The following is a 72089-nucleotide window of genomic DNA, read 5'->3' as shown; positions in this document are numbered from 1 at the left end:
TTGAACTTGAAGCTTCCTCCTCGCCTTTTCTCTTTCGCTTTATTGGGACTTGTGTATCTCCCCTCTCTTCTTCTTCTTCTTCTTCCTCTGTCTCCACTTCATTAACAACCTTTGTTTGGCCTTCTTTCTTGGTTTTTAGGCGTTTGGTTTTTGCCTTGTTCTATGGAGATTGATTATGCAGCAAAGACTAGTTGTTGTATAAATTCCGTCTTTTACTGCAATAGAGGGAACTTTTCTAACGTCGGACATGCCTTCAGACAAAGCTTTTCAGTCAGATGTGGAAAGGGTCTCGCACTACGAGGGTGCTTAACCCATGCAATGATATGCTCGCAGATTATCTCACCCACATTCAACAGTATCTCCTCCATGATGCAATATATGGGCATGATTTTATTATACATATTTAATAAAAACCATTAAATATATATATATATATAATAAGTGTATATATATATACATATATACACTTAATTTCCATTTTTCTTTTATTCATTTCACATAAAAATAAAATAAAATAAAATAAAATAGACCATGAAAATATCGGATTTACAGTTATTCTCCCCCAAATATGCATACTTCAGGTGGTTAGGCAGTGGCTTAAGCTTCAATTCTGTGGCTCTTCAGTCGATGGCTTTTTCTTCCTGTTGCCTTTGGTTTTTCAGGTTCAAGGGTTTAAACTTTCTTCCATCAGACATGACATTCATTTCTTCCAGGATGTCTTCATGGTCCTTATATTCAAAGAATTCATTAGGGCTGAATAATTTGGCAAACACTTCTTCTTCGCAATAATCCCGACCAAGGGATTCCATCATGTTGTAAATTTCAACATCAACGGGGAACTTTATCGTGTTAACAACGTTGAAAGTGACTTCTTGGTCATTATGTTGAATGGTCAATTTCCCTTCGTGGAGTCTATAAAAGCAAGGTTTGTCGATAGAAATGATCGCCCCAAAATGATAATAACCTCCCAATCAGCTTCGTAGTCTAGAATGATGAAGTTTGTAGGAAATAAGAATTTGTCCACCTTAACCAATACATCTTCAATTTTTCCCTTAGGTCGCACGATGGATCTATCAGCAAATTGGAGCGTCATTTATGTAGGTTGAACCTCCCATATCCGTGATATTTTGAAGTTGGAGAGAGGCATTAAGTTAATACTTGCCCCATGTCACATAGTACACAACTAAGGTCCACGTCATCTATTAAACATGGCACAATGGAGCTTCTGATAACTTGTAGAAATACAAGTTATTATAGTTTGTTAGATAGAATAATGAAGCCAAAACACGTAGTAAAAGTGTTAAAACACGTAATTTATGTTGTAAACACATAAGTATTTGGAAACGCATGCATTGTACATAAGCCTCCATACCTATTTTACTGCATTTTTAGTGTCTTAACGTAGGAAAAGGACCAAAAAAAAGAAACTAGTGAATCGCAAAGGACCTCGCGCAAAAGATACGCGAGAAGAGCCCGACAAGTACAATTTCTAGAAGGAAACAATAAATAAGAAATAATTTATACAGAAAATTACATAAATTTAGAAGGAAACAATAAAGGGCTGACAAGAAGAATGACAAAATTAGAGGTTTACTTTGGATAAATGAAAATTTTATTTTTAAATTAAAAAAATAACAAAACATAAATTTTTTAAATAAAAATGGAAGAACAATGCCTTAAATGTCCCTATCTAAATGACAAATGTGATTTCTAAATACACTTGTAACAGAAATCCACAAATACCCTATAATTAATACAAACTATGCACTCACACTTGAATATTCTAATTTCCCCCAAAAAAAGAAAATAAATCATCAAATCATCTGTAAGATATCACATCCCATTCAATTTGTGCATGCTACCATTTCACATCCCATTCATTATTTGGAGTTTTGAAGCAATTGAAATCCCTAGCATCTCTTTCTTCACTTTTGAAAACCCTAGCATTTCTTTGTCTGATCTCCTTTCCTTCACATCTTATTCATTCATGCTGCCATATCTTTGTTCGTCATTCACCATTCCTGACTTTTTGGTTCACCGTTCCTCACTTTTCATTTGTCGTTCCTTATTTCTCCGTTCGCGGTTGAATCTTTAACGTTGAAGAACGGTTCGGCTTCGTCACTTCACTTCAAGGTCACTTTCTTTTGCTTCCTTTCGCCTCCCTTCAAGTATGCATCCGTTTGTTTCCTTTCGTTTCCCTTCAGCATATTTCGCTTTAAATTCAACACTTAATTTTAAGGTTCGCTATATTATTTCAAGTCTTAGAATCTTCATCTGAATCTTCAATCTTCACCCTTTTCATCTTCAGGTTTGCTTCGCCGTTTAAAATACCTTCGTCTACTTCAAATTTTTGCTTCGGTTCGTTTTTAAATCGGTGAGTTCTTCTATTTTCTTCTTTGAATTTGTCCCCTATTCTCACATGTTCTGCAAGTAGATAAAAAAATACCTTGTTCTCAAATTTTCTTCTTAGGATTTGTCCCTTGTTCTCACATTCTCTGCATTTGTTTTCTATCTCATAGTTCTTCTTGACTAGTGTTCTTCTACTTTAAAAATAGAGTACTAACATTTTTTTCCACATAAATGTTAATTATAGATACAGTTGAATGGATATTTTATATTTTATTTTTTTATTTTATTCTCTTTTTATATTTTACAAATAAAATATTAACAAATATGCCCTTTATTTTAGAAATATTAAGTGGGATTTGTTGTGTACTTATAAATATTATATTGTTTTTATAAATTTTAGAGAACATAAAGATGGAAAAGGGGAAGGGAGAGGTCAGAACGATGATTGCCAACTGGAATTCAAACTCTGTCGAGTTCTTTTGACGAGGTACTAATGTATGTTTTTAAGAATTATACAGAAGTTATAGATGTTTAAAGCTTTTTCTATGCCTATTAGAGAACAAAAAATATAATGGTAGAGGGATCGGAGAGTAAGCGAGACAGTCCAGTAACTTCAAAAAAGAGGGGGAGGACTGAACTGCCAAAAGAAGACATCACTATTAAAAGAAACAAAGGATAAAAAGCTTGGTAAACTGCAAATTTATTTTCCAATGAGTTGTGGTCTGTTAGGTTTCAAAAAAGCTTATTGATGTTGTGGTCTGTATAGGTTTCAAAAAGTCGAGTTTACAAAAGGAAAGCTAAAGAAAAGAAACAAAAAGAGGTTGAAGAAAAGGCATGTGTTCCCCTTTGTTGTACTTCAGTTATATATTATATAAATTGATTATAACTTTGACAAACAGAAAGATACTGAAAGTAAAAGCGAAGAAGAGGAACAAGGAGAAGAAGATGAACAATGAGAAGAAGATAAACAAGTAGAAGAAGAACACGATGAAGAAGAGGAGCGTAAGATAGCGATAGAGGAAGATTCGAGTTCATCGACGTGTGAACAAGATGAAGGACTAATGGATACTAAGAAGAGAAAAAAGGTTGTGGAAAAGGGAAAGAAAGTAAGCACATAATTTGATAAAGTGTTGATTATTTTCTATATTGGCTATAAATTTTCGTTTTATAACATAGGTGAAGGTTATTAAAAAAGAACAGAAGGCAAGAGAAGATCAAAGGAGGAAGGGAAAAGCACCAATGAAATCGGAAAAATCTGAGGTATGTGTTGTATTGTACTGCCGTCTATGTAAAGTATGATAATTACATAGTATTTGTTACTTCTATTGTATGTGATTCATTCAGTTACTCTGTATTTGTGTATTGTGAATGTAACTCGTGTTCTGAATGTAACTCATGTTTTGAATGTGGAGTATGGTATTGGAATGTAACTAATGTTATTTTTTTTAACATATGTTTTGAATTCTAGAAGTCAACATATGTGGAGTTTGTATGTTGAGTGTATTTGAATTCCAGAAGTCAACATATGTTCTGAACCTATGTGGAGTTTTATGTAGTTTGTATGTTGAATGTAACTCATATTATGTTTTTTAAAGAATATTTTGAAGTACGATAATTACATTACACTATATGTTTTGAATTTTCATGTATGTGGCGCAATTAATTACACTGTATTTGTGTATTATGAATCACTACTACAAAAACTGACTCTCTTGACGGTTTTAAACTGTCAAGAATGAGTATTCTTGACGTTTTCAAAACCGTCGTTGAATCCAGTGTCAAGAAAGGCCATTTTCTTGACGGTTGTAAAAAGTGTCAAGAATTGATATCGTTGACACTTTTTAACCGTCAAGTATTCAATTTTTCATGACAGTTGAGAGCCGTCAAGAGAATACGTTTTTATGACTGTTTTAAACCGTCAAGAATGAGATGATGAAGTCCGAAAACCGTCAAGAATACGATTATTCATGACATTTCAAAACCGTCAAGAGTAAATTTTTCATGACATTTTAAAACCGTCAAGTATTCAATTTTCATGACATTTACAAACCGTCAAGAGTTCATTTTTCATGACATTTAATAACCGTCAAGAGTACTCTTTGCCATGACATTTGGAACCGTCAAGAGTGCTTTTTAATGACATTTTAGAACCGTCAAGAATTTTGTTATTTATGACATTTGCAAGCCATCAAGAAATATATTGTTAATGACATTTGAAAACCGTCAAGCAACTTTTCATTTTTTTAATTGTAATTTATTTTATATTATTCTTCCTGTATTATGCTCCCATTGGTCCAAAAATTCAACTACATATAAACAACAAATATACATCAAATGGCAACTAAACATCATCCATTCAATATCATTTCCAAAACTTTGCATCATATTCATATATCATTTACAAAACCAATATATATATATATAAACAATTTCAACAGATTTCCAAGAATTGAACTAAACATTATCTATTTAACTAACCTAGCCCAAAAGTATATCATCCCCAATCCATAAACTTTCATATGGCAACCCCCTACATAAGCACAGAAGTCTTTCGACTAACGCCAAAAAGGTCAGCAGGTAGTGAAAAAGTGATGCTGGAATCTTTCTCCATTACCTTCTCAGCATATCTGAGAATCGACTTCAACGCTAATGGCAAAGTTGATGTCGATTCACATACAACTTCTGTAGGCATTTTTATTAAGTCCCTCTCCTAATTCAAGAACATCCAAATTCAGTAAGACGTACAATATTAGACATTCGAGTTTAATAGTGGATTACATACCATTTACAAGAAACAAACAACAAACTTACAAGAAACAAACAACAAACTTACAACTTTTTATGCAACCATTTACAAGAAACAAACAACAAACTTACAACTTTTTATGCAACCATTTACAAGAAACAAACAACCCCCTGCCCCCCCCCCCCCCCCCAACTTTTTATGCAACTATTTACAAGAAACAAACAACACCCTCCCCTCCCCCCCCTCCTATGACAAATTCGTACAAGAATCCTAGTTACAACTTTTTATGCAACCATTTACAAGAAACAAACAACAAACTTACAACTTTTTATGCAACCATTTACAAGAAACAAACAACAAACTTACAACTTTTTATGCAATCATTTACAAGAAACAAACAACAAACTTACAACAAACAACAATCATTTAAAGTAAATTAAATTAGTTCAAAAAGTCTTGTGGAGATATATGAAAGAATACAAGAAATTCATAATATGAAAGAAATTCATATGAAAGAATACAAGAAATACAAGATTTTAGCAACTTCTACTAACAAAAAGAATACAAGTTACTTAAGAGACCTTTGTAATTTGAGTACACTTCTCTTAATTTTGCAGTCTCTTTGTAACAAAAAATTCAAATAAATCTTTCATTCCCTTTTCTTTGTTATTGCCACATATAGGTACAAACAAACATCTCTTCTCTATTGCCTACACTACCATACTAATATATAATAGAACATGGCCAGCCCAGCCCAGCCCAAACACTTCAACAACCTTAATCTTCACAAATCCTCCATCCCCTCGTCCATTTATAAATCTCCCCATCCTTCTCATCTTCATCAGGAAAAAGAAGGCAGAGTAAAACAAATAAAAAAAAAAAAAAACCATATTCATTCGTCATCATCTTTATTATTATCATCCCAATTATTTTCTTTTAACTACTTTCAACTATACTCAAATTTTAAATTATTGTTGTTTAACCACTTTTAACTAGTTCCAAACCCAACTTTCGAGTATGAGAGGTAGAACTTGCATTTACTTTTTTCTTTTTTCCTTTTTTCTTTTTATAAAACTTCAGCATTTTTGGACCATGGCCCATTCTTGTATCTATACTTTGTGCAAAGGTTTATTTGAGTTTAGAGAATTTGGACCAACTCAAAAATTTTCAATTGGTTGGATTGGTTATTATAAGATTCAAGAAATGTGGTCTCCAACATAATGCTTAGATTTTTGGCTTGTGTTAGATTATATAAAACTCCAAAAGAAGACACGGTTTATTTCTTTCACCTTTAATTCAAATTCTCCATTTTCATTTTTATGTTTTGGTTTTTCTATAAACAACCTTTTTCTTTCGACCAAAAAAAAGAGAAATCACAGCATTCATTCCCTTTTCTTTGTTATTCTGTTTATATTATCTCAATTCATCCATATCATTTTTCTTCTTCTCTCTTTCAAATCCTTCCAAAACTGTGATAAAATGAAAAAATGAGTATGATAAAATGAACTATGAACTCAAAATCAAAACTCAGAAATCAAAACTATGATAAAATGACTTCAATTTTGAACTCAGAAATCAAAACCATGGCAGCAAAGTCACTTCAATTTTGAACTCAAACTCAGAAATCAAAACTATGATAAAATGACTTCAATTTTGAACTCAGAAATCAGAACCATGGCAGCCAAGTAACTTCAATTTTGAACTCAAACTCAGAAATCAAAACTATGATAAAATGACTTACGGCTGGGTAGTCGTCGATGAATGAGGTGATGCGGCGGTTGTCGTCAGGCGGTTGTCGTCGGAAGAGACGCGGCGGTTGTAGTCGAAGCTGCTGTCGTTGAATCGGAAGAGACGCGGAGGTGATACGGCGGTGGTCGTCGTCGTCGTCGAAGGTTTCGTCGTCGAAGGTTTCGTCGTCGAAGGTTTCGTCGTCGAAGGTTTCGTCGTCGTCGAAGAGACGCGGAGGTGATACGGAGGTGAATGGCGCGAGGCGGTGGCCTTTCGCGATGAGGAAGAAGAAGAATGAAAGCCACGCGAAGCCTCTAGGGTTTTTTTAGATAAATAAATTTAATAATAATAATAAATTTTAAAAAATTTAAAAAATAATATAAAATAATAATAAAATAATAATATATTTTTTAAAAAATAGGTTTTTTTTTAAAAACATTCTTGACGTTTTTAAAACGTCAAGAAATATCAATAAATTTGAAAATGAAATTTTTTGACGTTTTAAAACGTCAAGAATTTAACGACATTTCTTGACAGTTTTAAAACGTCAAGGATAAATATATACATTTGACGTTTTAAAAAAACGTCAAGAATATCAAACTCATGATAATTCTTGACGTTTTAAAAATGTCAAAAATGTAAAATAAACAACTTGACGGTTCCAAAACGTCAAGGAAACATTGCATATTACTTGACGTTTCAAAACTGTCAAGAATTCTGTAAATTGCCTCCCCTCCGCCTTTTAATCAAAATTCTTGACGGTTTTTTCATTAAACCGCCCCTTTCTTGACGGTTTTTCAAGAAACCGTCAAGAAAAGAAAAAATCAACCGTCAAGAAAGGGTCTTTTTCTAGTAGTGAATGTAAATAATGTTCTGAATGTGGAGTATGGTATTTTATATTGACAGTGTATTCAATTTATGTTTGTATGTTGAATGTATTTGAATTCCAGAAGTCAACATATGTATTGTGAACATATGCGGAGTTTTACGTAGTTTGTATGTTGAATGTAACTCATGTTATGTTTTTTATCGTATGTTTTGAAGTATGGTAATTACATTACACTATATGTTTTGAATTCTCATGTATGTAGTACAGCTAACTACACTATATTTGTGTATTATGAATGTAAATCATGTTATGTTACATTGAATATATTTACAGTGTATTCAATTCTATAAATTGTCTGAGATTCAGTTGTGGTAATTACAATGACCTTGTTTAGTATATCTTTAGTGTTAATCAATTGAAAGTGATAAATATATGTGTGGTTAACGATAGTTTTTTTACATCAATGTTAGGAATTGGTCTACTTAATGTGCTCTGAAAGGAGAAACGAGCCTTTAAAGATCAATTTACACATAAAGAGCACAATAGTAGATAAAATTAAAGAAAATCTTGTAGATAGGTTGATTAATAGGTTTAGAGAGGGGATATTTGGGCACTTTCTAAACTTCTCCATAACAAACCAGTCCTCCCAATTGTTATTGCACCTTATTCAACAAATGTGAAAACCCAAATCGACTAGTCAGTTTCATTTTCTAATAGGAGGGAGAGTTCTGAAGTTTGGGTTGAGAGAGTTTGCCTTTATAACCTGCCATGAGATTCCTAATATTAACCAAGAGGATATAAAGGGGGTTGGCTGCTAAAAGGAGTATATTTTGAACACCTTAAAACTGTGACGAGGCAGTACTTGAACATTATGTTCAACATAAGCACTGGTGGCACCGATGAAGATATGTTAAAATGGCCAAATTGTACTTTCTAGAGAGTTTTTTTATCCCTAGGCAAGAAAGTCTAAGTATAGAGTGGGATCACATTATTGTAGTAGATGATGATGAACTTTTTTATGGGTACCCATGGGGTAGAGTTGCTTTTGAACTCTTAGTAGAGTTTATGAATAGAGTCGTTGTAGCAAGGGGCAAATGAGGATTTCGATGGGAGGGTTTATTTTTTCTATTCTTGCTTGGGCTTACAAGGTAATCCCAACATTGAGTACCCCGCCTAACTACTTTGCAACGAGGATTTCAAATGAAGTCCCTAGGATTATAAATTGGACAGTCGACACACAACCCAAATGGAAGGATCTAAAATAAAAGGTCTTCGATTCGCCAATGGTATGTAAATCTGGTAATTTGTAGGAGTTTTGATATTCATAACAATTTTAATATTTATAAAGTATTTTGTTTCTTTTTTAAACAGCTTGAAGTGTCCCTCATGCTCGCCATACCAAATGAAGTGGGAATGCCATACTTTACACCATTCCTCGAGGTAGAAAAAGATATACTCAAATAAGCAAAAGATGAGCTTCGAAAGACCCAAAATTCTGACCACGTAGCCCATGTTTCGCTGAATAGAGGCATGCCCTCTACAAGTCAGATTGATGGTCTGACGAGAATGGTAGAAAAGATTAAGAAGAACCAAGAGAAGATGGAGAAAAGTATGAAGGGTATTTTTTATTTTCTTAAATCTATAGAATTGAAAATGAATACTCGATTTGAAGAATTAGGACAGAATATGAATGGAATAATAGAAGCAATAAGGAGCCAACAACCTAGTTCTTCGAGTGCCTAAGACACCAATGAATTTATGGTAAACATGTACTGTAGACTTCAATAATTTGTGTGCATGTAACAGAATCTTAACAAATACATTGTATTTGGTATGTATTTGTTATGCAGAAAGCAAGGGCGTTTGAAGAGCACCTTGACAGGGTGGAATAGGACCAAGAAGAAGATGACGTTGAAGATTTGAACTTGGATTCAAGCAATCTAATGGTGCTTGGAAAAAGGGATGAAGATGAAGACAAAGACGGAAAAGAGCTCATGGATGGAAGTCGAACCTAAACTTTCAGAAGGCAAGCTGGTGGGCAACCTAGAATGGCAAAATCAGGAACACCACTAACAGTTGGAGATGGAAATCGTTCGCCGTATAAGGTAAAGAAAAAAATCAAATATAGTACAACCTGTTGAAACTGTGTATAATACATATTATAAACTAACATATGTACATAATTGTAATAGGTCATGGTCCTGAGGAGGAGATAAACACGCTGATACAGTCAATTGATGAAAGTGTTATATATGAAGAAATCAAGAAAAAAAGAAGACAAAAGAAAAACGGTATAGTTCTGGATGTGTGTATGTTTCTTGTATTGAATGAATATTAGTTTAAGGACATTTGTATATCCAATACATTGAATCTATACTTCTAACTATGTGGAGTAGGCTGACCATATTAGGAAGTGTGTGACAATCGATGATATTTATATTTCTTTGGGTTATTTACAATTTGGCATTGTTTGTCGTAATGAATGATGGTCATTATAGTGTATTTGAAACTATGACTACGAGAGATGTGTATTTGAAACTATGCTTGCGAGAGATGTGTTGTTGTGATTCATTTCTATATATCTGAATGGCTACGAGAGATGTGTATTTGAACTCTGTCTATTTTTTATTATTAATGGTTTTTTACTTCAGAGAAGTTGCTTGTTATTATTAATGGTTTGTAACTTCAGAGAAGTTGCTATTTGAATTCTAGAGACTGAATGATTACTATTAGTTTTAAGAAGTGTAGATGTCGATTATAGTGTATTTGTAACTCTGGCTAAGTGAAAATGAGTTGTTGTGATTCATTTATCATTATAAATATCATTGAATGAATGGATTAGTATAATACTAAATAAATGGATGTGTGAGATTTTAATGAATGTGTTGTTGTGATCAGAGTCTGTTATTCATGAATGGTTTGTAACTTCAGGGTGTTTGGTTTCTCACAACAAGAAATTTGGATAACAATTACATGGTATTGGAAAACTCTGGTTGCATGAGATGTGTTGTTGTGATTTATTTATCATTATTAATATTATTGAATGAATGGATTAGTATAATATTGAATGAATGGATACGTGAGATTTTAATGAATGGGTTATTGTAATTAGAGTTTGTTTATTATCATGAATGGTTTATAACGTTAGGGTGTTTGGATTCTCACAGCAAGAAGTTTGTATCACAATTACATGGTATTTGAAACTATGGCTGCATGAGATATGTTGTGATTCATTTATCATTATTAACATACTAAATGAATGGATTAGCATGATACTGAATGAATGGATGCGTGATATTTGATTAGTATAATACCGAATGAATGGATGACTATTAGATTTAAAAAGTTCGGATCACAATTACATGGTATTTGATTGAGATAGGTTGCTGTGATCATAAATTTTCATTTGTGATCATATGAAATGTAGCACTCGATTATAGAGTATTTGAAACTCTAACCAAGTGAAAAAGGGTTGTTGTGATCAGTGGTGACATGTATTTTTTTTGTTGTTATCGTGTGTGATTGTTATAATGGATGTCTATTAGTTTTATGTGTGGATCACAATTACAGGGTATTTGAAATTTCACTTGTTGGATTTGTGGTTTGACTACCTATTCCTTATAAGGATGTGAATGGTTGTATATAAATGATAAATTTTTTTATAATACTATTAACTAATACCTGAGAAATATTAAAGAATGCACAGAGTCAATGTTCATTGAATTCAACCCCAAGAATGTTGAAAAATGTGCAACCAACATTTGGCAGAATTAAAGATATACCACAATGGCCAAGGTTAACATACTTAATATGAATCTGAGTCCAAAATTTCGAAAATGGTAATAACATACTTAATATAAACTCTTGTTTGCCAACAACTTATAGATTAAAGGAAAAATGCCAAGTGAGGACAGACTTTCAAATATCAAAGAAAATAATCCAGCAACGAGGGTTATTCTAAAACACGTAAGCATATCTCATACTTTATATGTAAATTATAACTCATTATCCTATTAATGGACTTCTTTTTTTTTAGTTGAATACCACAAAGGAATGTTTGGTAAATATGGCAATAGACGGGGAACAAAGAATGAAAAGATGAAATGCTAAACAACATAGAGAGATTACGCTAGTTTCAACAGGAATATGGATAGATGCTTTAAGAGGAAAAGTAGTTCCATCAAACAAAGATAAAGAGAATTCGTCTCCAAAAAGGCCATCGTTTGATTTGCATCTAAGTCAGGCTTGATAGTTTTAACTTTTTTGTTAGGGGTCTACAATTTATGGGAATATTTATTGTTTTATTGGATTAATTACATTAGAGTTATAAATTTTTTGTTCAACTAAAATCTATTGTTTTTAGATATATGAAATTTATCAATTTATTTGTAAAGTGATTCCCAAATTCAAATTTATAAGTTGTAAATTAAGTAAATTAAAATACACTATATTTGGATAATGATGTTTATACGAAGGCAATATAAAACAATGACCTATAAAGTAAAATTAGGGTGAGATACATATCAAACATTATATGTGACATAATTGTAAGGATTCAAAATAAGAATCTAAAATTAATGGGTATAATTTGTATTTTAAAATATAGTTAAAAATTTGAATTAAAACTAATTTTACAATAAATAACAATATATATATATATGATAAGCCCCCAATATGCTTTAAGTTTACAAAGCTAGAGGTCCTTCTAGGATCCTTGTAAACGGACACAAATGAGTCTAACTTACCGAAGGGTTCCAACCAAGAGTTTAGTTAGAGGATGAATCACTCTTAGATAAAACTTAGAATCTATGATGGTCTCTCCTAGATCCTAAGACGACTCACTCCAGAATTAGATTGATCAAAACTAATCCAATGAATCGATTGAACATCAAACCTAAGACAAGATTTGATAGAAAAGACAACACCAAAGGGGTTGAATAAGCAAAAGCTTTTTAGTATTCATTGTATCATTTCATAAGCATTACAAGCATTTTTATAGGCCAAATGGTCATGGATAGACCAAGGAACTCAAAAGTCATTCAAATACACTTAATTGCAAATTGTAGAAAATAAGACCTAGGAACTTAAAACTTGATTACACATCAAACGAGCAACCATTTCTCAAAATTAAAAGATAGAATTGTTTTTAAATTGTCTTAAATATGTGCTATGTAATCCACCCCTCATAATGGTAATGTTTGACAACCTTGACATCATGGAATTCCAAGAGATGCAAGTTGGATAGCCACATCTTCACAAATTCTGCACACTTTTTTCGTTTCCCGTGCCATCTTCCAAATTACACAACTTTTCCCGTGCCATCTTGACTCCATGCTCTTCTTAACTTGCTGAACTAACATTATACAAGAATTTGAGTTCAAAATTCTTGGTTTCTCGTTGTGCATTTGCCAGTTTTTGAACATGCAATGTGAAAGCCTCTTGTATCTTCTTTGCCTTGCGCTTTGTGATTGGTCCTTCAGGTACATGCAATAAATTATTGAGTGAATCCACATCATCCCCCCTTTCTTTAGAAGGATTTGTCCTCAAATCAAGGTCTTCATTGCCTACATCAAAAAGAGTCAAGTCAGCCACATTAAAAGTAGAACTTACATTGTACTTACCTCGTAGATCTAACTTGTATGCATTGTTATTGATCCGTTCAAGCACTTGAAAAGGGTCATCGCCTCGTTGTTGAAGTTTTGACTTCCTTTGATCCGGAAACCTTTCCTTTCTTAGATGAACCCAAACCCAATCTCCCGGTTTAAAAATCAATTCCTTCCTTCCTTGGTTCTTGCGAGTGACTGGCTTTTGATTCTTCTTTTCAATCCTTTCTTTGATTTCTTTGTGCAAAGTTTTGATGTATTCAACCCTAGAAGAAGCTGCATCACTAGTAAACATATTAGGCGGCAAAGGTGATAAATCTAGAGGAGTCAAAGGGTTAAAACCGTACACAACCTCAAAAGGTGAACAATGAGTTATGCTATGAATTGCCCTATTGTATGCAAACTCCACAAAAGGTAGGGTCTCTTCCCAAGACTTAAGATTTTTAGAAATTAGTGATCTAAGCAAGGCCCCCAAAGTTCTATTAACCACCTCAGTTTGCCCATCCGTTTGTGGGTGACAAGTTGTAGAAAATAGAAGCTTAGTTCCCAATTTTCCCCACAAAACTTTCCAAAAAAGACTTAAAAATTTAACATCCTATCACTAACAATAGTTTTGGGAATGCCATGCAATCTAACCACTTCTCTAAAGAAGAGATTAGCTATGTTGGTAGCATCATCGGTTTTGTTACATGGAATGAAACGAGCCATCTTACTAAACCTATCAACCACCACAAAAATACTATCATGATGTCTTCTAGTCTTTGGTAATCCTAGAACAAAATCCATGCTAATGTCTACCCATGGTTCATTAGGAACATCTAATGGTGTGTAAAGGCCATGTGGTTGTGTCTTAGACTTAGCCTCCTTACACTTGAAACATTGCTTGCACACTTTGTTCACATCTTTCCTCATTTTAAGCCAATAAAAGTGTTCACACAACATGCTATATGTTTTAAATTCTCCAAAATGTCCCATAAGTCCTCCCCCATGAGCTTCCTTCACAAGTAACTCTCTAATGGAACACTTAGGAATACAAAGCTTTCCTTTCCTAAAAAGCATCTCATCAAACACAATATAATCTTGAATATTTTTCCCTTCTAAACATTGCGCATACACATCATAAAATTCAGATTTCTCAATTTTGTACAACTCAATCATGTGTTTAAAACCAAGAACTTTTGCACTATGGGATGAGAATAAAGCATACATTCTTGATAATGCATCGGCCACCATATTGTCCTTACCCTTTTTGTAATGGATGACATAAGGAAATGTCTCAATGAATTCCACCCATTTCGCATGCCTCTTGTTAAGTTTAGTTTGACCTTTGAGATGCTTCAAGCTTTCATGATCCGTGTGGATAACAAACTCTTTTGGCCATAAGTAATGTTGCCAAACTTTCAAAGCCCTCACAAGCGCATGTAGCTCCTTGTCATAGGTCGAGTAGTTTAGTTGAGCTCCATTTAGTTTTTCACTAAAGAACATGATTGGTTGCTTTTCTTGCATCAAAACAGCCCCTATACCTATCCCACTTGCATCACATTCTATCTCAAAAGATTTATCAAAGTTAGTAAAGCAAGACAAGGTGCTTTGATCAATTTTTCTTTAAGCTCATTGAATGCATTTTCCTGCTTTTCTTTCCATTCAAATTTCACATGCTTTTTCACAAGTTCAGTTAATGGTGAGGCTATGCTACTAAAATCTTTAATAAATCTCCTATAGAAACTAGCCAAACCATGGAAGGATCTTACCTCGGATGCATTGGTAGGAGTTGGCCATTCTCGGATAGCCTTTACCTTTTCTTCATCAACTTTTACTCCATCCTTTCCAACAATGAACCCTAGGAAATGTATTTGTTCTAGACAAAAACTACACTTTTTGAAGTTGGCATAAAGCTTCTCTTCTCTAAGTTTGAGTAAAATTGTCTTAACATGCAAAATATGATCATTCAAGCCTTTTGAGTAAACAAGGATATCATCAAAGTATACAACCACAAATTTTCCTATGTATTCCTTCAAAACATGATTCATTAACCTCATAAAAGTACTTGGTGCATTAGTAAGGCCAAACGGCATAACAAGCCATTCATAAAGCCCAAACTTTGTTTTGAAAGCCGTTTTCCATTCATCTCCTACATGCATAAATTCGTATGCATCTCCTACATGCATACGAATTTGATGATAACCGCTTTTAAGGTCTATTTTTGAAAACAGATTAGCACCATGCAATTCATCTAACATGTCATCTAATCGAGGAATAGGATGTCGATACTTTACCATTATTTTATTGATAGCTCGACAATCAACACACATCCTCCATGTACCATCTTTCTTGGGTACCAAAATCACCGGAACTGAGCAAGGACTCATACTTTCTCTAATATACCCTTTATCCATGAGTTCTTCAACTTGTCTTTGGATCTCCTTAGTCTCGGTTGGATTGGTTCTATAGGCAGCCATGTTTGGAAGAGTTGCACCCGGAATGAAGTCAATTTGATGCTCAATCCCTCTTAGAGGAGGTAAACCCGTAGGTGCATCTTCATGTGGAAACATGTCATTAAATTCCTGCAAAAGAGATTTAAAAGCACTAGGCAAACCATCATTAGAGTCAGGCTCATTTTCTAAACAATTTCCTTTGCACATAAGTACAAAGGTTGGTGCTTCGAATGAAAACATATTTCTCACTTCCCCTTTTCTCATAACCAAACTCACATTCTTTATTTTTTTTCTCAAAATCACTTTTTTTCTCTCTTGATTTGCACTCACCTTTTGCCCCTCACCTTCCTCTCTTTCTTCACTATTCTCTCTTTCTTTTAACTTATTTTCTTCTCTCCTCTCCTTTTCTTCAAATTCTTTTCTTTTCTTTTCTAATTTCAAATGATCACAATGTACTTCATATGGAGATAATGGCAGCAAAGTAAACTTCTTCCCATCCAAAGTAAAGGTATACTTGTTCAACAATCCATCGTATGTAACTTCTCTATCATATTGCCAAGGTCGGCCTAACAAAATATCTCCTGCATGCATATGTACAACATCACAAAGAACTTCGTCCTTATATCTTCCCAAAGTAAAAGAAATAAGAACTTGAGAATTTACCTTCAATTCTCCTTTGTTGGTCAACCATTGAAGTTTATATGGTTTTGGATGTGGACGAGTAGTAAGTTGAAACCTTTTTACAAGAAAACTACTTACCACATTTGTGCAACTTCCATTATCAATCACCAAGCTACATGGGCTTCCTTTAATCAAACATCTTGTGTGAAACAAGTTTTCCCTTTGATCTTCAATTTTCTCTTCCTTGATTTTCACATTAAGTACCCGCCTTGTAATCAGAGATATGGAACTACCTTCTTCAATATACTCGTCATCAACGGGTGTTTCATATTCTTCCTCAAGTTGTGCATCATTTTCCTCACATTCATCTTCCGAATCAATCATGCCATTTCTCACCACCATGACTCTTTTATTGATACAATCTTTACTCATGTGTCCAAACCCTTTGCACTTCCAACATTGAATAGAACTAGTCTTCTCTCTTACCTCCTTTGAAGCTTCAACCTTCTTAGTATTAGAGCTCTCGGTCTCCACTTTTTGGGCAACCACAAATTTCCCCCTTGATTGCATTGATTCATTCCTATTCACAAAACCATCCTTGTTCCATGTATTAGAACTTGAAAAGGTGTGAGTTTTAGACACATACCTTTTTGAGCGCTCCTTTTCTTCCTTCAATTGAGCTTCAATTTTGATAGCATAATGATACATATCTTCCATATTATATGGTGGATTTCTATCAACAAGATGAGCAATTTCTTGATTCAACCCTCCAAGGAACCTAGACATGGTGTCTTCCTCATCTTCTTGGATTCTTGCTCTTCCAATCAAAGTCTCCATCTCTCGATAATATTCAGCAACACTTTTTGTACCAAAGATTGTAATTTCGTTTTCAAATCTCTTTCATAATGTTTTGGGACAAACCTTTTCCTCATGGCTTCTTTGAGTTCTTCCAAAGTTTCTATTGGATCCTCCTCTTTCCTCTTCTCTCGGACTTGAGATAATGATACCATTCAGATGCATAATTGGTGACTTCGGCAATGACAAGTTTCATCTTCTTATTCTCACTAAATGTGTTGCAATCAAACACATGTTCTATCTTCCTTTCCCATTGCAGATATGTCTCTGAATCCGTCGTTCCAGTAAAAGGTGGAATCTTGAGTTTAACTCCTCCATCTCTATCTTCATGCACTCTTTCCATCCTTCTAGGTTGCATTACGTTGGCGAGGTTATTTCTTCCTCTCCCTCTCACATTTCCTCTACCTCCAAGCTGTCTTTCATGTGCATTTAAGTCAAACATACCTTCATCTTCTTGAAACGGCTGTACTTCCCTTTGTTGTTGTGCCCTCCTTTCTTGTCTTTCCTCCCTCATCAATTCCAACATACCTTGAATTGCTTGAAGGATAGCAACATTTGGATCTATCACTTCAGGAATTTCTTCTCCATCATGCGATATATATATATATTTTTTTTTTTTGTATTTAGGAGCAAGGACCTTTCCACACTTCTCACAAAAGATTTCACTCAAGGACACTCGTGTTTATCACTCAAGGGTAGGCTTTTGGTACTAGGTCAAAGATGTAAGGGTTGGATTTAATTTTGGTGCAATCTTGCTATACACTTGATATAACTGATTCAAATGATCAACTTTTCACAATCTAAACTAGAGCAACTCAACCTTAAGATCAGCAACTGCAAACTTTGAAAAAACACACAATATAATGACACTAACTTTTGGTGTGCCCCTTGGATCTTCGAATAAAATTCTTTTTTTTTCTGATTTTTTTTTAAAAAAAAATTTCCTCTGAATTTGTTTTTTTTCCCTCTAAATTTGTTTTTTTTTTTAATACTCCGAGAGCAAGACTTGATTATAAACTCGTATTGAAAAAGAAAAAAAAATGACGGAAAGTAAAGATATTTCACCTCTAGAGTCGGCCAAAGGATGTTGACCAAGGGCTCTGATACCAAATGATAAGCCCCCAATATGCTTTAAGTTTACAAAGCTAGAGGTCCTTCTAGGATCCTTGTAAACGGACACAAATGAGTCTAACTTACCGAAGGGTTCCAACCAAGAGTTTAGTTAGAGGATGAATCACTCTTAGATCAAACTTAGAATCTATGATGGTCTCTCCTAGATCCTAAGACGACTCACTCCAGAATTAGATTGATCAAAACTAATCCAATGAATCGATTGAACATCAAACCTAAGACAAGATTTGATAGAAAAGACAACACCAAAGGGGTTGAATAAGCAAAAGCTTTTTAGTATTCATTGTACCATTTCATAAGCATTACAAGCCTTTTTATAGGCCAAATGGTCATGGATAGACCAAGGAACTCAAAAGTCATTCAAATACACTTAATTGCAAATTGTAGAAAATAAGACCTAGGAACTTAAAACTTGATTACACATCAAACGAGCAACCATTTCTCAAAATTAAAAGATAGAATTGTTTTTAAATTGTCTTAAATATGTGCTATGTAATCCGCCCCTCATAATGGTAATGTTTGACAACCTTGACATCACGGAATTCCAAGAGATGCAAGTTGGATAGCCACATCTTCACAAATTCTGCACACTTTTTTCGTTTTCCGTGTCATCTTCCAAATTACACAACTTTTCCCGTGCCATCTTGACTCCATGCTCTTCTTGACTTGCTGAACTAACATTATACAAGAATTTGAGTTCAAAATTCTTGGTTTCTCGTTGTGCATTTGCCAGTTTTTGAACATGCAGTGTGAAAGCCTCTTGTATCTTCTTTGCCTTGCGCTTTGTGATTGGTCCTTCAGGTACATGCAATAAATTATTGAGTGAATCCACATCAATATATGTTCGTTGGAAGGTCCGATTAATATATGTATATGTGTACGTTTTTTCAAAAATAATTTGAAAAATAAAAAATGCTAAAATTAAGGAATTATTTATTGTATGTGGCATAATCTTAATAATGCAAGTTAAGAATCTAAAACTAATGTAATTATGTATGCTTTTTCATAAATAATTTAAAAAACAAAAAGTGTTAAAATTAAGGGATTATCAATTTTATGAATTCAAATTAAGAATATAAAATTAATGTATTTATGAATGTTTTTTTTAATAAATAATTTAAAAAATAAAAAAGGAAAGAATTAATGGATTATCCATTTTCTTTGGCATAATTTTAGGAATTCAAATTAAGAATCTAAACTTAATGTATTATATGTGTTTTTCGTAAATAATTTAAAAATAAAAAATTGTGAAATTAATGGATTATCTATTATCTTTGACATGATTTTAGGAATTCAATTTAGAATATAAAATTAATTAATTTATGTATGTTTTTCCTAAATAATTTAAAAATTAAAAATGGTGAAATTAATGGATTGTTCATTATTTTTGGCATAATTTTAGGAATTCAATTTAATAATCTAAAATTAATGTATTTATGTATGTTTTTTCTTGACATAATTTTAGAAATTTAATTTAATAATCTAAAATTAATATGTATAATTTGGATTTTAAAATAGTGCTATAATTTTGAATTAAAACTAATGATGGAAAATAATGTTAAAAATAATATTATAATATCAAATATGTATTATGTATTTTTATGTATATTTTTTTCATCAATAATTCGAAAAATAAAAAATGCAATTTTTAAAGTTATTTCTTAAGTTATTTTAAGAATTTGAATTCAAATTGACGATTTTAGGAGATGGTGTAGATTGAAATTGTTATTATTAATTTGTAATATATATTATTTAATTATTTTTTATAAAGAATAATGAAATATACAAATTCGTTAATTACTTGATTTTGTATCCTAATAATTAGGGGACGTTGAAACTAATGTTATATTCTTAGGAATGAGTGTGTTTACAAATACGTAATATGTGATATTTTGTTTAATTTTTTGATCTCAACAAATATATTGTATTTGTCTATAGACAATTGTCATCTGTAAAAGGGTAAATTCAGACAATGGCAGTTAGTTAGTTTTGTTGTAAATCAAAATAATTTAAGGGAAACTTACATGTAACAAACCACCAAACTATTTATGGCTCGTGTAACAAATCGCATAAAGTTAGTCATCTTTTAAATATTTCAGGTTTGCCCTTCTCTTCCTCGCGATTTCTTTCATCGTATTTCTTATTTTCTTTTTCTTTTTTTCTGCGATTTCTTTCCATCATCTTTCTTATTTTGCAATTGTTTTTTAAAATCTTTCTATCATATTTTTTTCACTGCGATTTCTTTCTATTGTATTTCTTCTTTTTTGATTTTGTGATTTCTCTCAACCGTCTTTCTTCTTTTTTTATTTTTTTTACATCGTTTAATATTTATATATTCTTCTTTTTTGATTCTTTTTTACATCGTTTAATCTTTCCATCGTCTTTCTTCTTTTCTTTTTTTTTACGCATTTATATTTGGGTAACCAAATCTAAACGACTATATATAACACAAAAAATCTTGAAAAAAAATCATTTAGATTGGAGTAGCCAAATGTAAACGATCGTAAAAAAAATAAAATATCGTGTATAAAAAATGTTGAAAAAAATCGAAAAAAAATCATTTGGATTGGAGTAGCCAAATGTAAACGATCGTGTAAAAAGTAAACAATCGTGTAAAGAAATTTAAACGATGTGTAAAAAGAATTAAAATAATCGTGTACCAAATTTTTTTAAAAAAAATCATTTAGATTTGGGTCCTCAAATCTAAACGATCGTGTAACAAGACATATCTAAACGATCGTATATAAATTACAGTCATATCTAAACGATCGCTTATAAATTATCACCATATCTAAACAGTGGCCTTGTAGCCATATCTAAACGATCACGTATAAAATTATAGTCATATCTAAGCGATCGCGTATGTATGGTCGCCATATCTAAACGACCGTGTATATATTGAACCATGTCTAAATGATCGCGTATAAATTATAACCATATCTAAACGAATAAATTATACCCATATCTAAACGATGACGTATATATTAAACCATAACTAAACGATATCGATTAATTGTAGTCATATCTAAACGATTGCAAATATATTACGTTAATTAATTGAGGGGACATTTTCGATATTTTATACGATCCACCTCTAGGCTTTTTGTTTTTAAAATTCTTTTATATAAATATATTACCGTCTTTTTATATCTTTTAAAAGATTCCATAATTTAACTAACTATTTTTCTTTTTTCTATCAATAGATTTATACTTTCACGGTTTTCCCCACAATAAATCGGAGAAAATTTGGAAAACTCGGTCTAATAGCAGCCAAACTAGGCCAAGCCAAACGGCGCCGTATTGGACCAAAACGACGCCGTAGCATGGATCTTCGCGAAACACGCGCGATCTCGCCCTTTTCACGAGTTGTTCACCATCGTCCTCAAAGAAAGAATTTGTGTAGCCGCTGTAAACCCTAGGAGCAAGGGGCCAAAATCAACCATGGCGATCAAGCAGATACTCACCCTCGCTCGCACCTCTCACCGGCGATCCCCCGCCTTGTTCTCCCAAGCTGTTAGATCGGCGTCCACATTCCCCGCAGTAGCCTCTTCTTCTCCACTTCCCTCTCCTCCTCCTCCCAATGCCATGATCTACGATCGCCTCGCCGAGGCTGTCAAGTCCAAGCTCAAACAGCTCGAGAATCCCGACCCTAGGTTTCTCAAATATGGCTCCCCTCACCCCACCATCACTGACCACACTCGGATTCTCTCCGCCCCTGAAACTCGCGTTACTACTCTCTCGAACGGCCTCCGCGTAGCAACCGAGTCAAACCTTGCCGCTCGGACTGCGACCGTTGGAGTGTGGATCGATGCCGGGTCGAGGTTCGAAACCGAGGAGACCAACGGCACTGCTCATTTCCTCGAGCATATGATCTTCAAGGGAACGGAGAAACGGTCAGCTAGGCAGCTCGAGGAGGAGATCGAGAACATGGGTGGTCATTTGAATGCGTACACCTCCAGGGAGCAGACTACGTATTATGCCAAGGTCTTGGACAAGGATGTTCCTAAGGCTTTGGATATTTTGGCTGACATCTTGCAGAATTCGAAGTTCGATGAGCACAGGATTAGTCGTGAGCGTGATGTGATTTTGAGAGAAATGGAAGAGGTAAGAATCCTTTTCCGCTTGTTCGATTTATGTATGTAATGGAATTGTACAGCGTGCTTTCTTTCTTATTTGGGAAAGCGTTAGTGGCTTAATTGTTAAATAGGTTGAAAGTCTAGATGGAAATAAATATCAGAGCACTCGCAACTCATCGCATATCAGGAAAGTTTGTTTCATGTATATGCTTTAACAGACACCATGACCCTTATCTCTAGTGGCACTCGCACCAGATTTGCTCGAAGTAGAGTGGTGACTATTGTTTGTTACTTGCAATATTTACGTGATTAACTTATTGAATACAATCAAAATCATAATGTAGCAAAAGGATAGTTGAGTTCTGGTCTGAACTGTGCAAGTGCATTTGCCGAGCTACATTTAGATGGAAATAAATATCTGAGCACCTGCAACTCTTCACGTATCAGAAAAGTTTGTTTCATGTATATCTATGTTTTAACAGATGCCATGACCCTTGTCTCTAGTGGCACTCGCATCAGATTTGCTCGAATTAGAGTGGTGATTATTGTTTGTTACTTGCAATATTTACGTGATTAACTTATTGAATACAACCAAGATCATAATGTAGCAAAAGGATAGTTATGTTCTGGTCTGAACGTGCAAGTGCATTTGCCGAGCTACATTTAGTTTGTTTTGCTAGTGTTTCGAACTTCCTATTTCCTAGTACACGAGGAGTCTCATTTCAAGCATGGATCTGGGGGATAATTAGTTTTGTCCATGTTCCTAACTTCCTGTTTTTTTTCAGGTTATCCCCGTCGAGTGTGGGATTGACCTCAACTTGGGATTTTCTCATTTTCATACTTGACTTACATTTTAATGATATTGACCTGTGTGCAGGTAGAGGGGCAAACAGAAGAAGTTATCTTTGACCATTTGCACGCAACTGCATTCCAGTATACTCCCCTCGGTAGAACAATTCTTGGACCAGCTCAAAATATCAGGACAATTACCAAGGATCATCTTCAAAGTTATATTCAAACACATTACACCGCCCCAAGAATGGTATGAACAAGTTATTTGATTGTTTAGTTACTTCTTGAACAGGGTATATACTGATGGTGATATTGACTCTACACATTAACGGATAAAGTTTCATCTTTTTGTTCATTGTGGTTCTTTTGAATGATGATTGTGTTGTATCTTTCTCCCATTTCTCTCAGATAAAGTTTCATCTTTTTGTTCATTGTGGTTCTTTTGAATGATGATTGTGTTGTATCTTTCTCTCATTTTTCTTCTCTATCAAGATACTTGTTCAATACTTCATTGGGAAATGATGCGACTGTTTCTTTCAGGTTATTGCTGCTTCCGGAGCTGTTAAGCATGAGGATTTTGTTGAGCAAGTAAAGAAATTGTTTACGAAGTTGTCAGCAGAGCCAACCACAGCTGCTCAGTTGGTTGCAAAGGAGCCAGCAATTTTTACTGGCTCCGAGGTATGAGAAAAAAAGATATCTGGAATTCTCATTTCCTTCTTAATAACTTTACCAAATAATGAAATTCATTGATCTTAACAGGTTCGGATAGTTGATGACGATGTTCCCTTGGCTCAATTTGCTATTGCTTTTAATGGAGCATCCTGGACAGATCCAGACTCCATTGCCCTGATGGTCATGCAAGCTATGTTGGGTTCCTGGAATAAAAGTGCTGGAGGTGGAAAGCATATGGGGTAATTTTTTTCCCCTCCTCATGGTATCCTTATAACATTTGTATCTTAATTTCAATTGTAAATTTCTTTGGTTATTCCTAACCTGTGGAAATAATTTTCATGATGGTTAATGACAGTCATTTTCATTGTTCATAATTATTTTAAATTTTATAAAAATTATGGACAGTTCTGAGCTGGCCCAAAGAGTTGCCATCAATGAGGTAGCAGAAAGTATGATGGCTTTCAACACCAATTACAAGGACACTGGTCTTTTTGGTGTCTATGCTGTTGCAAAGGTAATTGTGGCAATAGGATTGTTCTTGAAATATTCTATTCCTTAATGCGTACATCAATTAGTGCTTTGATAATTTCCATATGTATCATGGCCTTTGGTTTACTTTGATATTACAGAGTTAAATACTGATTCTCTTTATGTTTTATACCATTCTTGGGCCTTTAAACGTGCAGGCGTCTTTTTTATACTGATCTGTTAGAACTATGTTGTTAGATACCACCGGAAAGAAACACTTAAGAACACTCAAATATGAAAATAAATTGTAATTTGTTGTAATATCATAAGAAAAGTAACCATATAACCTAGCTTTTTGAGAGTGGTAGTCTCCCAAAATTCTCAAAGGATATCTCACATAATTCTTCACACCTTGCTCTCAACCCACTCCCTTTATTTATAACTGAAAGCCCTATCAAACTTACTATCTAATTACTAATATGCACCTTCTAATAACCATATAAATATTCTACTAATAATCCCACTATTTCCATAACTAGGGGTCTTGCATATGTTCAATGGGTGCCTTCATTTTCTTGCTGGGAACCATGTTTTCCTCTAACATCGATGTTGAGAAACATTTGAAGCTTCTTATTTTTTCCTTATTAAAGTTTCAATTTGATTATCTTTAACCTTTCTGAAATGTGGAATTTGATGTAGTTTTTTTAAGCACTATTTCATTAAAGAGTAGTATTTGACTTGTATTTTCTCTAATTGAAAATAAAGCACTGTTCAATTTTGTTATTGTAGATATCTGATATTTTTTTGTCCATAACTTTTAAGAAGACAAATACCGCAGACTTGATCATGAGAATTCATGCAAAGCAAAATTGTTATGCAAAGCAGAATTCATGCAGGCCCCATACAAAATAAAAGAAAGAATGCAGTACATGTTATGCTTTCTCAGCACTTTTCATTCTATTAAAATCTGTAAGCTTGTTTTGTGAGTAGCTTTTGATCTTGGATCAGTTGCATGGTGTAATGATTCGTTAATGATTTATTGTGATGTCTTTATAGTCACTTGGCTTTTTGACAGTCAGTTATCCGTGCTGGTGTGTGTATCATTGTTAAACTCATGGACTTTCTATGAGGCCCCAATAACTCCAACCTGATAAGTTGTGTGCTTTGTGAGGACCATACTGTGACACTGATAAGCTTTGATGCATATTTTCCTGATTTTGTTTGAAGTTTCTTGGTGCTTTCGGTTGGTTGCTAATGTTTGCATTACTAGCTAATGTTTGCATTTCTTGAGTGAATTTGGAAGATAAGAATTGAAGAGTTTATTATTACAGTTTCTGTTAATAATGCTCTTGACTCTATCCGCTAGTTTTGAGATGAAATCTATTCCTTCCATTTTCTATTCTCTTTTTTGTGATTCATCTGTTTTCTTATGATTATGATAACTGCAGTTTGATTTCTTAGCTGAAATATCTGAATCTGAACAACGTGTCCTTGTTTTCAGCCTGACTGCTTGGATGATTTGGCTTATGCAATAATGTACGAGACAACCAAGTTAGCTTACCGAGTTTCAGAAGCTGATGTTACCCGTGCGCGCAATCAGGTAGATGCTGGGATTCTTATTCCTTTAGTTTTAAAGTTGCTGTCTTCAATTTTTTAGTATTAACTTAATCTTGGTGGAACTGATGGGGGGAAGTATCAAAGCTTAATTCATATTATGTACTTGTTCTTTAGGCAACATTTTACTTTCATGAGTTTTCTTTCATGAGTGGGGTTTTTATGGGCTGGTTATTTCTATGCTTTGTATTCATTCATTTTCTTCTTTTCTCAATAAAAGCTGTTGCTTCTATACTCAAAAATAATGTTGATAGTAATAGTAGTAGTAATAATAATAATAGTAAGTGTATATACACACACAATGACACGTGACATTGCCAGTGTCCTTTACATAAACTGGCCAGCCAGCTGACACAACTGTGTCCAACATCATCACGGCATGCTTCCGGATATAAAAATGTCATTGACTATGCTTAGAGTTTGTTTATAATTGGTTCTCAATAGCCGTTGGATGTGGGTTTGGGCTGGTTTTCTTTTTCTTCCACTATAATCAATAATATGTTCACCTATTGACATACACTTTCGTCACAATTTGCAGTTGAAATCTTCTCTATTGCTTCACATTGATGGAACAAGCCCAGTAGCTGAAGATATTGGTCGTCAGGTTGGTGCTCCTTCTCAATATCTTAAATAATGACATTCTTAAGCCCTATCAGTTGGTTCAACATAATATGAGATTTGGCTTTAGAACAAATATGTTTGAGATGAGTTTCTTGGCTCCTTTCCTTTGTCATGTGCTTGTCTTTGTGGTCATGAGTAATGAAAGCATGTTAATGGTAGTATTTTCCATTGTGTGTGCAGCTGCTTACGTACGGCCGTAGAATTCCGTTTGCCGAATTGTTTGCAAGAATTGATGCTGTTGATGCAAGCACTATAAAACGTGTTGCAAATCGGTTTATTTATGATAGGGTAAGAATGAGGAAGAGAGTTTGAGAGTATAATTCTCTTTTATCGGTTTCGCTTCATTGATCAACCTATGTCAATGTTGCAGGATATTGCAATTGCGGCATTGGGTCCCATCCAGGGTTTACCCGACTACAATTGGTTCAGACGTAGGACATACTGGAACCGTTATTAGATGATACCCATATCGTTACTGTGTTATTCTTGTTCACATTCAGCAGCAGTGTTCTCGCAAAATAATCTTCCTTGCCAAAAAAATTACATCTTCATCCAGAGAATCTCAGGCGGATGAGTTATTTTTATTTGCCAGTTTTTGTTAAAGTGTCATACAAAGGAATAAGAGTTTGTATCTTTCTTGTCCAGGTGTGATAACTATGGCATTCCCATGTCCCAATCTTTGACATTTACGCTGAAATTTTATTTAATCATTTTTGGTAACTCAAGTGTTTTCTTTTTTTTTTTTTTTAATAATTTCTTGGAGCTTTTATTTTCTTGATTTTTTCTGGCCCTTGTGAGTAATTGCAGAACAGGTGCCATTTCTCTACTTATCTACATTTCGTTCCTATTTCTTATTTGACTAATTTTCCAGCCGACGTGCTTTTTTCTTGTCCAAGAAACTCGGGAGTTGTAGTTGATTTGTATAAATGTACATTTCTTAAAAAAGAAATGTTTTAAATTCTTTTTTTAACGATATAAAATTTAAAAGGTGTGGTAAACTTAAATTGAATATTACTTGGGAGCTTTTTCTAATGGATTGTACTTACCAAAAGTATTTGAAAATATAGCAAAATAAATTAAGATATTTATAAATGAAAATATAAAAGATACTGTTATATTATAAATTCTAAAAGTTTATTATATTTTATAAATATTTTGATTTATTTTGTTATATTTAAAATGTTTAGTAGACAATGTTATTCATTCTTCTATTTTCTAGAAATTGTTAGAAAACAACCACAAGAACTTTTTAATAAACTTTTTTTTGGTAGATCGTTACAATAGTTTTACCAATCTTTATAGACTAGAAAATGGTCAACGGAGACAATGGTTAAAGTTCGATCGGTGACGATAGCGAAAACGACCGTTTTTGAAAAATGTCATAAGATGTTGGTTGGTGACGATCGGCGAATAGTGATAGCAAGAAAATAGTGACCAAAAGTTGTCAAAGGTAAGTCGAAAAACGGTAGCTTAAAGTTGGTAAGTGGCGTCATGGAAAAATGATCGTTGAAGTTGGTCACGATGGTTGTTGAAAAGCAATTGTTAGAGGTTGGCCAACAACAATTGTCGAGAAAACGAAAATCGAAGAGTCGGCTGTGCTCAGTCACTGAATAACCGTGATTAGAGGTTGGCTAGCGATGCTCGAAGGTAGGCCAGCAGAGATCGCTGAAGGTGGTAGTTGAAACTTTTTCGTACAAATTAAGCGAGATCAACCACTAAACATTCATCATTCATTTTTCTAAAAGTTTGTTAGAAATGTTTGTTCGAAATGTTTGTTCTAAACTAGTTTAGGTGCACACATGAATTTATTTCTAAACCTCTTATTTTTAAATTTAATTACTTAAAAAGAAAATCCAAACACATTCAAAATGAACAATGTTCATGGCAATACCCAACTCATCGGAAGACACTTATTACCCTAAACCTTTACTCCATAAATTCTTTGAGCTCGTTTAGTAATCCAATTTCTTTTCAAAACTGATATTGTATGTGATCTCTCACTCCAATCAATTTACGTTAAATGGTGTTGGCTCTCATGGATTAGGCCATTGGACTAATTCGTAAATTGCACATCAAACTTTTAATTAAAATGTTAATTATCAATAATTAATTGCACAACATGTTACATATATTACATTTAGATTTGGGATAGTTGCAAATATAGCAATTACACTCAAAATAATTAAAAGAATTTTTATAAATATAACAAACTACTAAAATATTTACGTTTCGTATAACAAAGTCCATAAAGTTAGTCATTTTCTAAATATTCCAAGTTTGCTCTTCCATACTTCTTCTCCTTTTTGCGATTTTTCTATCGTCTTTCTTTTGATTTCTTTCCATCTTTCTTCTTTTCCTTTTTTCTTTGTTATGTTGTTTGGATTTGAAAATCTAATTTCTTTCTATCATCTTTTTTCTTCTTTCTCTTTTTTCGTTGTGTGCATCATCTTTCTTCTTTTCTTCTCTTTTTTTACGGCGTTTAGATTTGGTAGACACCTTTCTTCTTTTCCTCTCTTTTTTTTACATCTTTTTTTACGTCGTCTAGATTTAGGTAACAAAATCTGATTTTTTTTTCTATCGTCTTCCTTCTTTTTCTCTGTTTTTCGTTCGTTCAGTGCATCGTCTTTCTTCTTTTTCTGCTTTTTTTTTTACGTTGTTTAGATTAGGGTAACCAAATCTAAAAGATTGTGTATAAAGAATCTTGACAAAAATCGTTTAGTCAAATCTAAACAATCGTGTACCAAATTTTTAAAGAAAAATCGTCTAGATTTAGGGTAGCCAAATCCCAAAATCTAAAGGATCGTGTAGCCAAATCTAAACGATTGAATAACCAAATCTAAACGATCGCGTAACCAAATTAAACAATAGAATTGAAAAAATAAATCGTTTAGATTTGGCTATCAAAATCTAAACAATCGTGTACCAAACAATAGTTAAATCTAAACGATCATGTACTAAATATATTACGCGCATTACCAAATATATTATGCGCGTTTTGTTGACGACGTATTTTTGGTATTTTCCATAGTGGGTCTGTGACTTTTTTCCATTTTTAGAATTGTTTATACAATGTAAATATTTTGCCGCTTTATTATATTTTTGAAAAGACCCCATAATTAAATATATAACAATATTTTAAAAAATTGTAAATATAGCAAAATTTATCAAAATTTATCAATGATAGAAGTTCATCACTAATAGACCATAAGAGTTTATCAGTGATAGATACAAGTCTATCATAGATAGATTTTGCTATATTTATAATTTTTTTAAATCTTGCTATGTACTTAATTATTATTCATAAAATTGCCACAAATTATAATTACCCTTTAGATTTTCTCATTTTCTAAAAAAAAATGAAAAAGAAAAAAAGTTGAGCATACTCACATTTAATTATGGTTAATTTTCATAAATATAATAAAATATCAAAATATTTACGGTCAGTGTAACAAAATTAAAAAACCACGATATTTTCATAAACTCCAACTTTACCCTTGAATATTGCAGGCGATTTTTTCACTTATTTTTCTTCTTCTTCTTTGCAATTTATTCATCTCCTCTTCATATTATTACTTCTTTTCTTCATTTCCTACTTGTTCTTGTTCGTAATTTCTTCATTTCCTCTTCTAGAATTTTTTTTCCTTCTTCGTCCTCTCTCACATATTTTCTGTTCCAGATCTAAACGAACATGTACCAAATCTAAATGATTTTGATTCAAGATTGTGTACTTATAAATGATCTTGGTACATGATCTTGAACAAAAATCATTTAGATCTTAGTATATGATCGTTTAGCTCTTGGTACATAATCGTGTACCAAATCTGAACGATATTGGTACACGATCTTGTACTAAATATAAATGATCTTGGTACATGATTGGGAGTCAAGATCGTTTAGATTTTATACACAATCATTTAGCTGTTGGTACGCGATTGGGTACCAATATTTAAACGATCTTAATTTACTATCATTTAGAAGAAGAATTATACACGCTTGTCGTCGCTGTTGATACTACCTATACGGTCGTGTATCATATCCTACACGATCACATATCACTATCATTTAAAAGAAGAATTTCATGCGCGTGTTTGACCGATTAATCGTAATTTCTTCATTTCCTCTTCGAGAATTTTTTTCCTTCTTCGTCCTCTCTCACATATTTTCTGTTCCAGATCTAAACGATCATGTACCAAATCTAAATGATTTTGATTCAAGATCGTGTACCAAATATAAATGATCTTGGTACATGATCTTGAACAAAAATCATTTAGATCTTAGTATACGATCGTTTAGCTCTTGGTACATAATCGTGTACCAAATCTGAACGATATTGGTACACGATCTTGTACTAAATATAAATGATCTTGGTACACGATTGGGAGTCAAGATCGTTTAGATTTTATACACAATCATTTAGCTGTTGATACACGATTGGATACCAATATTTAAACGATCTTGGTTTACTATCATTTAGAAGAAGAATTATACACGCTTGTCGTCGCTGTTGATACTACCTATACGATCGTGTATCATATCCTACACGATCACATATCACTATCATTTAAAAGAAGAATTACACGCGCGTGTTTGACCGATTAATCGTGTGTTGACTAGGGCATTTTTGGTATTTTTCATTGTGGGCTTGTGGGCTTTTTCCGTTTGCAAAATTGTTCTATACAACATAAATATTTTACCGATTTGTTATACTTCTGAAAAATCCCTTTAATTAATTCAATGGTAAATTTCTTTTTCCGTTTTCCACATTAGCCAATTATAAATGTGGGATGAGTTGGTTGGGTTTATATTTTTCATTCAATGTTTCTGGTGGTTGTCCCCTTGTCCCGAACATAGTCTTAACACCTGTTAAAAAAAGTTATTTTCCAGTAGAACATTTTCTTTCCTTATCTGAAATTTTTGACTATACTATTCTATATGATATTTTCCTTTATTGAGGTACGGGCTATCTTTTCCAAATGGAAGTTTGTTTCCTTTCTTGAATTTGTTTATTAAAAGAGAATTATGGTGTTCATTTAGGGTTGTTGCTTTTGTTAATTGAGCAAGAAGTTTTTTGTTATGTTTTGCAATATTGTGTTCTTGCTCTTTGTTCACTATATTTCGTTGTGCAAGTTCTTCACCTCTGGCATCTAGGAACAAACCTAAGGTCTAAGAGGCGAACACGACCCAAGAGGTCATTGTAAACCCCGAACCCAAAGGAACTTGGACTTTCCAAAGAGTTTGAAAGGATGATTTTAAATGAAGTTAAGTTGGAAAAGTAGGTTTGAGAAGTGTCATTGAAAGTGTGTCATGGTAGGTAGGAAGAAGGAAACTTAAGAAGGAATGGTTTAAAAGTTAAAGGGAAGTTAAGTTAAAAAGTGAGAAAGTTTGGCTAAGTCCATGGTGTAGGTGTTTTGAGTTTGGTGGGTAGCTAAAGAATTAGAAAATAACCTCTAAAGAGGTTATTTGGGCAAAATGAGGGTAGGCTAGGCGACAAGCTAATGTGTTGTGTGTGGCCGAGAAGGTTGGAGAGGCGGCTAGGCAAAGAAGATGCCCGCATCTCTGCCGAAGAAGAAATTCTTTCTACTAACTCTACAGCTCAGAGTACAAAACTCAATTGCGGATACAGTCACCATATATATGGAGCCGGTGGGGATGAGAGGAGCGGTAGATGCTATACTCAAAGGACGAGGAAAAGAAATTGCTGACTTCCTTGCCCAAGGACCCAATCCATCTTTTGTCTATGACGATCGGTACGAAAGGAAGGCATGCTCGCAGGGGATTCTGACTAATAGATAAGATAATACGAGAATGAAAGAGGGAGAGGGACGAAGTGACTCGACCGAAGGGAGAGGGCCTCACCTTTGAGTCTGATTGTTGGAAGTCTGATGAGTGATGCTTTGAGTACGTCTTGAAACTCATGAAATCCCCCTATCTTTTATGGCGGTGTTACCAGAATATCTACTTTATAGAATTCCTATGAGACTAAGAAAACAAACTGAGACCTCGTAGTCTTCCTGTTCCCGGTCGATCCTATGATCGATCTCATACAAAGAGAACTTCCATAACCTTTAAAGTGTGCTTGGTGGGATGGTCTTGGCTAGGTGAGAAGACATGTCTTTGGAGGTAATTAGTTGGGACGTCTAGGCTTGGCGAGAAAGCTTGCTTGGAAGTTAGTATGGCGTTGAGAGGTTAGGCTTGGAGATGAGGTTAGCGGGCATGTCAAGTGAGGTTAGTAAGGCATTTCCATGGACCTAAAGTGTTTTAGTTGGGCATATCGAGTAAGGTTAGGTGAGATGATGAAGAGGTGGAGTTAGGAAGTGCTTTAAAGGTGTCATGTGCATGCTTGAGTTAAATTTCGTGTGCGTTGGGCTTGTTTTGGACCTACAGCCTTCATGCAAGGCACGCGCAGCCAAGCAAACACACGATAAACCCTCAAGCGTGTAAAGGGCCACGCGAGACGCCTGAGGCACTGTGGCATGCCCCACTAGTTAGGTTAGCACACAGCACAGCCTGTCCAGGCCCTGCGTGTGCGTACCAACCTTGCCGCCCAACCCTTACGCACTAGCCATGCCAAATAGGTGTTTTGGGGCTGTTTTTGGTGTTTTGGAAATTTTTAAGGAAAGTTATGATATTTTTATGATTAAAGGAGATTAAATGAGATTATTTCCATTATTTCAGGTCAAGGGGAGATCGAGCAAGTTTACAGATCGAGGGTTTGAATTACCATCTCTAAGTGACAAAATGATTTCAAATGAAATTCCAAATACGTTTTGCAAGCCATTGTTTAAATATGCTTTGAAATAATTATTGAACCATAATGATTATCATATCTGATTTATGAGCATGTTTAAGAAAAATATTTGAGTATATTTCTAGAATATGTTTCCAAGCATGAGTTAGAAATATTTAGCGAAGCATGTAATTATCGAGAAGTTGATGATAAGATTTGCAAGCAAAGTCTTATGTTTATGTTTTAAGTTCTAGAATTGATTTACTAAATGTGTTAGAAAGATATTGCAAAAGCATGAGTTTATTGAGAGTTGTTTTAAAGAGAAAACCATGTTTGTTCTATATATCGAGTTCTCGATGGTCAATGTGCACAGAGTTTCAAGGGTAAATGGCTATGCTGACCACATAGCCACTACCACCGAGTTCAGGTAGGATAATATGATTAGCACTTTACTATCTTGACCGAGTTCTAGCATAACATCGTCATGATCGAGTTCAGGCATGATATACTTATGACCGAGTTTCAAGCATGGTAGGTCGAGCTAGTTGCTATTGTGACCAAGTTTCTAGGGTATAGAGTAAACGAAGATAAAAGAGAAAGAGTTGTTTTAAAAAAGAAAGAAAGAACTAATAAAGACAAAGAAATAGAGTTTTCTTTTAGAAAGCAAATGAGTTTCTAAAGACAAAAAGAGATTTCCAAAGGTGGAAAGAGGTTTTAAAAGGTTCTAATTATATGATTTTGTTTAATGAATGATGTAAGAAAAAGAATGATGGTTTATGTATGGAGTTGAAGAGCTTTTAGTCGAACATAACAATATAGGTGAAATATTGTGACCTCTCAACATTTCAATTAGTTTAAATAGTATTGTATTTTTCATATTTAAGAAATTTGGATTGGAATCTAAGTAAATTTATCATACAGTTTAATCTTTTAAACATTTATATTTTCTTTTGTATTCTTCTATTTAGAATGCATGTTTTAGAAATTTTCATTTGAAGGAATTAAATCCTCAGCCGAAGCGATTGATCGATTTTTGCTTTAATTTTTGTTTCGAAGAAAAGCAATACATGAAACAAAATTACGGAATTCTCACAATGCTGTAAATTAATTTGACTATGCATGCTTTAAAACAAATTACATGGATGAGGAAAAAAATACTTTTGAAGAACCATTCTTCAATTCCTCGTAAATTTGATCAAGAATTCATCCTAGCTAGCGTGGTGATCTCCCATTGAAAAATGTTGTGACACCAATAAAAGGTCCTCCACCATTCTCTTGGCGAGGACCGATTTGTGGGAGTCGACTAATAATTGAAAGAGCACAAAAGAATTTTGTTTTTGGAGATTTTTTCACAGACAAAAGTTCTCTATAAAAAAAAAATCCTTAAGCAAGATCAAAGAGGGAGATCACATCTCCTCCAAAGAAAATCTTTCTCCTCTCTACAATCATACGTGAAGTAGGGTTTAATCTTTAAACCATAAAGGATAAATAGACATGCTAGCGAAAGTAGTTTAAAGTAAAACACTATAATTGCTTCAATTTTAAGAATTAAACAGAGATTGAAATACTCACATTTGAAATTTGAAATTTTCCTTAGATTCTCGTTGAATCTGATCACAAACAAGATTACCACGAGAGTCTTTCCGACTATCCTCCGCCTAATGTGACGGTGGGATCTTACTGTGATGAATTTAAAAATTTTGTAACTTTGAGAGAGTTTGAGATGATGGGTAAAATTCAACATCAACCAAGAAGTCTTAATCAAATCAAGCTTCATGAATTTATAGTTGAATTACATGCAAATTTTATCTACAAATCAATTTGACACTTAACATTCTTTAAGTTAGTGGGATTAGTGTGGAAGATGGAGTAAACACCTCAATAAGCAAGAAGCATGTTCATGTAACCCATTGAAATGAGAAAATCCCACAATTTGCAATTTTCCACGGTTAAACTTTGACTTTTAAGGATCACAAGCCTAACATTTTGACTTTTATCAAACTTTCCGTTTCACTTTAATGATTTAAATGAAATTAATTCTAATAATTAATTTAAATTTAAATAATTAATGCTCGTTTATGTCAGATCCGAAATTTCGGTCTGATTCTGCCATCTTACTAGAAGACGCATCGTTTTCCTTCCCCTTAGCCTTCTCAGTCTCCTTCGCGACGGATTCCGTTACTTGTCCACTCATCGTCGACCGCTCTCTCGAACTCGTCTAGTATCGTGAATAGAAACTATTGTTGTTTTTCCGATTGAAGTCACATCAAATCGATGCTCTTCGCAATTTCATTCAGACTTACCTCTATCGCCGGCACTTTGCTCAATTCCTTCTCTTCATTCCGACAATTTTTTGGTCGATGAATTCCAACCGTTCTTCAATCCGAGTTGGAACCATAATTCCTCTGCCCTACGAATCTTTGCTCTGATACCAAATGTTGGAACTCCAACTTCACGTATAAATTTGCTTCTTTATTGATTCAATTTCAGTAGGATATTAAGGATTGAGAATGTCTCAATCCTTTGTACAAACTAATTTCTGTTCCTCTCTCTCTCCAGAAGAATTCAGAAAAAAACATGTTCTTCCAACAATACACATATCTTTCCTGCCCAAAAGACAAACACTCTTATACTCACTTTTCCCGTCCACCGACCTACTTATATCCCACGTGTTTTTTTTAAGAAAAAATCTATTTCTTCCTTCTACTGTACACTTGCCCAACAAACGTACTTCGTCTGGTTTTCTGGATAATGCATCAGCTGCTCTATTTTCAGCTCTCGGCTTGTAAACTATTTCAAATGAATAACCCAAAAGTTTGGCTATCCATTTTTTATATTGAGGTTGTATTATCCTATGATCTAACAAAAATTTCAGTGCTTTCTGATCTGTTTTCACTTTAAATTTTCCTATCAACAAATAAGGTCGCCATCAAGGTATATATATATATATATATTTCAATTCAGGTTGGGTTTAGGGTTATTTATTTCTTTTCTTTTTTAATATGTTTTTATTTAACTTAAAATACTTAAATTTGTCTCCAGTACATTTTAATAACTAAAATTTCGTGAAACTCAAATGTTAAATATCAAAATTCAACATATGTATTACAAACTAAAAAAAAAAAAAAAAAAAAAACTTCACAATAATAAGTATGAATTATAATATTTATAAGTTGTAATATATATTTTAATAATATTAAAAATTCAAGTTTAGGTTGGATCGAACCCAGATTATTAAAAGGGATAATTGCAAATATAGCAATTATATTCAAAATAATTAAGTATATAGCAACATTTTAAAAAAATTGCAAATATAGCAAAATCTGTCAAAATCTATCAATGATAGGAGTCTATCACTGATAGACCATGTAACAAATGTTGGTCTATCACTGATAAACCATAAGAGTCTATCAGCGATAGAAGTGACTTGCTATATTTGCAATTTTTTAAAAATATTGATACATACTTAATAATTAGAGGAATCCGTGGAAATAGCAAATATAAGAATGAAAATTGTCAAAATAGCAAACTGTTATTTTTTATTTATTTATTTATGGCAAAACTAATTGCTTGGAATAATTTTCAACTTTTTTCGACCGAAAATGCCCCTCAACGGATGAGAACTGTCCATAATCAAATACAGTATATTTAAGGAACCCGAGAAATCAAACAAAACATTATCACAACATTATCACATAGCCGATTATAGTGTATCTGTAAACACACCCACTTATGATAATTATTAACCAAATTAAATAATTATTATATTATTTCAAAGATCCCTAACCATATTCAATTGATTTTAATATCTCCTAATTATTCCCATTTTCCCTTCAATAATTATATATTCAAACTTTAGCTACCGATTTTTTCCTTCAATAGCTATTAACGCAATGAATAGGTTCTAAAATTTTAATGCAATGAATTATTCCTTCCTAAAATAATGATAAACATGATGCAATAATTAACCATATACAAAAACATTAAAAAAAAAGTAACGGAAAAGCATTTAAAACATTCAAAATTCAAATATCTAAAATTCAAATTTAAATTCCAACCATTCCATAAGATTATGGCAAATATAGTGGGAATACTTAAGTTTATATTCAAATCCCAACTATCCCTAAAATCATGTCAAATAAATTGTGATCTATCTTTAATGTTGTCAACAAACCGGAATTAATGGAAACCAAAACACAAGATTCACCAAAAGACAATCTCAAATTTGAATATATTAGGAAAATACAAAATTCACCTGAACGTTCATGGCCATTAAAACATAAATTTCAACGAAGAACGGAGCAAAGCATATTCTTTTTGAAATTTTAACATCTTTATATTCTAAACTACTTTAGAAAAATAACTAATATTGCCTCCCAACATTATATTCATAAGATTATGCTATATACATTTTATTTTTTTGCCCTTGTCTACCATATTTTTGTAATATCCGACCATTACATCAAATTAAAACGTGATCCCTACAAATGAAACAAGTACCCGTATAATATATGAAACAATAATTTAATTTAATATTCATCCCTCCTATATACAATCTACCAGTGAATACTTTATTTGATAAACGTGTTCCCTTTGAATTTTTTTCATGGCTTTACAACGAGTGAAGACCGTATTCGATGGTAGATGGATTGAGTCCTGCTAATATATTGACTATCGCCTCCTTGATGTATATGTTCCAGTTTCATCCTCGTTTCAAGAATTTGCAAATGGGCGGTGCAAACCGATTAAAAAACGAAAGGCGTGCAGACGGCGGAAAAACGACGGTGGAAGACAAACGAAGGGTGTTATTTGTTTTTTTTTTTTATTTATGGCAAAACTAACTGCCTGAAATAGTTTCCCACTTTTTTGGTCCGAAATTACCCCTCAACGGATGAGAACTGTCCAGATTCAAATACAGTATATTTAAGGAAATCCAAAAATCAAATAAAATATCACATATTCTATTACAGTCTATTTGTGAACACACCCACTTATGATAATTATTAACTAAATCAAAAAATTATTATATTCTTTCAAAGATCCCTAAATATATTCAATTGGTTTCAATATCCCCTAATTATTCTGATTTTTACCTTCAATAATTATATATTCAAACTTTAGCTATTAAGTTTAGAATCAAATCTCAACCCTCCCTAAAATCATGTCAAATAAAATGAGATTTAATTATAACAAATATAATGGAAATACTTAAATTTAGAATCAAATCCCAACTCTCCTAAAATCATGCCAAATAAAATGTGATCTATCTTTAATTTTGTCAACCAACCGGAATTAAGGAAAACAAAAATAGAAGATTCAGCGGAAGACAATCAACCAGAATTAAAGAAAACGAAAATTTGTACTAAAAGAAGAAGGTGAAAAGCGACGGTGCGGGTGGAAAGCCATTTGAAAATTTGAAGAATGTTAGAACGGGAGAAAATTTGAAGAAAATTTTGAAGAAAATTTTGAGAACTCGGTATTTTTTACCGACACATGCAGAAAACAGAGGAAAAATCCAAAGGTTGAAGAAGGAACAGAAGCGTGAAACGAAACAACTTACCCATACTTTGGGTGGTGCAAACCGATTAAAAAGGAAGGGCGTGCAAACGGTGGAAAAGCGACGGAAGAGAAACCGATGGTGGAAAAACGACGGAAGAGAAAGCGACGGTGGAAAAATGGAAGAGAAAGCTACGGTGGAAAAGCGACGGTAGAAATGCGCTGGAAAGCCTTTACAGAAGATGATTTATTTTTTTGGAAGGAAAATTAGAAAATTGAAGGGAGTGAATAGTATGTATTAATTACAGGGTATTTGTGGTTTTTCTTACTATTGTATTTAGGAGTCTGTATTGTAAAGTAGGTAGGGGCATTTAAGGCATAGTTATCTCATTTATTATGTGGAAATTAACTGTTTTGCTATTTTGACAATTTAAAAATAAATTTGTCATTTATCCAAAGTAAAACTTAGATTTTGCTATTCTCCTTGTCGCCCCTAATAATTATTCTAAAAATTGTTACCTATTATAATTACCCAAACCCAACCCAACTAGAAAAATCATACAAAATTCAACCCAACCCAATCCAAAATAAAAACTAATCCAACTCAACATTTACAATTTGGGTTGGGTAGCTCGGGTTATTCGAATTGTCAAGTTATTTGAACACTCCTACTAAAATCCTTTGTTAAAAATTTTCAAATTTAAATACATTTTTTAAAGGGGTTTTCAAAAATAATAAAAAAATACAAATTATTGGCGGAAAAACTACTAAAGAACAAATCTCATTTCGCTTGATTTTGCCATAAAATGCAAATAATTTGTCCATTTTACCGTCTTTCACAATTTCCATTTTAAAATGTAGGCTTAAGTGGATTTTTCATATAAAAATCTCATATATATATATATATAAAAGATTGGAATCGATGGGCAAGATCAGGGAAAAGCTGAAAAATGGAGTGATGTTCTTGTGTGTTTGTTCGTTAAAAAGAAAAAGAAAAAGAAAACGGCGATGCTTCATTTAATGCTCTCTCTCTCTCTCGCTCACACTCTCTTCGTATTGTGATTATCGAAATTTCTCCAAACGCCAAAATTTCCCATTTCCCTTTTCTCGCCTCTCCCGCTCCACTCTTTCTCCTTCTTTGATCTCATCGCCATTTCTCTTTTTATTTATTTCTCAATCCCCCGACTCTCTCTTTTCATTCCGATCCCTTCTACATTCTCCAAACCTTCTTCTTCACCACTTCCGCATTTAACCCACAATTTCTTTCTACCTTCTCCCTTCCTCTCCAATGGCCTCCTTCACTATCCCATGTCCCAAGGCTTCCACTCTTCCCGGTTTCGGCTCCAGTGCTCGCAAGAATTGGCATCACAACCACATTAACCCCAATCTTTCTCTTAATCGCCTCTTCAAGGATTCCTTTTTGGTTGGATCTTCTTTTGTCGACTCCCCACTTTCTGGGACTGAGGTATTACTGCCTTCATTCCACATTCTTGTTATAATCTTCACTGACTTCATGTTTTTACAATCTCTGAACTCTATATGTGCTTAACGTAATTTTTAACTTTGTAATATTTTTTTTAAATTCCCTCTGGATGGATTCTGTTGGTAGGCTTTGGCATAAAACCATGTGGTTGAGTGTAGGAAAGTAATTGATGGATTTTGGGACATTTTAAGTTCCAATTTTAGGACCTACAGGAGGTCACTTGGATAGGAGTTTCTAATTTCTTTTTTTCATAGTTACTTTCATTCGTGGCACTTTACCGTTCAATTAGAATCTAGCGTAGAGAAAGAAAGCTGATGAATTAAAGAATGATGAGAAAGAGCCAAGCGAAGAGAAAGTGATGGTGTGTATTGGAAGGTTTAGTACAGGATTATTCACTGTTTTTGGGCTGTTTTCAGGAAGAGCAGATTGGTTCTTTTATACCTTCCTAGACCCAGTTTCATTTCATGTCCTCAATGAAAATCGTTTGTTTGTCCCGAAAAGAAATGTTCTGTTCAAGGTATTAAATTGTGTTTGTTTAATTCAGTCAGCAGCATATCCAGATTAGGTTTTAGTGTATTCAAGGTATTTAAATGGATCTCTTTTGGCTGGGGATCCTATCGGTCATCATTCGTAGTTTGTAGTGATGAACAGGAAACTGAAAAAAAATTTGTGTACCTAACGGTTGATTTTTAAACGACTTTGGTGTAGAGGACATTTTGAAGCTGAACGGTGGGGCAATACTGATGACTTTGTCATCATCGCCATAAGTTGTTCACAGATGTGTTTCTTGCTAATTTGTTTTTGAACTACAACTTGTATGTTAATGGAGCCTGTAGATGGTGAGATGTTTATGCTTTTAAATTACATTTTGATCTTAGTATGTTCTTCTTTTGTGCTTTTCAGTGGCCAAACAAGAAAAAGTCTACTGGTTTGGTTGTGTATGCACTTAAAGAGGTTAGTTGTTGCGATGAACTTTTAGGTGTATGTAGATTTCTGAATGCATTCATAGATTTTAGGTGTATGTATATATATATATGTATTTTTTTTTTAATCCTAGGTGGTTGTTGGAAAAACTTCAAATTCTGCACCAGCGATTGCCTCTACACCTGGGAATGGTCCATCTGGAGGAAAAGTCGAGTCTGCAGTCACAGTTTCTGATCAAAGTTACCTTCCAGATGAGCCGTCAATTTCTACATTCATGAGCCAAGTTTCAGATCTCATCAAGTGCGTTACTACCTTCCGTATTGTGTAGGAATTAAACTTTGAGAGTGTTGAGTCATCATCTCCGGGTTGCACCACCTTTTTTCATTGAGTCTTTACATAATCTTTTTTTATATGCAGACTTGTTGATTCAAGAGACATTATGGAACTGCAACTGAAACAACAAGATTGCGAAATTGTAATAAGAAAAAAGGAAGCTATACAACCACCAATACCCACACAGGCTCCAAGTCCATACATAGCATTGCCACCACCTCATGTGCTTACCACGGTTGCACCTCCACCGACCCCGGCAGCTGCACCTACAGCTACTTCTACTGCTCGTGCAAGTCCTCTTCCTGCACCAAAAACAGGTGGTTTGTATCCACCTTTGAAATGCCCCATGGCCGGAACATTTTATAGAAGCCCTGCTCCAGGAGAGCCTCCATTTGTTAAGGTAACTTGAGAATGATATAATGTAAGGGAGAACAAAAATTTATCAGGACTCGACAGAAGTGTTTACTTGTAACTTGTTTTTCGTATCTCGTGTGTTCTGTTTTTGTAGGTTGGCGATAAAGTGCAGAAAGGCCAAGTGATATGTATAATTGAAGCCATGAAGTTAATGAATGAGATTGAGGTAAGCTTCGACAATGCCAACCTTTTTATTTTTGTAAATTTAGATACATATGTAGCTATTACTTATTGTATGTTCGACTTCAGGCTGATCAATCTGGAACCATAGCTGAAATATTGGCTGAAGATGGTAAACCAGTCAGCTTAGACACGGTACCCTCTCTCCGATATCATATCGATACGAAATGTCTTATATTCTGTCTTTGCCCTTGAAAACAATCTAAATGTTAAAATCTTCTTTTGTTCTGCAGCCTCTTGTTGTGATTGTACCTTGACAAACTTGAAGAGAGGACAACCTTTCGATCCTTTGCCTTTTTTTTTTTTTTTTTCTTCTTTTAATTACTTTAGGTTCACATTTGTTATAGATTTTACGCACTTTTGGACTACGTGTACTTTTAACTGAATAAAGACGACCTTTTGTTGATTGAAGATGATGAGGCCTCTTTTGTTATAATTAATATTCAAATATCTTGAAAAATTTCTTCCCCTTCAGAGATTTGAATATCATCTTGATCGAAATAATAAATAATTAAAGTTGACAAATCATTCGCAGTAACATATTTAATAAGAATTTATACATAATAACTTAAATAGAACCACACTATGCATTTCCTTAAAAATGTCAATAAACACTTCAATGAGAAGATGAAGAGTAATAACAGAAACAGTAAGAAAATAACAGAAACCAAAGTTAATATTAAGAAAAGGACAAAGGAAGGAATTGAATTCTCTTTCACTCCTCGAGAGACATCATCTTTCATCACTAATAAGTTGCATTTCAAAATTTTACATCCAAAAAGGCACATTATTTGTTAGATGCTATCATTGAAATCGAAAGTAATTTTCCTAAACAAAATTACGGAATCTAATGTGTAATGAAAGTCGAACTTTTCCATTAACAAATGAATGCAACCAATATTATATTACCCAAAAATAAAACAAATTACATGATGGAAACAACTACAGAAAAACTGGCTCTCAACTTTTTCTATTAGCTGTTTCCACATTGATTTGATTGCCTACACCCCCCACCCCCACCCTTTTTTCTCTTCCCTTCCCTGTCATTCTATCCCCTATCTCTCTATTCTATTTCACTTGATTAATGTACAAGTTAGCCTAAAACTGTGCATATTACAATTTACTTACACCTATCTTCATCGTTGCCTACTCCCTCTCATGCTATAGCTACTTTTCCTCCCACTGTTGCTCAATCTCTTGCCTCCACTCCAATCCTCATCATCGTCATTGTCATCATCATCACCACCAATTGTAGACTTCCGTCCTTTTCTTACAGTAGGACGCTTCCTTTTAATGTTTGCAGTGTAAGTGGAGTAATCGAATGCATCATCCCTAAGCGTATTCTTGAAATCCTGCAGGGTTGATACTGCAAATCAAGGGATGACAGAGAGAGTAGATGGGAACCATGGAAAAGGAAAAGAGGGAAGTGGGTGTGGGGTGTGGGGTTGGACCGCACCTGATATCGTTGCATGAATTCTTGATAAGACGTTGGCAAAGTTGTGCATGTTTCGCTGATGTCGTAAGGAACATTCTGCTTGGACAGAAACTCTCCAGGTTTCGGTGGTTCATTTGGATTGAAAGACTAATTACAGGAAAAGAACACGAGCCAATTGAATTGTTTTGTCTAGTTTGTGCATATAAATTAAATACCAATTAACAAGCATATATACCTGGCATCGAGCATCGTTCAGGCAGTACACGATTTTTAGATGTCTCTTTAGCTTCAGAAGAAGCTGCAGTGCAATAGATGACAGGCTCATGGTCTGCAATGGTTTGACAAACGGACTGAGAACAATTGATGCAAAAGGATGAAACAAGATAACCCAGAGGAGAAGAAAAAAACATGTAAAACACAACACTAGATTGATTTTGAATGGTTGAAGACATGTTTAAGGGTGACTTTGAACTTGATTTTAACTATTTCAAAATCTCTTCCATACGTGACCAAAATGTACCATGGCAAGATGCATATTTCAATTAATTTTAAACAAAATATGTAGACAAATTCAATCAACTTTTGAGTGGATAGAGCCATTTGATTAAACCAGCTGTTTGAAATCACCTGAATCTTCTGAAGATCGTCTTTTGAGATACTAAACGAATCCATAGAGGAAATGTTATGGAGTTTTCCCTCCAATGTAGAATTATTATTATTCAATTCATGATGGGCAGCTGACTCTGGTGGGATTTGCTGATTCAGATCCATCAACGTGAAATTGCAAAAAGGACGAGGTTGATCAAGCTCCACTGACCCATTCATATCTGATAAAACTATATTATCAGAAAATAACCCAGGTTGTGGAGGCTGAATCATTCCATTTTCGTATGTAACATTCTGGGTATTCCGTTGTAACAAATGAACACTCAATGCTTTGATCTCTTCTTGAAGTGCTCCTCCTCTTACTTGTATTATTCGATTAATAGCATAAATCAAATATAAGGGCTCATCGGGGAATGTAAATGGTAACAATGCAAGTATTTCTGCACAGTACCTGCAAAAGAACAGAAAAATTAAAGATATTTTAACCACGATATCATATCGAAGTGGAGAAAAGGAATGGATTTCTCACATAAGGAAAGGTATCATAGAGTCGTTCATCCGTGGGTTGTCAAACTTTCGCACAATGGAAGATATAAAATTGTTCCTTGAAACACGGTTGGCCCGTATGAGCTTGTAAATTCGAGAAACTCCAAGTCTTGCTTGAGTCAATGAACTACTGTCAGATCTACTTTTCAAATTGCTAGAGCCCTTGGATTGAATTTTTTTATTTGCATTGTCAGAACCACGGCTGATAGTTTGAATGAAAATGAATGACATTTGAAGACCATCCCCCAGGCGGCTCTCAAAAAATGTTGGGTACCTGAAAGGAGACGCATTAGTTAGTTATATTGCATAGGTATTACTTAAGCTGACAAGTCATTAAGATGAGTGTAGGGGAGATTACTTCTCATTCATATTCATCAATAAGTGGTGAGCCAGCTTTGCATTTGCCTCATGGGGGTCTGTTTCAAGCGCGATAAGATACGGAACACAAGTAATTGGATGGACAAGACCTTGGCGAAGCACCACTTCCACGATCTGTATATTGAAAACAAAGCAAAAATACGTCAATGAACCAAATATTTTATTTGCTGCAGTGCAGTAAAACAAACAAATGGTCGTTCATTAGAGAGAAAATTGTCTGTTTCCTCACGCTGTCTTATAGAAAAAAAACTGATATCCAAAGATCATCTCAGTATCTCAACATGGCTATTAATAACATGTTGAACATTAAATCAGCCATCCAGGTTAAGATGGTTGTTACAGACAGCTTTCTAGTAGACCAGAACTTTTTACCTTGAGGGCAATTTGACGAACTTGGCCATTTAAATCTAAGCTTCGTCCCAGAATCCTTTCCCAATACAACTGAACAATACCACCACAAATGTTGGTATCTCCGGCACCAGCAGCAACAGGTACACTTTGGCCACTCTCCACAGTGTCAGGGCCAGCTCCATCACCAGCTTCATCTGTTCCCATTTGACCTTCCGCGTCAAGAAGGTAATCATACATATTTTGCAATGCTTGCATCTGCCCAGCAAAATAATTCAATCGTATGCCCATAACACTCGAGGACAACCAAAGGATATTATTCACTCACCTTAAGACGAACATCAGAACCAGATGACAATGATTCCTCTATAATTTTCCCAACACCTTCTTGAAGCATAAATTCAGGCCTCGCAATAAGAACAAATCCCAAAGCCTACAAAATATATACAAATTAGGATGCCTCAATACGTAAACAGATAAGAAATAATCCAACAGAAAATAACAAGTGAGAGGATACCTGCAGCGCTCTAACCCTAATAACCAAATCCTCCGTCTGCAGGTACATCTTTAACAAGCTGAGGCTCTTTGTAATATCAACATTCTTATTGCTAGAATTGCTCAACAAAGGACTACCATAACGAATAAGTAATCCAAGACAGAAGAGTGAGCGTCCTACTAGCTGCAATTTCATAATTCAAATTTATATAAATATTATCTTGTATGCAAAAATATCTACTATATACACATAGAAAATCATTGCACCTAGGAACTTCATAAAATTTGTTCTGATAGTTATAGCCAAAAGTATTACAAATAAAAGCACAGTTATACTATAATTTAATTAAACAACATAATAAATGCATGTATAATAACCAATGTCATGGCAGACCTACACAATGGTGACAAAGAAAATCAACGGAAGTGCAGGAATGACAAATCACACTTCAATCTCAACCATGCAATCAGTTATTGCAATGTGACAGACCCTGAAGTTCATCCCAAGCTACTTAAAGAGACCTAGCAGGGCACTAGCCCTTAACAAGCAAGTACACGACGGGAGAAGAACTATAGGAGGGAGTTTGGAATGTTGAGTTGGTTATTATAGTATGTAGATTATAATAGTTTGTAGGTAATAATATTATGTGTTTGGGATGCAGAGTATTTTAAACAAAGTTATAATAGTTTGTGTTTGGGGTGCCAAGTATTTTAGTCTAGGTAGAGAAAATAGTAAACACCGCAACAAAGAGAGAAAAAAGAATGAGTAAGAAATAGTAAACACTAACAAAAATAGATTTAAAATAGTAATCCTATAGTTAATTTGTGGTTAATTGTAAGTTATATAGTTGGAAACACCAATGATTATAATTGGAGCCCCAAACAAGTAGATCGTCTTAAATCATTAATCGACCCAAAAGCTAAAGCTAATAGATGAAGGTAAATTTAATCATACCATCTCACTTAGGCTTGAAATGTGGAGAAGACCTAAAATGTGAAATTCCATATTAACTAGGGAGAAAATAACATTGAAGGGGCTTGAACACATGGTCTCTTGGACCACCTGCTCTGATACGATCTTAAAACACCGATTGACCTATAAGCTTAAGCTACAAGTGAATGAATTTAATTATTATCTAATAGCTAGCACACTCCACCCACTTGCTCAGTCTACTGGTCTGTATGAATGTCTCAGCTGTATACATCACTGCACTTCCACTTGACACCTATCGTGATAATAAATGGCTTATCTCGTCGTGACCTATTAAATTCTCAAAACTTTTTTCGCTCCATCCCCGCACAAAGCTTTCTTTAAGAGGCTGGGTTGGTTCCTTTTCTAGCCTCCCAACAATTTGATTTAGATGTTCAGGAGAGGAGAGGTGGAAGAAAAGGCTTGGGGTGGATTTAGGAGTCTTTTTGCGAGCCATATCCAGTGAGAGTATTGTACAACATAGGGATGCATTCAATTTTTGTTTGTCTATTAGTTCATAGTTCTTCTCTTTACTACGGAATAGAGCAGCTTGGTGGCTCACAAGGGTCAACCTTGAAGTCACAGGATCAAATCCTATCTCCTCAAAATAAAATGAAATTAAAAAAAAAAAAAATTGTCTAACCCCTAAGGGCCTAAAGCATAAGTCAGGTTTGTGAGGTATCCAATTTAATAACTATAAATGGAAAACTTAATTAAATTCAAACCAACAAATCTCATCACATGCATAAATCATAATCAATACTCAAGATTCCAAATCTCTCTCTAGACTGCATCTCTTGTTGCTCACAAGAAACATAAGAATATAATGATAGAAATTAGATTTAAGAAAACCTAACCTGTTTGTTATCGATCCCTTGAGAATCCAAACGTTTAAAAAACATCTGAATAAGATACTCCACGACCCATGCACCTTTACCTGCTATCTTACTTAAAGAGCAAAGACACCTGTGATTAGGGGAAAAAAATCAGTCCCTCAGAAAAATCTAGAATGCAAATAAAGCTGAAACTAGATAGTTGAATTATGCACAAGGTAAGATGTGTATATCGCAATACTTTGTTATGCAAAAATATGTTGAGAGAAGTACAAAAAGTAAAGAAGATAAGTACTTGATGCAAGCATGTACAACTGTCAAGAAGGAGTGCCTAACAATCATGTGTTTCAAGTCTTGTTCTAGATCTTCAGCAACATTTGGAGATAATTTTCGAAGCAAGGGCAAGACTGCATCAATTATGAATATGATACTCTCGAGTAACTGGGCAACCACTCGATTATCAACCTAACAACAATATGACCCAAGTTAAGGAGTAGGCATCTCCAAATTCACTTCTGAATTTAATACATAAGATAAGAAATGTCTTTTTGAATGAGAAATATATGGACTTAATATCTGATGTTGGCATTTGCGGAAGTAAATTAAAAAGGGTCACACCTAGCACCCAAAAAACAGATTCCCTTAAATTAAATAGACAAGGAAATGTTTTCGTAGATCCAAATTAATTTGTAAAACAATTAATCCTTATTCAAGTCATCAATTACAGGAAATTTATTTCTATTGTAACTTCCTGTTGTTGCTTTAATAAACTCATATTCTAAGTTCTTTTAAAGATGTATAACATCAAGGCTTAACAATAATAATAAGAATATAAATAATAAATTAAATAAATAAAAAGATTTTCTCCAGTTACTTTGAGGAGGCTTTCGCAGCGGTGGATCTAGAAATTTTATTGGCGGAGGGCTTTACAGACTAGTAAAAATAATCTGAAAAAACATAAGTAGCAAGGCTTGAACCTGGGTCAAAGGGGGTTGAGAGACAGTTTTATCATGGGCTAACTTCTAACTTGGTATTATTTTTGTTTTTTATATATATGTAATATAAAGAGCATAAAATTAAGGGAGCTCAGGACCCCCAGGCCTATGCTAAATCCGCCAGTAGCCGTTCGTGCTATCATTATTATCTTGCCCCAAAAATAAAAACATTAGTAATAGTACAACATAAAAATATAGAATGTTAAGAAAAAAATTTGGACGCTTTCTTATATAGTCCTTAATTAAAAATGTCAATAATGCTATCAAGTAATTTTGTTCTGTTGCATTTAAAATCTACATGAACTTTTTTTTTCTCCCCGAAGATACTAGTATTACATTTTTTTTTTGTCTAAAATATATAAGTTGTGACAAAAGGTAAGAAAAAATTAATAATACTATATATATTAATGATTAACTTATAATATACATTGGTCATATACGAACGTGGAACAGTGAACAAACATGAAAATTAGCGACAAGACTATTGAAAATATTTACAAATATAGAAAATTTTCAGAAGCTAGGAATGACAGAATTTATCAATGATAGATTTTCTACAAAGTATCTATCATTCATAGATTCTGAAATTTTGCTTTACTTTTTATATTGGTTCTTTTTACAATATTTGAAAACAACCCAATACATTTTAGAAGTTACATTTTTCTTTATTATTTTGAATGTCTTCTCTGGCACGGTGCATTCCTTCGCTTTTCCCATCTTTTGCAATTTCATATTTAAAAAGAAAACTTAAATATATATTTTAGCAAAATATAAGAAAAAAAATTATAATGTTAGCAAAGTAAAACTCAACATTCTTTTAGCTTTTTTATTGAACATTGATCATTTCCCTAGTCATAGATTGATCCGATCGTTTTATTTTTATTATTTAAGAAAAACAACTTTGATAGTTCGTACTACTGTTATGAGATATTAGGATTTGTAATCAAATTGTTGATAGCTATTTTCACCGAACCAATAATATATCTAGTTATGAGAAGAGTAAAGGATATGAAATGAATAGCAGATACCTGGCTCTTGAGGTAAGGTTGGAGAGTGACCACAAACTGGGATGGGTTGGATGCAGGTGCACAGAGCATTGGATCCACAACACAAAAGGCGTGCAAGACCAATACATATGGAAGTGCCCGCACTTCTGTGTCCATGTTACTTCGCTCCTCCACCTGAGAGGTAACTTTCTATGCATATCGTTGATTTGAAATAATATAATAATAAATCTAAATACATAAAGAAAACCGTCAGCAATTAAAAAATGGGGAAGCAACAGCGTTACCTGCAATATCCTTTCCAGTAAGCACTTACACATCAACTCGCATCGCTTGCGAACTGATGTGAGGGAAACAGGGTTGATACCAACAGCCTTAGTTGATTGTGGTAAAAAATCGAGGGCTAAGTTTCTCTTAATAATAGTCACAAGAAGTTGATGATTTGGCATTTTCCTCAATATTTCAACAATTTGCTCAGTTTTATTGGCTATCTCTAATGGAACTGAGCTATCATCACCAAAGAACTGAGTTTGTGAACAGGAAGGCTCCTCAAACCAGAACTCATAGAATGTCTTGCAAACAAGATCCTATGAATCATATATAAAGAAACAAAATCGCACGGTCAAACGAAAGACAAAGCTTCCATATACATGTTTGAGACACCGCCTTCTTCAGTAAAAGGAATCTTTGTTGCAAAATTCAATAATAGATGTGAAGTACTAGAAACTTAAATATAAGTTAAGTTAAATTTAAAATTAAAAAAATAAATAACAAATAGAAGTTCTCATGAAATGCAGATTAATTATAAAAAAACTTGAGTTTGTGAACCAGAATGCTCCTCAAGCTCAAACAAGAACATATAAAAGATTCATCAAGAAAACAGCATTCACGACACACAAAGGTCAATATGAATTCTTGGTGATGACCTTTGGGCTCAAGAATGCTCCTGCCACTTTTCATTATTCGATGAATCATGTTTTTCGACCTTTCTTACATCATTTTATACTGGCATTTTTTATGACATTCTGGTGCACAGCCCAGATTTAGATTCTCACAAAAGACATCTCCAGATTGTGTTTGATTTGTTGAAGACACAAGTATTGTATGCAAATAGAAATAAAAAATGTGTATTTGGGCAGACTAAGATTCATTACATGGGAAATTGGGTATCAGAGTTAGGCGTGCAAGTTGATCAAGAAAAAATTCAAGCTATGAATGGATGGCCAGTTCCTAAAAATGTTCCAAAATTGTGTGCATTCTTGGGGTTGACGGGATATTACAGAAGATTTATTAAAGATTATGGAACAATTGCAGCCCCTTTAACCCAACTTTTGCAAAAGAATGCCTTGAACTGGAGTGCAATAGCCACCGAAGCTTTTAATAAATTAAAGGAAGCCATGATGATAGCCCCTGCTCTAGCCTTACCGGATCTCAAAAGGATCTTTGAGATTGAAACAGATGCTTTAGGTTTTAGTTTGGGAGCAGTTCTTATGCAAGACCAGAAATGATAAGCAAATAATTGGTATTCATTAGCTGAAGCATAGAACGAGTAACTTTTAGGCTAAGCTTCCCAATAAACTTGAAGAGTTGCAAAACTTGGAACTTCAAAAGTTATTTGAGCACCCAAAAGTCATAATGAATCTAAAAATTCTTTATTGTTACGTGTTTTCATTTATTATAGTAGTTGAAAAGGCATAAAATTAAGTGTTATGTCCTTTCATTTAACATTTTTAATTAGCATAAATAGGGTTGAAGTTTCCACATTTTGGGAGGAGAATGTCAATATTAAAAAGCTTGTGCTTATTCAACCCTTTTGGTGTTATCTTTTCAAATTTTGCTTTAGATTTGATGTTAAATATCAACTCATTGGATTAATCTTGATCAAGCTAATCTTGGAGTGAGTTGTCTTAGGATTTAATAGTGATCATCATAGATTCTAGGTTTCATCTAAGTTAGATTTCTTTGTGAGTTTTTGCAAGGATCCTAGAAGGACCTCTAGTTTTGCATGTAACAAACATAGTGGGCGCTTATCATTTGGTATCATAGCTTAGAGTCATGCCAAAGACTCTAGGTAAATGTGAAACATTGATAATAAAAGAAAAGACAGTCAGTTTGATTAAGAAGGGGAAGTGAAAGAAAATATAAAAATCATGATAGCGAGCGTACATTGCACTATAACATTTTGTGCTATTATCATTCTTTTGATCTTGAAGGTTTAGAGGAGACCTTCAAAAATGAGTTGAATGCAACACTCATGTAGTTAATATTCTATACAAAAGAAGTGAATATCATTCAACTAACAAACCAATCTCGAGATGATGACTACAAAATGGCTTTGTAAGGCAAACGTAGGATTCAAGGACGAATATCTCGAAGAAAGGGAGAATGATAAGCAAATAATTGGCATTGGTTAGCTGAAGCATAGAACAAGTAACTTTCAAGCTAAGCTTCCCAATAAACATGAAGAGTTGCAATGCTTGGAACTTCAAAAGTTATTTGGACACTCAAAAGTCCTTTCATTTAACATTTTTGATTAGTATAAATAATCGTAGTTTCCACATTTTGGGAGGAGAATATCAATATTAAAAAACTTGTGCTTATTCAACCTTTTTGGTGTTATCTTTTCAAATCTTGATCAAGCTAATCCTGGTGTGAGTTGTCTTAAGATCTAAGAGTGACCATCATAGATTCTAGGTTTGATCTAATTTAACTTTCTTTGTGAGTTTTTACAAGGATCCTACAAGGACCTATAGCTTTGCATCTAACATAGTGGGTGCTTATCAAGAAACCAATTGCTTACTTTAGTCAAAAACTGTAGGGCAGAGCTCAAGCCAAGTCTATCTATGAAAGAGAACTAATGATAGATGTTTTATCAATTCAGAAATGGTGGCAATTACTAACTTGGACAGAAATTTGTGGTGGTTTTCAATCAAAAGGTTTGCATTAATACAAAGGGTCATATACAAAAGGAGGCAAGTTTTGTCAGCTACATCTTCTTTGATTCCTTCGATCCTCGAAATTTTCCATGACTGTTTTGGGAGGACATTCGGGGCAACGTACCTATAAAAGATTGGCTAACAAACTGTATTGAAAGGGAATGAAAAACTCAGTGAAAGAATATGTGGCTCAGTGCATGGTTTGTCAACAGAATAAAACAGAATCTTTATCTCCGGCGAGATTATTGCAACCAGTGCCAATTCCAGATCAAGTTTGGGACGACTTATCCATGGACTTCATTGAAGGTCTTCCCAAATTTAGAGGATTTGATTCCATCTTGGTGGTGGTGGATAGGCTAAGCAAATTCAGTCACTTCATTATGTTAACCCACCCTTTCACCGCCAAGCAAGTAACAGAAGTAGTCATCAGCGTAATAAAGAAATACGCTGATGAAAAAGGGCAGAGATGTGACTTATGAAGTAGGTGATGAAGTGTTTCTTAAGCTTCATCCATATAGAGAAAAGTTGTAGGCCCAAAGGCGAAATGAGAAACTGGCTCCGAAATATTATGGTCCTTATCATATTACGGAAAAAATAGAAGCAGTGGCATACTGTTTACAACTTCCACCTGGAACCACCAATCATAATGTCTTTCATGTGTCTCAATTAGAGAAGAACATTGGTGGATGGCAAGTTATTCACCCTAGTTTGCCAGAGTTACCTGATGACTTCGAAATGAATGTGCGAAATGGTTTTGGGAAAACGATGGGATTTGAAAATGAAAAAAGAAGTTTTGATTAAATGGTGCAATCAACCAGATTTCGAAGCCACTTGAGTCGAATTGGAAAATTTCAAGCTGCAGTTTCCTGATTTCCACCATATCAAGGTGGATTTCGCAGAGGGGGTATAAGACCTTCAATCATTCACACGTACCAAAGAAAGGGTAAAAAAGGAAAAGGGAAGAATGTTAGCTTCACAAAATAAGGAAGTGAGGACCATTTGCGTTGGGATTATGGGGGTTTTGGAAACTTATTTTGGGTGTGAATATTTTGGAAGCTCTTGAGGCTTATGGGAGAGAAGAGGCAGCTCTCAAATTCTGCAATGGTTCTTGTTGTATCTTTGCTTATTTATTCTTAATTGTGTTGTGTTCTTAATTCACTGGAATGTGGAAGCTATATTGTATCATCTGGATATTTCTTTCCAATCTCGTATCAACATCAGATCAGTTTGTCTCTGCTATTGTCCTTGTTGGGTATTTTCTGAGTGCAGGGAACTAAATACCTAACATCCTATCCCATAGGTGATGAACACCAAATGAAACTTAAATTTAAGGAGAGCAGTCATGGACAAAATTTGCATGATTTAAACCTACCTGAATACTTGACTCATCATCACCAACTCGAGAAATGATCTCTATGCATGCCCTAGTAAACTCTGAGAAATTTGCATTTGAAGTGCACATATCTCGAATGATTTTGATGGCTCGTTTCCTCACACTAACTCCGGTATCTTTGATTCTCTCAGAAATCTTTTCAAAATACTGCAAAATCAAGCACACTGTTGGAAGAGGGAATAAGGAATTAAAGAAAATCGAGGCACAAAATGAGAATTAGAACATGCATTTACAGACCTTAAAACCAAGATCAGGATGTGAGGCAATATGTCTGCCAACAAGTTCCAAAGCTGCTTCCCTGACAGATATCGCAGAATCACAAAACCTTCCTTCCACAGCCAGTTGCACACGTTCGTCTCCCAATACCTCTGGATCAGCTTCAACAATTATACTGACCTGCTTCATTAAATCAGATAAAACATATGTATAGTTTAAAATATAAGGTGATGTTAAAATAATAACAAATAAAGAAAGGGGAAGAGTATCACCGCTCGTAAAGCCTTGGCCCTAATTACTGGAGAATTTTCCCTTAAACTTGCCTGAATGAGGACAATTATATTTTCAAGAGTTTCAAGCACATCTATACATTAAATCAACCAAAAATAGTTTACTAACCAGAAGCATGTGAAGAATCTTATCAAAACCTCTAGAGAAAGAATTATTTTGTCCTAGTGCGAGAGTAATTTTCTTAACTGAATCCCTAGTCAATAAGGAGGAAGTATTGCCGCCATCCCTCACTATTGCCATAGATTTCAGTCTAGAGAGATAGTAAATAAATTTCTGCTCAGATTTTGGATCATCTTTGTACCACAGGCAGAGATAGAACCTGCAATATGTGCATTATCAGAATGATAGCAAGGCGCCAACAAGAAATTAAAAAATAAAATCACGAAATAAGGACGTCAAAACCATACAAACCAGCGAACAAATAGATGAAAATCATCTGTGGAACCAACTTCCTGGAGGTAATTCAGAAGCAACTGCTGAACAATTTCAATGTTTGAAACAAGCCACAAAGCATTGGAACCTTTATCTGACCAATCTTTCCGCTTCTCACTATCATTCTTGCACTGGGATTTGCAATATGATTGTAAGACTTGAAGTTGTTTTCTGCAATGACAAATTTGGCAGTACCAGCCCCGATTAGGAATTTCATTTTCCCTTCCAGTTCCTCCCATGCAATCTGCATGAAATAACCTCTGACAACCTTGACAGACAAGGATATACTTTTCGACCCTGCCATCCAAGCAAATAGAACAGACATCTTTAGGGTAACTCTGATCACCAACATCCTCTTTATTTCCCAACTCTTGCAATATCCAAAACTTGTCTGTGGCACAAATGACTGCATCACGTTTCAACCTTGCAGCAATCATGCCAAGAAAATCAATGGCCATAGAACGAGCAGAGATGTCTTTAGATTTCAGTCCGGCATTTTGAAGTAATAACACACAAAGAACCTGCAAACGGATATGCCTTAGGAGGAATGATAATTATAAAAATAATGAAGAAACAGTGTTTTTCAACTTTAAAGAATCAGTACGGAAAGATCACCACCTCCAAAATAGGAGCTGATGCAGGATATTCAGGTAAATTTAATGTTGTGAGTAGATCCAAAACCATATTTTCCATCATTACTTTCACTTCAGATGCATCTTGAGTCTTCACATTAGCAAACCGCTGAAGTACATGAGTCCAGAAAAGACAGCATGCCTCTGTAGCTGCTTCATGGCATTTGGTTGGGCAACTACTGTCAACTGAAACTTCAAAGATGGAATGACTATCTGATGCTTGCCTCAAAGCTTCAGGGAGGTTTGCACTATAATGTACTAACTGAATCAACAAGGCAGTAATCATTTGAATTTGACGTTGTTCTTCTTCTGGTAGATGATACGCCCTTAAAGCTCGTTTCGTGGATGGCAATTTGAAGAGCATCTGAACTAATTCATCTATCAAATAGTTACGATGTTGTGTATATGAATAAAATATCTGCACCAAGTTTGAATGTTTTCATCAGAAGATTTAAATGGCAGCAACCAATTGCATTAGGGACTATGTAAAACATATACAAAACAACACAACATTTCTTGTAGAAGAGAAGCAGAAATCCATACCCCACAAATTAAACCAATTGCCTTAAGTTGCAGGAGCTGAATATTGTCCACCAAAAAAGTAGAAAAGCTTGTTTTCACTAATTGAAGAATACAGCTATCTGGTAACCTCTCTATTAACAACAAATCCTTAAGTAAACCGAGAATGGTGCACATCTTCTGAAGAATAGTATTAACAGCATTAGATACCCTGTCAAAGAAAAAAATACATATATTACTCATTTGAATTCTTTAAAATCATTATAATGTTCAATAAAGGGACAGAATATGATAGGCACACTTGTTGAGTGCAGGCTTCCTAATTTTAGTAGTCTTAACAGCACGACGTTTCTTAGTCGATGAACCATAGCCACCATCTTCTTCATCTTCATTGACTGGAAAATCCAAAAAATAAAAAGTAAAAATACATGGAACTGATCAAACTTCATCTTTAAGATAGTTAACAAAGCGTTTTTTTAATAATTTCAGAAGCAATAGATAACATTACAATTAGAAACTTAGGACTTCTTTTTTTTTTTTTCTTTATGAAATATAGACTTAGAGCATGTTGCACCAGCAGTACGTCAAACAATATACATCAGCACAACATTGCCTTAAAAACATTTATTTAAAATAAAATGATTAACTTTCATTCAGGAAAAATAAAAGAATACACGTGCATACAAAAAAGAAGCCCAAGAAAAGGGGAGCTCCCCTTGCAAGAAGGGACTCCAATTAAGCTATACATGCCTAAAGTATATTACAATAGATTTTTGAAATTGAAACCCACAAAGAAACGTGAAAACAAGCGAGGGACCATAAATCTGAGGGATCCCTATCCACCATAAAAACATATGATACAAGGGTTTAAACATAGTTTGTTTAAAAAATTAAAAGAAAAAAGAACATGATCAATATTCTATTAAGCGCAAAGTCCATGGTACAACAAGGTCAAAGAATTATGGAAACACCACAAATTGAACTCCACTATAAGAATCCGAATCCAAAGAACACCTTGAAAAATCTTTTACAATTCTCCATCCAAATTCAGTCTTCCAAAATTTTCCATCCAAATTCAGTCTTCTAAAATTTTCCATCCAAATTCAATCTTCTGTTCTCTGTCCAATTCTTTTGAGGGACAAAAAGAATCTAGATTAAACTACTAACCTTCAAACACACCATTTTCACTGACTTTATGCAATGCACGATAAGAAGGATCATAAGCACACATAATATCCATTATGTGACGTCGGGAGAACTCTAGAATTCTCTCAATGATCTGATAGAGATAGAAGGAAAAAAATGGTTAGTCATCAATCTTCAATGAATCATGTATCATCAGCAATCAGCAACAATTCTAAAATCGTGAAGTGCACTGAAGAAAAGTAGTCCTTCTGGGGACTTGATTGCAATTTTAAAAAGTAAAAAAAAAAAAAGAAATAAAAAAGAGCTTTATCCAATGAAGTAAAATGCACATTGTATAGAATTTATGTATAGATACAAAATTAGAAATTAGCATGAAGTTTGAGATAGTGAAAATGAAGGATTAATTTTTACAGACAAGCAAAGTTTAAGATCAAACACATAATCATATATCAAATGCCTAAATTAAAACATCTCATCACCAAATAAGTTCTCATCTCTATCTCTTCCATCCATCATTCAGATTCATAGCGCTCCATACTCTCCCTGCTTGTTTAAATCTTATTTCCATATTCCTTCAAGTCCACATCTTTAAACCAACAACTTTGTTCAATTTTTTTTTCTTTAGTTTTGGAAAAAAAAAAACATCAAACTTAAAAGAGATCCATGCACTCAACACATTGAAGAGCCAGACGTAGCTTAAGTGTGAAGCACGCCTAACAGTACACAAATTTTTTTGATAAAAATGGTCGTCAGTGAGCAGATATGCCAGAGAACAAACCTCGACAGAATAATCAGGATAACACAAATGCAAGCAACTAAAAGAACAAACCTCTTCTTTGTAAAGCAACTTTGGCATTTGGTCGTGAGCCATTATTGCCAGAGATGCATGTATGGACTCCAAAGCACAAAAGATGGTTGCAACCGCATCTGAATCTGACTAAAATACGATAGGAAAAAGAAATTCGAATTAGGATAAGGAAACCATAATGCAATGGCAGCAACCAAGCTGAGAGAAGCAAGTCATTTTCTACTCCAAAGAACTTTCAGACCACAACGACAACGAAACCAAAAAACAGAAGGACAGCAGCAGCATCAGTTCCCACAAAAAAGTAGAGAATGATTACTTCCACCATACAGATGTTTCATTCAAACAACAGTTGCTTTACCATTAGAGCACCAAATTCAGTTATTGTACAACTTTTGTAAGAAACTTCAACTGCATAAGAAGTAAGAACCAAAAAATACAAACAGGGAGAAGGAAATGTGTCATCTAAGAAGCATGGACATTCAGCAACTGTCCATCTTCAATATTTATGCCAATAATTGAAGTTTTAGCCAGATTTTAGTGGGAGTCTAAAGGCTAAAAGGAAGACTGATAGCCTGCCACCAAGTTGCAAGAAAACCATCTTATACATCTCCCCCTCCCTTCACTCATGCTTGGGCATTTCTAATTTTTGGGACGTTTTCCTCCCCTTTCTCGTACTTCGGCATTCCTTTAGGTTGTAAGTTTCAGATTTTTTCAGTAATTTCCAGTTTCCCTCCCCTTTCTCATACTTCGGCATTCCTCCCAAAGGTAAAGCCATGGGCAGACTGTTGTCTGATACTGCCAAAAACAGTGGCTTTTTCTTAGATTCTTGGAGTTTAAATTACAAAATGGGAGGTCGGTTAAATTTCTGAAGGATTTTCCAGTTATCTTTGATATTTCAATCATTGAGGATTGCTGAAAAGAAAACTCAAGAGATTGGAATTTGAGCCTTCCAAAAGACATTTTTATGAGAAATTGAAGAGAGCTGGATGAGCCTTGTACAGTTGATGGATGTAGAAATATTAGTCTGTCTTATCCCAAAAAAGGAGAACACCAATATGGTGAAGGAGTTCAAACCCATTAACCTAAGTGTCTATAAAATCATGAATAAGGTCCTTGCTAATCCCTTAAGAGAACTGTTGCCCACAACTACTTATGAGGCGTTTAAGAACTCAAGGACGGACATTTGTACAACCTATAGAACAGTTCCTATTCAAGTAAGGTTGTAACTATTTATGAGGATCAGAGAGCTTTCTTAGTGGGGAGGCAAATTCTTGACCAAGCTCTTATTGCAAACGAAGCCATTGAGAACAATCAAGTGTATAAGGAGGAAGTGATTTTCAAACTTGAGTTTGAGAAGGCTTATGATCATGACGAACGGGATTTTCTAGATAAGTTGTTGCATGAGAAAGGTTTTGGGCATAAATGGAGGATGTGGATGTGGGGTTGTGTTAGAAATGTGAATTACTGTATCCTCCTACCTAGGGCTTTTGATGGGAGGTAACTCGAGGGCCATGTCTTTCTAAGATCCCATTTCTGAAAAGATCTGTAAGAGGTTAGCTTCTTGGAATAAAAGTTTTTTCACTGAAGTTGGTAGGCTAACTCTGATCAATCGATGCTTAACAACATTCTCATCTATTATATTTCCCTCAAGCTCATAGTTCGGTTTGTCAGAGCCTTAAGAAGTCTATGAGAGATTTTCTTTAGAAAGGGTGGATGAAGGGAAGGGTTCTCATCTGGTTAGTTGGTAGGTTGTTGGGTGCCCCGTTAACCAAGGAGGGAAGGAAATTGGTAAATAAGGCTTCAAACAAAGCTTTGTCCAAGTGGCTACGGCGTTATTCCCTTGTGTTGAATCCTTGTGGCCAGAATCATTGCAAGTAACCATGGTTCTCATCCTTTTTATTGGGTGGCTAAAGAGATTAAAGACACATACTGAAATATGTGGAAAGAAATGCCGCTTGAGCTTCCCACTTTTTCTCGTTTGGTCCGTTGTATTGTGGGGATGGTAAGGTTACATATTTGTGGAAAGATAGTGGGTGGGGGATAATCCCCTTTGCTTTCCATTTCCTCATCTTTATCATTTTCTTCTTTCAAAAATCGCCTTATCTTTGATTTTTTGGTTCAGTCCAGAAACTATGTGTCCTTTTCTTTTGGGTTTTTCTGTCATTTGTCCAAAGAGGTTGCCTCTCTTCTTTCTTTGTTGGGCCTGGACGAGTCCATTTCTTGGGTTGGAGAAGGAATATTCATGTCTGGAGTCCAACCATTGTGAAAGCTTTCCTTGCAAGTCTTTCTTTAGGTTGTGGTAGGATCCCTCACTTGTTAGTGAGTCGGTCTTTGATGTGATGTAGCGGATTAAGATTCCAAGTAATATAAAGTTCTTAACTTGGCAAGTCTTGCTTGGCCGGGTGAACACTTTAGATAGGCTTGCTAGGAAAATGTCTTCGTTAATGGGCTTTTTCTGTTAAAATCTTTGTTAGAAGGCAGAGGAAAATCTAGATCATCACCTTTGGGACTGTCAGTATGCGAGGTTTGTGTGTAGTTGCTTGTTTGATGTTTGAATTGCTGGCCAAAGGAATATTCTTGCAATGATCGTCCCCTTCATCCGCCTTTCAGAGAGAAAGGACCTCTTCATGGTTTGTTGGGGTGTTGTGTTTTGAGATGGGGGAGGAACAATAGAGTGTTCAAAGGTAATAGGAACCCTTGTGAGGTTTGAACCTCATGGGTGATGTGTCACCTTGGGCTTCAGTATCGAAGCTTGTTTGTAATTATTTTCTAGGTAGCATCTTACTTAATTGGAATCCCTTTTTCAAGAAAGGTTATTTTTGTGGACTTGTTTTTTGGTATGTCATTGTATTCTTTTATTTGTTTCTCGATGAAAGTTGTTGCGGCTATAAATAATTTAAAAAAAATAAAGAAAAAAACAGAAAACAAAAGTATTCAAGGCAATGCATCAATTATTTGAATGAATGCATTAGAAAAAGTTACTTTTTACATAGAATTAACACACGGCTCACTAAGAGAAAATGTTCTTGATTCAAGGACTCGATCATCAATGGTTTACCATGAAGACAATTCAAGAAAACGGGAACGAGCACCAATTAAGAATATGAATAACAAAACCATTTAAAAAAAGGTAACTCACATGTTCACATTCTTCAACAGACAATCCTTCTGCTCTATGAATCTGATTATCTAAAACCTTCAACAGCCTCGTCAGCTTATCTAGAGGAACCAAATGAAGAAGTTTCTTCGAACGTATGGACATTATTTCATTGACAAGCATTCGAAGATCAGTAAGAGGAAGAGCCAGCCACTCTGATTCATCACGATCATCATCGACAATTTCAGCTCTACCACAAAAGTCCTCTAAGAACTCACAAGATTTTGCAAGGGTGTTGTCTACAATATTCAAAGTAATATTTAGTCCATGAAAGATGAAAACAAAACTTGTGAGGTGAAATACAGAACAGCATCCATATACTAGCTCAAGAAACGTTTGTAGAACAACCTTGAAGCTCAGAAGAGCCAGTTCTACCAGAAGAAGTTTCATCTCGGACTTTCTTCTTAGTTTTTACTTTTCTAGAAGATGAGATTGGCGTATCCTGTAATTTTTTTATAGCCAGGATTAGCAAAGCACAAGTAATAAAATAAAGAGACTGGAAACCCTAATGCTTGCATACATTAGTAGGCATAGTTTCAGGTTCCATCTTTTGACTTTGAGTTGTTCTAGAGTCTCCTTCAACTTGATTTCTAATATGTAGTCTTTGCTCAAAAACTTTCCTATCAGGTACTGTACTGCTGGAGACATGCTCCATAATAGGACCTGAGAAACTTGAACAGCACAATAGACAGTAAGTTCAAAAATAAATGATTGACTTCAGGAATAAAAGTCATCCAAGTAAAATAAAATCAAACAAAAAGGTAAATGAAAAGATTAAAATCATCTTCATTCTTACTTTCCTATTTTCATGGTTTATCGTAACCCTTTTTCCTAAATATTATATTTTTACAATTTCCCGCCCCTTAAAATTACCAATGGGGCCAGAACATGATGCACAATCAAACAGTAATTTTATTGTTTAAGAAATAAAAGGGAACTCATCGGATCTGAAGCTTTTGAATTCCTTGTACACCTCAACCCGTTTTTGGAGGGGGAAAAAATGCTAATGTATTCCAAATAAATACTATGAACAACCTAGGAGCTAGATAGAGAGAAACCCCCTACAAAGAAAAACCTTCCAATAATTTAAACATCAAAAGACTATAGTTATATAGAATATTTCTAGAGCTTGATCAGGAGCAAGAAGCAGAATGGTGTACAATAATAAAAACAATTAAAAGAAGATAACTTGTCTTCGAAATTTGGAACTCCTAGGTCCCACGTCAAACATAAACATTCCACAAAGCATGGACAATTCTTCCCAACTCCAAACAAGCATACACTTGACTGATAGAGCTATTTATATATCACAAAAAGTGACAATATCACGCCAAATTTGCTCATAATAGGAGATTCAAAAACTTTTTCATTACATTGGAGAAACAAAATAAGATGGTTTGTGTCACTCAATTTACATTTCAAAATATGTCAAGATATAGTTACATTAAGTCATTGATATTTCCATTAAATAAGGAAGAAAAACATTTCAAGACTTCGTTTACCTGGAGCAGTATAACTGAAGGCATCACCATCATGACGTAGAACTTCCTCATAGAGTTCAAAAGGCTCCACAGACCCTTCTTGAAGAACCTGAGCATCTTCTCTGAGATTTCTGTTGATGGCACCAAAGTGAATAATAATATCAATATGAACATGGAAAGAAATCTATCGCATGTAACTCTCCTTTTAGTTTATAGGAAGCGAAATCAACTGTTTTTTCCCCTTCTCTTGAAAAGAAAACAACACTTTTCATGGATAAAATGAAAAGAGACTAATGCTCAAAAATACACAATGCCAGAAAACATAGGAGAATTAGAAGACAATAGAGACCATAAACTTAAATGGAGAAAATAAAAGCATCCGAATACAAGTTTGTCTTGAATAGAATAATTAGCAAAAACTTGAACGAAAAACATCACATAGAGGCTAGAATACGAGCAAAACCCAAACGATGCATCCATGGAATTTATTTTTCAACCATATTAGACAGCCAAAAAGGAAAACAGCCGCCTAAAGGCCTTAGGAACGAGGAATCACTAAGTCAAATATGGAGACAATGTACAGCATAATTCAGTAATGCAACTCTAGTTAATCGACAGATATCAACTACGTATTGATGATCCAGCAGTTCACAGTAACTAAGTTTAGTGAGGGATAAATCTCCGGAGAGTAGCTAGCTGGGACGTCTGGTAGCCTACAGACTTCCACGATTGAAAGATGACATAAACTAGTATACTATGAAAATCGAAGCAGTAACCGCCGCGTATACCTTCACTAATCCAAATTTGTCGGCTACTACTGATAATTCTACAGTTAAATTTTGAAAATGAAGGCTATAGATGCTGCTATTCGCATTAATCAAGTAGTTCTAACTTCAAAAATGGATAATTTAAAACCCAAAAGCGAAAGACTAGTTGCATTGCTGAATTACAACTACGAGATAGAATAATCCTAAATCAACGGTCAAAAAGTAGAGATTTCAAAAAAAAAAAAGTGAAGTTCCTGAAAGCATTTCCGTGGAGGCAGAAATAGTAACACCGCCAAATCCACAAAACAGTAGGAGCGAACCAAAATAGAGTCAACCGAAGTGAAGAATTAGGAGAAAAATGAAGTTCGAAATAGAGAAAAAAGAAATTGGGAAACTCACAAGTAAGAGACATCAGTAGCAAGAAGCAGATCAGCGATCTTCTTAGAGTGAGGGAGAAGATCAGCGGTGGAAGTAGCATAGGTAGCGTCGGGGTGATCGAAGAGGCGAAGGTGAGGGTCAGAGGCGCCAAAGAAGACCGGAAGTGATGGCAAAGGCAAGCAAGGAGCAACTTCAGAGTGTATAGTATTAGACAAGCCGATGCCGCGGTTGGAGGAGGTAGAGGCAGAGGAAGAAGCAGAAGCAAAAGCAGAGGGCGGCAAACTCATGGAGAAGAAAGCCGGAGAGGAAGAGCATGAAGAGTAAAAAGGCTGAAGGAAGTGAAATCAAGGTTGAATTGAGAAGGATGTGAGTTTTACAGAGGAGAGGAAAAGAGGGAGAGAAGAAGATGGAGCCCTAGCGATAGAGGAAGAAAGAAGAGAGAGAGAGAGAGAGAGAGAGAGAGAGGCCAAACCAAAAGCATATGGCGGGGAAATTGTGTTTATGGGCAAAAATTGGAAATTTTTTGGACAGATAAATATTTTAATTTTTGGAAAATAATGATAATTATGAGCAGACTGCGAAGAAACTGGAGGAGGTGATGGTGAGGAAACAGTGGAAATTTGTGTTCGTGTTTCGCCTCCTCCTTTGGTGGACTCCATTTAAGTAGGACTCCATACTCTTATTACTTACCTTTTCTTTTTCTTTTTTTATTCTTCTTTTTTCTTTTTTTTTTTCTCTCCCTCTTTTCTCTCCTAAGTTTCAACCTACCACCCCAACTCAACCTACTAAACTAATCTTACCCACGTGGATAGTTTTATCCACCTCTCTTTCTTTCTCTTTAATTTTCTTTGAAACAATATTTGTTATTACCAATACCAATCAAATTATCCTATAACTTTTTAAGTTTATTTTGAGACAAATTATTTTGAATCACAAAATCCAAATATGTTTAAATACAACAAAATGGTAAAATACAATTTTTAAAAAAAATAAAAGAATTTGGCAAACTATTCTATTTACAACCCATAGTAAAATTTTTAGCCAATGAGTAGTAGTCCAAAAGGGCATGTAAAATACATAAAAAATCTAGTCCAAACACACAAGAAACGTTAAATACACGTTGGTGATATGATCTAAATCACGTGATTTACCCTCAACATTTCGACTTCTTCCCCATTCTTCTCCTTCTTTCTCGAGTGAAATGAACAAACATAAACCTAGTTGACTTCATCCTCATTCTTCTTTCTTTTTTCTTGAGTGAAACAAATAGCTTTAAGACCTAACACATAAAAAAGAAAGAATCCCATCATGGTAGATTTTAGACATGAATAACGAAAAACGAATCTAAATTTACCCTAATTGCTAAGGTAAACATGCATAAATCTAAGCTACTTATTTAGGATTTATCAAGAAAATACATTTTATAGCTTCTAAATCACTCAAATATCTTTACACGATCTTCACCGGACCACCACTAGTAGTCATCTATATTCTCCAGACTCAAAACCGAGTTATGGAACCCAATAGATAAAGAAAAAAAGTGGGAAAGAGAATTGAGAGAGAAAATAATGGAATAATATTAAGGGATATGTGTGAATTGGTTTTGGGGAAAAATTAAAGTGTAAGTTAATTAAGAGAAATTAAATTAACCAAAAGCTCAAAGGTATTTTAAATTTTGGAAAGGGAAACTTACGTAAATGTAACAAAACTATAAACTATTTACGACCCGAATAACAAGCTCATTAAGGCAAATTATTTTTTCAGAATTCCTTATTTGTCCTTAATCTTTTATAACAATCTTTCAAATATGATTTTCTTCTTCTTTTCGATTTTTTCACGATCGTCGTTTTTGAGTTATTCATCTCGTCTTTTATATATCTTTCATCTTGATCATTTTTTGCATTTTTCGTATTTTTCAACAACATATTCACTCTCATATCCATCACTTTGATAACATCGTTTCTCTTCTTGTCATCTTGGACAATCAAGATTATGTATTGCTATATTAATATCGTCTCAGTGATTTTGGTTTCGGTGACTATTCTAAATATTGTTTTTTCTTTGAACTATTTGGTTGATTATAAAATTTTGTTCAGAATTATATATTTCGGTATGAATCTGAATGTTTAGAATATGTAGGTATTACTGTAAGACATCCTGTATTTAGTTATGAAGATCGTTAAAGATTTTGATTACTGTTTACGTCGATTTAAGAATTTATATTTCAGTATGAATGTCATTTTTGTTTTTTGTTGTTTGTAAGACTTTAAAGTTTCTTTTTCGTTTTGAACTTTTAAAAATCACTATAAGAATTGTGTATTTTATTATGAAGATCGATAGTTTAAAGTTTTTAGGATAATTTTCATTGAATTACTTGATCGTTTACTTCTATCAACATTATCGTTTAACAATATATAGACGATCGTTTTGCTATATGAACACGATCGTTCATCTTTAAGAACACAAAATTTTTCAATATTTTGTATGATTAGTGTCTTTAAACGATCATGTATTAAAATCAATACGATTGTTTAAACGATTAGCGTTTTTAAACAATCGTGTATCGAATTCAATATGATGGTTTAAACGATCAGTGTCTTTAAACGATGATGTATCAAGTTCAATACGATGGTTTAAACGATAAGTGTCTTTAAACAATCGTCTATAGCTTATTCTATACGATGATTTAATTTATTATATACAATCGTCTACTAGTGTTAAATGATCATTTAGCATTTATTATCTTCTTTGTACGATCGTTTAGTATTCTTTTATTACATCTAAATACTTAATTATATTTTCTTCTTTTCCATATTAGAATGTCTATTCCTATTGTTGTTTTTTATGGAGGTCAATGGAATGGCTGCAATGTTTATGAGAACTACTCAGTGTCCGGAATTTTAGTAGATATTCGAGTCGGCTTTAATTCTTTGGTTTCTCTGACATGTGAACAACTTGAATTGGATGAATCAGTAGAATTATCTGTTTTACTTGATTTTGGTAAAAGTAATGTTCAAACTGTGGTGCCAATAAAGAAGGACGATGATGTTGCTTGGTATTTAGCTTTTGCTAAATATGCAACTAGTAGACATCCATTAGTTGCCCATGTAAGTGTTAATTATTTAGGAATGTCTTCTTCATCTAGTAGTGTACGGGAGAATGTTGATATGTAACTGAATATAGGTTTTTCTTCTTCTATTTCATATGATGAAGTTATAAGAGACATCTCTTATTATTTTGATTTGAAGGAAAAAAGCTTATTTGAAAGAAAAGAAGTGTTTTTAAAGTGTTTTTGCATAATAGTAGTGAAGAACAACTTTCAATTTAGGACTACAGTATCAAATTTGAGGTCTCTTGAATTTAGATGTCTGCAAGAAGACTGTAAATGGTATGTAAGAGCATCTCGTTATAAGAAGAGTGATTTATAGATGCTACGAAAATACATTTCTGACCATGATTATTCATTGAGTACTACCCAAAGTTCTCACATGCAAGCTTGTTCAACAGTAATTGATAATTGTTTGATAGATGATTTTAGATTCATGTCTACTGATCGTTCAATTTCTAAAGAGATTGTGCATAAGGCTCATACAAATCTTGGAGTTAATATAAGCTACCAAAAAGCTTGAAAGGCGAAAGAACATATGGTAAATATATTACATGGTGACATAATTTAATCGTATGCATTGATTCCAAGATTCTTTGATCAGTTTTGTATATCAAATTTAAATTAATTTGTAGATAGATGTGGATAGACTAATATCACAATCTATTTAGATAGACCAATATTGGCATCTTTCATATTCTTTCTGTTCTTTTTTGTCTGTGCCGATAGAAATGTGTTTTTAATTATTATAGGTACGCATTGCTTTAGAAAGTTGAGGGGGAAGGGGGGCTGACAAACAAAGTAACCACTAAGTTAATTATAAATATTAAAAAATAAAAATTTTTCTTTATATATATTATATAAAGACAATATAGTTGGGGAGGCTCGAGCCCCCCTAGGCCTATGCTAAATCCGTCGGAGGGTGGAAATATTGTAAACCTATTATTTCTGTTGATGGAACATTTTTAAAGTGTAAGTTTGGTGGCATCTTATTAACAGCCTCATCACAAGATGGTAACAATCAAATCTTCCCTTTAGCTTTTGCTATTGTAGATTCTGAAAATGATGTATCATGGACATGGTTTTTTGAGAAGATAAGAGGTAGTTTTTCAGAGCGGGCTAATTTAGTCATTGTTTCTGATAGGCATCTTAGCATCCCAAAAGAAGTTTTAAGAGTGTTTTCTGATGTTGAATATTGTGTGTGCATAAAACATCTTTTAAGTAACTTGAAACTCCATTTTAAGGATCTACTACTTGATAAGTATTTCTTTAGTTGTGCTTATGCCTACACTGTTGAAGAATTTGAGTACCACATGAGATGCATGGAATCTGTTTGTTCAAATATTACAGATTATCTTAGTAATGTTGGTTTTGAGAAGTGGTCTTAGACATATTCACGTAGACGAAGGTATAGAATGATGACATCAAATTGTGCAGAAAGTGTAAAATTTAGTGTTTAAAGATCTTAGAGAACTACATGTTGCTACGATACTTTGCTCAATTAGGAATGTATTGCAAAAGTGGTTTTATGAACGAAGTAAAGCTACTTCTACAATAAAGAGTCATTTGACTTCTTGGGCTAAGAACGTTCTGCGTTTAGAACGTAAAAAGTCAAGAAGATTATGGGTAAGATTTTTTTTATCTCGGACAGTTAGAGATAGATTTCTATCTTTGTTTATCCAATAGATAAAGATAACAATTTATCTGTTCCTGTCTCAGATAGACACTGATAGATTGATATCTATATGTATTTGATGTATACAGAGATTGAAATCTATTTATTCTTATTTTATTAATTGTCCTTATTTGTGTTGTGTATTAGGTTGATCCAATAAGCACGACTGAATATCAAGTAACGGATGAAAATCAACAGTTTATTGTGAAGTTAAAAGTGGGATGTTGTAGTTGTCGAGTAAGGGATGTTGAAGAAATTTCTGCTGTTCTATAAATGCTTAATTTAGATACCTATGCTTATGTATCTGAGTTTTATTATAGAGAAACACTATCAGCAAAATACAATGGTTGTATTCAACCTGTTGGATCTCATTTTGATTGAAGAGTTGTAGATTCTGTCATGAAAATATTACCTCCAGTCTTTAAACGGCAGGCTGGAAGACCAAGAAAACAAAGAATTTCATCTGTTGGCGAATTTAGTAATTCAACCAGATGTTCCAATTGTAATCGTAAAGGACATAATAGTAGGACTTGTAAGCAAGACAAGGTTTGAACAATTAATGAAAATGCGTACTCTTTCTCTCTTTCGTTATTATGTATACACGTTTGATATTAAATTTGATGGAGAGTTGATACCGTTTAGACAATAGATATATAAACTATCGCTTAATATTGTTTATGTATATTAATAAGATCGTTTAGACTTTACTAAACGATCGTTTAAAGATATATGCACGATCTTTTACATTAATGTGATACATATAAACGATCTCTTAATATTCTTTAGATATTAGTGTGGTATATATAAACGATCGCTCAATATTGTTTATGTGTATTAAGAAGATCGTTTAGACTTTACTAAGATCGCTTAAAGATACATGCACGATGAACATTTCTCTACACGAATGTTTTTATATCTTTATACAATTTTTTTGTAATATCTATCTAAACAAATACAAACATTCAGTCAAAAGTACAAGAACCAAATATATATTTATTTACCAAAAATATTTATTTGCTAAAAGTTCCAGTACATACTATTATCTAAACAGTTTCATGTTTTCCTCAGTTAGACAATCATGGTCAGCATTTGTTACAAGGCATTCAATAAATTTTGAACAAAAAATGTCACAATCTAATTAACGCCCTTTTTGTAATGTGGTATTCGATCTGACTACTGGCCAAGGGCTATATTTGAAATGTTTTGAATGGAGATTCATTCCAATTGCAATTGTGAGTGATGGGTGCATCGTGCATACATTTCAAGAGCTTCATCAACAAGTTTTTTCTCAACATATTTTGGGATTGAGTCGAACACGTAGATCTTGCATTTCCTCATATCAGCTGCAATAGCCAACCAGTGTTCTATTATGTTGATGCAGCCAATCATATAGTTGACATCTCCCCACCCTTCTTTATCTTGGAAATCAAGAGCTGTATTAAAATAGTATTCCAAATCTGATTATGTCCATAGATTTAAATGTGTTGTTGTGTCTATCCATTTAGCTTTCTTATTGTCTGCTGTCAGCACACGAGTATCAAAAAGTCATTGCCAAACTATGCAGTGTTGTTTATTGATTTCAGTCTTGAAGAACGAGTAAAAAAATTTAGTCAAAATATAATTATGCAGTTTAAATTCTATAGAAAAAAAATTAAAGAATAACAACTTACTATAAACGCGGAATCTATTACTCTAAAAGTATACTTGCAAAGTTGCTTGATATGCAACATTTTTTTTCTGCAAGTGGGACAATAGCAAATCCATGATCGCTTAGTGAATAGAAGTGATAGTTTAAGCGATCGTTTAGCAAATACAAGCGATCGTTTACAACATTCTTTTCTTTACTAAGCAATTGTGTAATATATATAAACGATGGTTTGGTTAGATAAAGTATATTGTACTCGATCGTGTATTTTTATATATAAAACGAAATTTGGAAAAAGTACTTACGTCTCCTAGTATCCATGTGTTTTCTTCAAGCTTTTTGAAAAAAAGTTTCTTTCTGGTTGTGGAGACTACTTTCCTTTCTTCATGAGTTATTTTTTTTATCTTTTCCAAGATAAGTATGCCTTCCATAATTTTGGATCCACTTGCCACATGGGATCATATCTATCTACATCTTTGATTTCGACATGACAGGTATTGTAGGTTCTGATATGACCTCAGTAGATGTTGTGGGTAGATTAACTTGTTGATCTTGATCAGGCACCTTTTTATTTGTTATTTTACATAACTTCCTTCTCTTCATTGGTTTTTGTTGTTTATTTATTTCCTATAATGCACAAGTTAACTAAGGAAAAAAAAAAAACAATAGTAATTGATGCAAAGTACTTCAGAGTTCTTTTATATACATACCAATATAGATTCTAAATCAATTGTAGAACTTTCTTTCTCCGTTACTGGTTCATTTTCAACCGCTTCATCATTTTTTTGAATCTCAACCTGTTGTTATGGTCTTTCCTGTAATGTATGATATTAGACAAGTAACAAATTATTAATTTAAAGGACTACACATTTTGTTGTGTATACATACCAATTGACATTCTATTTTTTCAGTTGAAGTAGATTGCTGCACATTTTCCATTGTTTGATCCTCAGTTACTTGTTCATTTTCTTTTTCTATGTCAACCAAAGTAACTGCTTGATCATTTTTTTATATTTCCTACAATGCATGATATTAGATAAAAAACAAACTCTTAATTCAAAGGACTACATAATTGTTGTGTATACATACCAGTTGAGATTCTTCATTTACAATTGAAATTGATGGTGACACTTCATGAATTTGTTCAGTTTGATGCTATGGAGCCATTGCAAGTTGTTTGCGAATACTACTTGATGATGGTAGTATCTTACAAAGTGGAAGAGGTTGGCTCATAAGTGGAAAAGTAGTAATCATTTCTGGCATGTCTTTTTCTTTCTGACTTTGAGCATTTATATTATCCGATAAATATCTTATAGTCAATAGCAAGCCTGCTTCCCTAATATCACTACCTGATTCCTCTTATGTTTCCTAAACAAAATGAGAAAAAAAAATGATAATAAGAAAAAATACAGTTACTTATTTAGAATGTAAGCAATTTTCAACAATATAAAGCAGTAAAGAATGAATGAAATGTTAACTTTTGGGTTTTCTCTTGATGTTCAGTATGTTGTTCTTCAACATATGGTTGGTCATTGGTGATCATATCTTCTTTATTTTGATGATCATCATTGTCATTCTGATGAGTATGTGTTGGGTTTTATGTCCTAAAACTCGTAGATAGTAAATATAATCAATTGACTGTCATTAATAAAGTGTTTTATTTCAATAAGTGTTATTGATTATATTATTAGTTTTGTCTTAATAACCTACATCCAATAAACTAACATCCTAAGCTGTTTGATGAGTCTTAAATAGTATGTAGAGACATACGGGGATCAATGTTCAAGATTAACTTAAAGG

The 72089-nt window shown here is 34.0% G+C and overlaps 4 protein-coding genes across 7 annotated transcripts; 2 read left to right on the top strand and 2 right to left on the bottom strand.

Annotated features, from left to right (window-relative positions):
- Positions 1-4675: 4675 nt before the first annotated feature.
- Positions 4676-17321, bottom strand: LOC127150398 (uncharacterized). The gene is given in 10 exon segments (XM_051088106.1): positions 4676-5059; positions 6837-7137; positions 13018-13405; positions 13541-13852; positions 13855-14293; positions 14432-14826; positions 14829-15095; positions 15564-15819; positions 16231-17174; positions 17177-17321. Coding segments are annotated over 10 exon segments (3627 nt in total). The 3' UTR covers positions 4676-4879.
- Positions 17322-21699: 4378 nt separating this feature from the next.
- LOC103492903 (probable mitochondrial-processing peptidase subunit beta) lies at positions 21700-27260 on the top strand. Its single transcript, NM_001297465.1, is given in 9 exon segments — positions 21700-22401; positions 23251-23415; positions 23706-23843; positions 23925-24076; positions 24243-24351; positions 25807-25905; positions 26458-26523; positions 26721-26828; positions 26911-27260. Coding segments are annotated over 9 exon segments (1587 nt in total). The 5' UTR covers positions 21700-21738; the 3' UTR covers positions 26998-27260.
- Positions 27261-39699: 12439 nt separating this feature from the next.
- LOC103492902 (biotin carboxyl carrier protein of acetyl-CoA carboxylase 2, chloroplastic) lies at positions 39700-42571 on the top strand. The gene is made up of 7 exons (XM_008453450.3): positions 39700-40228; positions 41150-41200; positions 41304-41470; positions 41588-41903; positions 42012-42083; positions 42167-42232; positions 42331-42571. Exons 1-7 carry the CDS (start codon positions 40052-40054, stop codon positions 42352-42354), a joined length of 873 nt encoding a protein of 290 aa, XP_008451672.1. The 5' UTR covers positions 39700-40051; the 3' UTR covers positions 42355-42571.
- On the bottom strand, positions 42392-64492 carry LOC103492901 (sister chromatid cohesion protein SCC2). Of its 4 annotated transcripts, none has more exons than XM_008453446.3 (28): positions 63885-64492; positions 62740-62849; positions 61758-61900; positions 61586-61679; positions 61220-61476; positions 58102-58209; positions 57294-57405; positions 56428-56521; positions 56151-56337; positions 55594-56025; positions 54955-55496; positions 54652-54862; positions 54525-54575; positions 54274-54432; positions 54016-54183; positions 49995-50294; positions 49732-49899; positions 48004-48173; positions 47733-47841; positions 45928-46089; positions 45739-45843; positions 45435-45668; positions 45043-45176; positions 44668-44958; positions 44160-44589; positions 43768-43860; positions 43554-43679; positions 42392-43449 (listed from the first exon to the last, which is right to left on the bottom strand). In XM_008453446.3, exons 1-28 carry the CDS (start codon positions 64148-64150, stop codon positions 43234-43236), a joined length of 5472 nt encoding a protein of 1823 aa, XP_008451668.1. In that variant the 5' UTR covers positions 64151-64492; the 3' UTR covers positions 42392-43233. The 4 variants fall into 4 exon arrangements, with proteins under 4 accessions (XP_008451668.1, XP_008451669.1, XP_008451671.1 ...); XM_008453447.3 differs by having other exon boundaries at positions 49732-49884; positions 63885-64491; XM_008453449.3 differs by lacking the exon at positions 63885-64492 and having other exon boundaries at positions 61758-61908.
- Positions 64493-72089: the final 7597 nt, after the last annotated feature.

This window comes from Cucumis melo, chromosome 7 (genome assembly GCF_025177605.1).
Source record: "Cucumis melo cultivar AY chromosome 7, USDA_Cmelo_AY_1.0, whole genome shotgun sequence".
NCBI lineage: Eukaryota > Viridiplantae > Streptophyta > Magnoliopsida > Cucurbitales > Cucurbitaceae > Cucumis > Cucumis melo.
Note: the sequence above shows the minus strand (reverse complement) of the source record. Positions and strands in the feature narration are given on the sequence as shown.

Excerpts from the sequence above, each read along its gene's own strand:
- LOC103492902 (XM_008453450.3), top strand. The coding sequence starts at position 40,052 with ATGGCCTCCTTCACTATCCCATGTCCCAAGGCTTCCACTCTTCCCGGT. Across the intron at positions 40,229-41,149 it reads CCCCACTTTCTGGGACTGAG|TGGCCAAACAAGAAAAAGTC; the intron begins GTATTACTGCCT and ends TGTGCTTTTCAG. Across the intron at positions 42,084-42,166 it reads AGTTAATGAATGAGATTGAG|GCTGATCAATCTGGAACCAT; the intron begins GTAAGCTTCGAC and ends GTTCGACTTCAG.
- LOC103492901 (XM_008453446.3), bottom strand. The coding sequence starts at position 64,150 with ATGAGTTTGCCGCCCTCTGCTTTTGCTTCTGCTTCTTCCTCTGCCTCT. Across the intron at positions 54,576-54,651 it reads AGATTCTTCACATGCTTCTG|GCAAGTTTAAGGGAAAATTC; the intron begins GTTAGTAAACTA and ends GTCCTCATTCAG. Across the intron at positions 50,295-54,015 it reads ATGATGAGTCAAGTATTCAG|GATCTTGTTTGCAAGACATT; the intron begins GTAGGTTTAAAT and ends TATGATTCATAG.